Raw genomic sequence first — 72,089 nt, forward strand, 5'->3', positions numbered from 1 at the left:
GTTGTTGATAAGTTAAATCCTGTAGATGTTCCTAGGACTACTTGACAACGAAGAACCAACTAACGAATGTTTCTTGGTTGATTTAGGAATAAGGAAAGAATGGTTATCTTAACGTTTTCGACAACTGTAACTGATTTGCCATATTTTGGGTAAAACAAACTCTTACATCTATGATCAATTACGTTATTCAAGTTAGTTATTTTGTCGACTTAGAATTCTTTTATAATTGTTTTAGCTTTTAATTTACAACCAAGAGTTTGTTTAATATTATTTTGTTTAATATTATTCTACTCATTTTTTATTTTATATTTTGCATATTGGATTCTACAAAAAGCCCCTTTGTTTGCTTTTTACTCGTTGGTCAAGAAAGAAAATTGGTTTACAATTCCCTATGGTTTCGAGCCTTCTTACCACTACTACAATATTATTTTAGTGCTTAATTAGCAATTTATTTTTTAGTAGATTCAGCAATCATCCTTGTTGGAGAATTGAGATTAACTAATTGTTTTTCTTTTTTATGAGTAGGACCAATCGTGGAGAACCTCTTCTTTATGATTCAAAAATCTAGAAAACTACAAAAAGTTTAAGGAAACATACTCAACTAAAAAGAAGAATGTGTCAGCATGACACGATTTTTACAAACAGCAGTACATTCATCAAAACAAAAGTAGAAATAGAACAGATTGCTGAGGAATAAACTTTAAGGGAGCTGACAGCCCCGCCTACCAACCAGAGGCCCGTTTGCATCACTTGTCCAGCCTTAGAAGTTGTGTTTGAGCTAAAATCTAAATTGATTCATTTATTGCCAAAGTTACAAGGATTAAAAAATAAAGACCACACAAGGATCTCAAAGAATTCAATATTATGTGCTCAAGCATGAAACCGTAAGGAGTCTCTGAAGAACAAATATAATTGAGAGCACTCCCTTTTCTTTGAATGATGCAGCTAAAGATTGGTTGTTCTATTAAACTCTTGGGTCGATTACTACTTGGACTGATATAGTAAAAATTTTTCTACATAGATTTTTCCTACCTGTAGAGCTTCTGGAATAAGGAGAGAAATATGTGAAATCAAACAAAGAGATTCAAAGAGCCTCCATGATTATTAGTAAACATTCAAGCAGTTGTGTGCAAGTTGCCCACAACATGACATCTCATAACGATCTTTCATTCATTATCTTCATGTAGTACTGCTGCCATAAAAAGAAGAATGTTAGATGCAGCAAATGGTGGTGCCATAATGAATAAAACACCTCGAGAAGCTAGAGATTTTATAGCAATCATGGCTACCACCTCATAGCAATTTGGATCAGCATGAGACACCCCAATGAGGATGATTGTGTGATGTACTCCTTATCTTGAATCCCAATTTCTAAACTAACTAATTTGGTAAAAAATATGGCTACAGGTAATAACCCTCGGGCAAGGGTTTGTGGAATTTGTGCGCATCCTCAACATCCTAGAAAAGTGTGTCCTACACTTAAAGAGGATGTGACCAACACCAAGTTAATGCGATTGGAGGATTCTCCAGGTAGGTGAAACGAAGATATGACAAATTTTCCAACACTTATAACCGGGGATGGAGGGATCATTCTAACTTTTGCTATGGAACAGAGCAATAAGATTTCCAAGAATATCATCCAAGACCGCCTCCACAACAAGAATTAGTACCTCAAAAATAAGGTATGTCTCTTGAAAAAATTGTTAAATCAATTACTACTAACACCCAATAATTTCAACAGGAAACAAGAGCAAGCATTTGAAATTTGAAGACCCAAGTGAGCTAATTAACAGTATCTATGAGTAGGCTAGAATCCCAGGGCAAATTACTATCTCAAATCGAGGTCAATCTATATCCACAAGAGATTATGCTTGAATTTGAGGCACTTAAACCTCAATGGAGCAATGCAAGCCTGACACGACCTTGTGTCATTCCCCATATAAACCTTGCCCAAGGCTTATATCAGTTGGCAACATATTTGGTGGTTCTCAAAAAGTGATGTTTCCCAATGTATCCCACCTCCAAGTCAAGTAACTAGGGGAGTAAATCTGTCACTTCATTTTTATTTTTCATTATTTGCATCACAAGTTTAAGTGTGGGGAAGAGGCATTCTGCATTCTGCATTCTGTATCTTAAGTAGCTAATTTTTATTTTCAGCATCTAATTCTAGGTATTTAAACATTGCCTAATTTTTGCCACACCACACATACACCTCCAACAATTACTTTTGCTCCAATCGCTCCAATCTTCACAATATCTCCTTTATTTTTAAACAACTCTAATGGGAATTTTAAAAATTGATTTGCACTTATAACCATCTCCAAGGAACTGTAGATTATTTTTCATCTTTTCACACTATAAATGTTGTCTTATTACATATTGAACATGACTTGTTTAAGAGTTGTCTATTAAAAAAAATAATTAATTTTTTCTTATTTTTAGGTGAATATCAATACTTAAAAAGAACTCCTCTACAACTTGTCCAAAATTGTGTGCTTTAAATGAATAAATCAATTATCTATCATGTGATGAGTGAGATTAAGTTTAAAACACACTCACTTTCAAAAACAATTGAAATAAAAGTGTTAGATGGATCGTAAAATGCACTCACAATGTAAGGAAAAAAATAAAAGAGCACGAATAATAACCACTTGAGACACTAGTAACCACTTGAGACACAGGAGGTGCATTCTGCATTTTGCATGTCTTATACACCCTCTGCAAGTTTTGCGACTTGCCCTTTCTTAATCAGCATTATAGTTTATCTTTTAGAAACGCATATATACACATTACTCTGTATAACATGTAGTGGATTTGTACATAAATATGTACATATTAAATTAAAATAATGATAAAGATTTACCTCTCATAATGCCAATCGAGGCACCTCTACCTTTTATTAAGTAAAGCATCATGGTAGAGCCTGTAATCCCAAGTAGTTCAGAGGCAGAATCATTGGTCCTTTTTACACCTTGTGCAGGTAAAGAACTTGCCATGATGGAACTGCTACTTTCCACCAATGAGCCTTGATATGTTGTTTAGGTTTATAGAAAGCTTGTAGTATTTGATTTGTACTTCTATACAAATAGAAGATCTTGTAGGTATTCCTTATGCCCATAAAAGTCACGGGACCAATGAAAAATTAAGTGATTTTTTACTTATATACATATAGGAGATCTTGTACGTATTCCTTGTACCTATAAAGTCATGTAAAAAATGACAGATACTCAAACAAGTAAACTAAGTCACAAAGTTATAAAAGTAATCAGTATCTTAATAGTAGTTTATTTTGTCAAAGACTGAATGTTTTAGAATAATACACATTGAATTGATAATTGCAGCTCTATGCCACCAATTTCAGTTACTTAATATTAATTGATAATTTTATCTTTATATATATATATATTTATATGCATCCATTGATACATAATGTGAGGAAACTATTGAGGCTAAAATGTAGTTTTAAGTCTAAAAAGTGAGGTGAAATGAAGAGACGACAAAATGTGAGGAAAAAAATATTGATTGTGAACTGAGAGGAAGGGATAACAAATAAATATACTATATTAACTAATAAAAACAATGCAATCTATGAAAAAAAAAAGAGAATTTAGGGATGAAATAAAAAATTTAGCATGTTGATAAAGAATTAATACTTAATAAAGAAAAAATTAATGATCACATTTTTCAGGAAACAAAGAATTTTAAATATATGGAAAAATATCCAATTGTTTAATAAGCTATTGTTTCTCATAAAATAACAAATGCATTTGAAGGCAAAAACAAAATAAGTTACATATCACAAATTTCTACCAAATTAGAATTTTGATATCTTACAAGAATTTTGATTAAGTTCTCTTATATAATAGTATTATAACAAAATAAAAAACTTCAACTTTACAACACATTTTTTTATATACCCCATATGTGTACATAAAAAAATGAAACATCTATAGCTTTGAATTTAAAAAATTAGCTAATTTTTGTTATGTATTTTTTATTCTTAAATAACTAATTTGAAATAAAAAATTATTAAGTGATTGGGATCCTCTAAGTTTTGTTTCTATAATTTTTTAACAAACATTTATGGTGTTATACTTGTATGGTCAACAAATTTATTTATATTCTGAAGCACTCAACACTTAATTATCTAATTTTAATCAATTATCAAGGTAATAACTATACATACATATGTATGTACAGTATGGTAAAGAAATGTGAACGGGATAGACTTGGTTAACCGTTATCATTAAATTTGTCTTCTAATAACAAAAATTACAAAACAAAAAAATAATTAGTAGAAAATATTCAAAACTATTTCATCTATCTTATTTTTCTTCATTCACTTTTTATTTTGTGCTTCAATATTCCAATAACACTCACCATCTTCATCCAAAATTCCCAATTCTCATAAAACACATCTTCTAAAAATTGAAAAAAAATTGTAAAACTATATAAATTATTAGAGGATTCTTTAGATTAAAAAGACCAGAGGGTCAATTTTTGTTGCTTATAATATAAAAGTATATATTGTAGCGTCATAAAATTTTAGCATTATCTCAACAAAACTATTTCTTACTTTTCAAAGTAAATAGCTTATAAATTCATTTGCATAAAGATTAAATTTAAAAGTAAATTTTATTTGAAGTTACTAATTTTGTACTATAATGAAAATTATAAAACTAATAAAATCAATGTTCATAAGTATTTTATATAAATTAAGTAATATATTCAATAAGTATAATAAAATCATGTCCCAAATAGTTAATCTTTATTTAAGAAATCATATTTTAAATAGCCACAATTCTTTATTTACGTTAAAGAGTTTCTGATTCTTTATTTGAGTTCAAAGAGTTCATCATAATAGTATAAAATAAGACTTATATTTTTCACAGCTTGCATAAAATAATAAACTGTACACATTTATTCTCTTCCCACATTGTAATTGTTCTTAAATAATCAATTAGTTCTCTTGATTGATCAAAAGAATAAATATCATGGAAAGTTGGTTACCTTCTCTATGTTTTATATTATTATCATTATTGGCTTATATTTTTATATTACACTATACTTTGAGAAGGATGTTAAAGGGTATTTTAAAATTTTCATTAACAATAAGATTATGTTTCTACGGTTAGTTACTAACCAATCTTTATATATTGGTATATAAATACATGATTTAAAGAAGAGATATTACATTAAAATAACTAATTACATTATTGTAAAGTACAATTTACGTTTTTTGTAACGTGACTTTTTTACCTTATGCTTGGTTATAAACTTCTATAATTATCTCAATAGAATTGTCTTTTTTAACTTTTAAGAAATAAATGACGAATAAGTTCTCTAGTGCATGGATTAAAATTCAAAAGTTAATTTTAAAATAGTTGGTGACTATATAATTAATCAAATCAATATTTTTAATTATTTTATATATACTAAGTAATGTATCACATAAATATAATAAAATGCGTCTTAAATAGCAATGGATTCTTCATTTAAGTTCAAGATTTCAAAAAATGAAATCACTTTCTAAATAGCCATAGATTCATCCTTTAGTGATATTTAAGACTTTATATTCACTTCAATAGAACTTTGAGAAAATTTCTTCTGCTTGTTTTACCATTTATATAGTATACACTAATTTTTTAGACTGAGACGATCTTTGACAAAGCACAATTCTTTGGTGGTGGCTTACTACCAATCTATATAATAATTTTATATTTATCTTTAAATAAGAATTTAAGCATCTTATTTTTCTAGAACCCAAGAACTTTGAGCATTAGAAAAAGTATCCAATTCTTTAATAAACTATTATTTTTAATTAAATCATATCTATATATATTTAAAAGAAAGTCCATATCATATCACTAGTTTATACTAAATTAGATTCTTTGTTTCATTTAGAGATTTTAGAAAAAATTTCTTAAATAGTAGGATTATGATAACTCAAAAAATAAACTCAAGGATACCATCCCTTTCTTTTAAATATAGTTTATATGCACATATTTTAGAAATATAAATATGCTTACTTAAACAATATGTAGCATTATTGTTAGAGAATTTTTGAGATAGAAAAAGAATATACATATATATATATCCTTTACTATACTTTAATTCCAAAGAGTTTTCTTTCTCTTCTCCAAAACCTAAATTCCAAATACAAATTTTTAAATCTAATCATCACCCATCATACAGCAACAAGCACTTTTGATAAGAGTTTCCAATACATGCCCACAACGGAACTTGAACAAATGATGACTAGTTAGATAGCCTTGTCATCCACCCCCTCCACGCTCAGAGCCTTTGTAGGCTAAATGGTAGTTTGAATATAAATAAATTGGGTTAATTAATTGGATAACTAGAGGAATATTAAGTATTATATATACATATACATATATATATATATCAAGGTTAATATTCCTATGTGTACATGTATATGTCAAGTTAAACTATAGTATTAATCAAAGTTAAGATTCTATAATAATTACCATATATATTATATAATAAAGCAAACCTTGATATATATTTTTTACAATTATATAAAACAAAATACTTCTTTTCCTTTTGCTGCCCTAGCCTTAATGGTTGTAATGGTGAGAGAAAATGAGATAGTTTCCTCTAACTCAAACACAATTCAGACACAAGAACTTATTAAACATTTCCATGTTTGTATTTATACTAACTCCTTAAATTATCATATATATAGTAGATTAAAGCCTAAAATGAAAAGAAAAAACAATGTACATATAAATATATATGAGAAAGAATTGATTAGTAAACGAGCTTCATGAAAAATAAAAATAATAATAATTAATATGCATATGTAAGACATACGTACCTAGTACGTTTTCTATAGTGTTATCAGCCTCTTCTCCATAATCATTCATTGAATAATTCAGTCAAAACTATGTCTTTGTCGAAGTAGACAGAGATGTACGCACATGCCTACCCTCATTGGTTATTTCTCCAATGCACCTCTTTCAAGGTGTTGATGGTTTCGGTGTCTACTTGTTGGCTATTAACGGCCTGAACATGATCACCACTCTTAATTGGAATTTGGATACATGTGTTATCTTCGAATGCATGGTACATAAATCCTTGCAATGGTGGCAGTACAAGTGAAGCTTTACTGAGAAGAAATAAGTGCAACATGGTCTTGGGTCCTGTTAGATTTTCGTGATATCTCTTTATTGCACCAGTCAAGAAAAGTAATTTTAGTTGAAAAACAATTGAAATGTGATGGAGAATAAATGATATACAGCTGAGTATTTTATATAGGCCATAAAAATACATATTTTATTATACTATAATTATAAAATCTTTAAACTTAAATGAAGCATCTATGGCTATTTGGAAAGTGATTTTATTTTTTTAAATTTTTAATTTAAATGAAGAATCCATCACTATTTGAGACACGATTTTATCATATTTATGTGATATCTTAATATATATATATATAATAATTAAAAACATTGATTTGATTAATTTTATGGCCACCAACTGTATTAAAAATAACTTTTGAATTTTAATTCATGCACTAAAGAACTTATTCGTCATTATTTTTAAATTTAAAAAGACAATTTTATTGAGATAATGATAAAAGTTTATCATCACACATAAGGTAAAAAGTTACATTACAAAAAAATATCAACTATACTTTACAATAATGTGATTAGTTATTTTAATACAATATATCTACTTTAAATCATGTATTTATATATCAATATATAAAAATTGGTTAGTAATTAACCTTAAAAACATGATCTAATTGTTAATGAAAATTTTGAAATACACGTATAACATCCTACTCAAAGTATACTATAATATAAAAATATAAGTTAATAATGATAATAATATAAATTACATAGAGAAGATAACTACTTTTCATGATACTTCTTCTTCGCATCAATCAAGAGGACTAACTAATTATTGAAGAACAATTACAATGTGAGAATAGAATAAATGTGTAGGGTTGATTATTTTGTGCAAGCTGTGAAAAACATAAGTCTTATTTTATGTTACAACTTCTAAAATCTTTGAACTTAAATAAAGAATCATAAACTATTTAAATTAAATAAAGAATTATGGTTATTTAAAATATGATTTCTTAAATAAAGAATCTATAGCTATTTGAGTGTGATTTTATTACACTTATTGTATATTTTACTTAATTTACATAAAATACTTATGAGTATTGATTTTATTAGTTCAATGGCTTCCATTATAGTACAAAATGAGTCACTTTAAATAAAATTTACTTTTGAATTTAGTCTTTACATGGAAGAACTTAGTAATCTTCAAATATATGTAAATTTTTTAACAATATTTTTTTCTAATTTTTAGAACATGAGTTTTACAAGAATTTTGAATTGTTTACGAAGATGGTGAATGCTAATATTTATTTTGGACCAGTGAAGCTCAAAAGGGAAAATGAAGGAAGGAAAATGAGATAGATAGAAATAGCTTCGAATATTTTTTACTGACTTTGCAGCATTACTCTTCTCTAGTTTCATAATTTTTGTTAAAAAATTATAGAAATAAAGCTTAGAAGATCACCAACCCTTAATAATTTTTTATGTCAAATTAGTGATTTAAGAATAAAAGATACATAACAAAGATTAGCTAATTTTGTGTACTCAAAGGTACAGATGTTTCACTTTTATTAAATATATACAAATATAGTATATGTAAAAAAAGTGTGTGGTAAAGTTGAATTTATTCTTTGATTTTGTCATAATATTATTATATAAGAGAACTTCATCAAAATGTTTAGAAGATATCAAAATTCTGATTTAGTTGAAACTTGTGATATGCAATTGGATTTCTTTTTGTCTTCAAATGCATATGTTATTTATTGAATAGTCTATTAAACAATTGGATATTTTTTCTAATATTCAAAAATTTTGGGTTGAAGAAAAATGTGATCATTAATTCTTTTCTTTTGAAGTATGAATGTTCAATCAACACACTAAATTTTTTATTTCATCCCTTAACCCTCATTTTTTATTTATTTATTACGTGATTTTGGTTAATTAATGTGATACATTTGTTTGTTTTTTTTTGAAAGATTTAATATACTTTATAATAATGTAATTAATTATTTTACTACAATATCTTTAGTTGTAAATCACATATTTATATACCAATATATAAAAATAGATTAGTAATTAACTTCGAAAATATGATCTAGTTGTTAATGAAAATTTTGAAATACCATTTAACATTCTACTCAAAGTACAGTCTAATCTTTATGCGGAAGAACTTATTAGCCATTTACTTTGAAAAGTAAGAAACAGTTTTATTGAGATAATGTTAAAAGTTTATTACGCCAAAATATATTTTTTTGAATTATAAGCAACAAAAACTCAACCTTCTTGGCTTTTTTAATCTAAAAAATCCTCTAATAATTTATATAATTTTACAATGTTTTTCAATTTTTAGAAGATGAGTTTTATGGGAATTTAGAATTCTGAATGAAGATGGTGAGTGCTATTGGAACAATGAAGCTCAAAATGAAAAGTGAAGGAAGGAAAATGAGATGGATAGAAATAGCTTTGAATATTTTCACTTTACTATTTTTTAATTTCGTAATTTTTATCTTTAGAAGACTAATTTAATGATAACGATTAACCAAGTCTACCCTCTTCACATTTTTTTACTATACTGTACATACATATGTATGTAAAGCTATTACCTTGATAATAGATTAAAATTAGATAATCAAGTGTTAAGTGCTTTAGAATATAAATACATTTGTCGACCAGACAAATATGGCACTATAAATTTTTGTTAAAAAATTATAGAAACAAAACTTAGAGGATCACAATCATTTAATAATTTTTCACTTCAAATTAGTAATTTAAGAATAAAAAATATGTAACAAAAATAGCTAATTCTTTAAATTCAAAGCTATAGATGTTTCACATTTTTTATGTACACATAAAAAAGTGTGTGGAAAAGTTGAATTTATTTTTTTAATTTTGTCATAATACTATTATATAAGAGAACTTAATTAGAATCTTTACAAGATATCAAAATTCTGATTCGGTAGAAATTTGTGATATGCAACTAGATTTTTTATTTATTTTCAAATGCCTTTGTTATTTTCTAAGAAATAATAGTTTATTAAACAATTGGATATTTTTTCTAATATTCAAAAGTCTTGGCTTCATTAAAAATGTGATCATTAATTGTTTTTTTTTTTGTCAAGTATGAATGCTTGATCGACATGCTAAATTTTTTATTTCATCCCTAAATTCTCATTGTTTCTTTTCATTGATTGCGTGATTTTTATTGATTAATGTGATAAATTTGTTTGCTTCTTTTGAAAAATTTACTATATTTTACAATAATGTAATTAGTTATTTTAATGTAATATTTTAGTTTAAATCATATATTTATATACCAATATATAAAAATCAGTTAAAATTTAATATCGGAAACATGATCTAATTGCTAATAAAAATTCTAAAATACCTTTTAACAGCCTACATATTGTAATATAAAACATGTAAGTCGATAATGATAACATTTTAAACTCTAAACTAAAAGTTTATATGGTCACAACATTTAATACCTTGTGAGTCTTTTAAATGATTGTACAATTGTCCAAACATTACTTTATAATACTAACTTAACTTATTACTGATCTTATAAGTTTAATTAATGTGATATATTTGTAAGTTTTTTGAGTTAGCTTTAACTTATCACTGAACTCATACAAAATTTTAAAAAATAATTACATATAAAAAATTTATTCCACCACATGGTCTATTAGAGCTTAAAGATGAAAAGTTCTTCCTCCCTTGAAGCTTTTCTATTAAAGGAATCAATTTGTCCTCTCTTCCTCTTAGTTCACAATCAATTTTTTTTCCCCTCACATTATGTTGTCTCTTCATTTTCACCTCAATTTTTAGCAATATCTCTACTTTAAATCATGTATTTATAAACCAATACATAAAGATTGGTTAGTAATTTACCTTAGAAATATGATCTAATTGTTAATAAAAATTTTGAAATACCCTTTAATATCCTACACAAAGTATAGTGTAATATATAAACATAAGTCAATAACGATTACAATGTAAAATACATAAAGAAGGTAAGCAACTTTCCATGATACTTTTTCTTTGCATCAATCAAGAGGACTAACTACTTATTGAAGAACAAGTACAATGTGAGAAGAGAATAAATGTGTAGGGTTGATTATTTTGTGCAGGCTGTAAAAAATGTAAGTCTTATTTTATACTATAATTATGACATATTTGAACTCAAATAAAGAATCATAAACTATTTAAAATAAATAAAGAATTTGGGCTATTTAGAATGTTATTTCTTAAATAATGAATCTGTGGCTATTTGGGACTTCATTTTATTATAGTTATTAGATATTTTACTTAATTTATATAAAATTCTTATGAACATTGATTTTATTAGTTCTATGGCTGTCATTATAGTACAAAATGAGTCACTTTAAATAAAATTTACTTTTTAATTTAATCTTTGTGCGGAAAAACTTATTAGCCATTTACTTTGAAAACTAAAAAATAATTTTGTTGAGATAATGTTAAAAAATTTTATGAGTGCCAAATTCACAAAAATTAAATTCCTAATCAACCAATAAAATAATATTATAATAGTGGTAAGAATGGTCAAATCCCTAGGGAATTGGAAACTAATTTTTTTTCTTACCCAACGAGTAAAAAACAAACAAGGGGAGAGGGCTTTATGGAATCCAATACGCAAAATATAAAATAAATAATGAGCAGAATAATATTAAACAAACTCTTGAATGCAAATTAAAAACTAAAATAATTATAACAAGAATTCCTAGTTGACGAAATAGTTAGCTCTAGTAACATAATTGATCATAGATGCAAGGGCTTGTTTTACCCAAAATATTGTAAATCAGTTATAATTTTCGAAAACATTCCGACAACCAATCCTTCCTTATTCCTAAACCAACCAAGAAACTGTGACGCCCCTGCTCTCCACCAAAAGGATTACAGTAGTCAAACACTAAATATGCAAAGGAAATATTTATAATTAACAAAATATTTATAGATTTAAAATATCAATCATCTATCCCTTGACCACATTGTAACATTGTTTACAATACATGAGGTTCGTATGATAGAGTCAAAATAAATAGATACCCATTTGGTTACAAAAATATAATTTCTGTCACGGGTGCTCATAAAACTTCTTCTTGATCCAGTTCAGGGGTGAGATCCTCCTAATCCACAAATGAATCCTCTTGATTTTAAAAGATGATAATTTAATGGGGTGACAATTTCATCACACTCAGTAAGTATAAGAGATGGGCTGCACCCTAGGCATGTGACATATAGTCCAACAACCAGTCAAAGATGTAAAACTTTTCTTTCTCTTTTTATTAGAAAACTATGAAATGTAAAGGTATTCCATTTCCTATCTCATCTCTCATTGTTCCCTTCAACTTCCTTCTATCTCTCAAAACCCCCCCAAGTTTAAGTATTATCCCACCAAATTCTCTCAGACTCATTTTTCTTCAAAATTCCTCTAAATCCATTTCATTCCACTGTTTTTCCTCAAGTCATCTTTTATCCCTCAAAATCACTACTAGAATTTTTCACAAGTTTCCTGTTAAATTGAGACATCCATAACCCCTCAGCAGGTACCCCCGATTATCAATTTGCCCCAATAAAATTACCATATTGAAGTTATTAAAGTTTTTGAGTTTTATTTGATATTCTACGAATGTATCCGTTATCCAATTAGTACAATTATGGAATCAAGATTCCCACTATCATAAGGTGATGCACACACAAACAACACATACACATTAGTCACAACAATTCGTTGCCAGGTGACCTAGAACAGAACACACATCCCAACCACCTCTAAAAGGGTTTCCATCTACCCAAGGATAGGGCTCACCACATCGTTGAATTCGAGCCATATCAACCTTAAACAGGTTATCTCTAAATTTTCACTTCTTTCAATCTCTGTATTATTTTCTTTTCTTCATATTCTAGTTAAGATTGCTATTTTATTTTATTTTATTTTACTTCACATTTAAAGTTTCACTTATCACTCTTCCCTTCCCTTTCAACTGATTCCCTCTTAATTTTACTTTAGAAATTTTATTTAATTATTTGTGTTTATTTTTTTTATTTTAGATATATATATTTTTTTCAATTCTTATTATGTATAATTAGTATTTTTTATTTTTAAATCTTGTCCTTACTCTATTTTCGTTTATCTCTAACTTAATTACCTATTTTCCTATTTAGCAACTTAAATATAATTTTTCTCTATTTCTAATTTATTTTCCTCCCTATTTTCATATACTTAAAATTTCCTTCACATTTTATCTCACTTCCTTACATTCTCAAAATTTTCAACCTAAAATACATACTTAACATTATAATTTCATCATTCATACAAATGTACAAACAAAATCAAGCAAATGGAGTTAAAATCATTCAAGAAAAACTCAAACATAACCATTTGGAACCTTTCTCAGCAATTTGAACTTCTTAGAAAGGTTCTGAGACCCAGCTCACCAACCTGTCTTTGCAAGCTTATAAATTCATATTCAGTTAAACAAATTCAATAAAAACCGATGTTATGAAGGCTTTACGTTACCTATTAATTATACTTACAATTTTAAAATCACTATAAAATGATTTGAGCTCCAAAAATGTCCCCAAAGTTGAGAAAACAATGGTAGAAAAAAATTCCTTTTTGGATAAGTGATAAACCTACAACTTGCATGATATTTTTCATGCATGCATAGCTTGATTTTGGTTTAATTTGAACTTCAAACATGTTCTATTAGATGCAGGCTATCTTTAAAGCATTTTGTTCTATTAATGCTCACCAAAGTGTCAGTTTGATCATGCATTGGGATCGGGGGTCACCGAAAAACCCTATAGGTTTTTGCAATTTCTAGCATCGGTTGGCTACAAATGCTCTTCTCTTAGTGGTAGACCCTTCGCCAGTAATCTCTACCTCTCTTTCTCCCCTTTTCCTCTTTCCCTTAGCCAGGAATGGTGGACATTGGCCTCCCTTCTCTTCTTCTTTTTTTCTACTTTTTTTGTTATTATGTTCTTTTTTCTTCTTTTCAGATTGGGTTGGGTTGAGTGGCCTAGATGGGTTTTTAAACCCACCACTCAATGAAACTGTACCGCACAAACCTCGCACATGTGGTTCCATGTGGTCCATTGGATGGGCCTTCATTAATGGCAAAATTATAATTTTGCCATCCTATTCGCTCAACTGGTTGATTGCAATTCTCCTTTAGATCTAAACCATTCAATCGCTTAACCGTTGGATCGCCTCAAAATACATGCAGACCACCCGGTAGGTATCTCGCATGTGGGCCATTAAATCAAAATCATTTCCTCTGCATGTCTGCACATCATTGGATTCGATTACTGCGAACTCACCATTGGATTTGCCCAAAGCACCAGGACCATCCAATCTTCTTACCATGGGTGTCTGCATGGATGACCACATGTGTAGGTCAAATGCCAAGCGACTTTCTTTAATTGGGTGGCTGCCATGTCACCAACCCAGGTGGCTTATTTTTATAAAATTATAAAATGGCCCAGAATTTGAGTTTTCTTTATATTTTGGCACCTAAATCAATTTTTAAATTTACAAAGACCACTAAATAAATTTAATTTTTTTTTCACATGGTTTAATTTATATAGAAACTAATTAATTAAATTTAAATATGTAAATTAACACTTAAAATTTACATGAGGTGTTACAAATTCTCCCCCCCCCCAAATAATTTGGTCCCCTAAATTACATAATTTTAAATAAGTGATGGTACATTTCTCGTATAGAATCTTCATGCTCCAAAGTAGCTTCATTCTGGGAGTGGTGTTGCTAAAGTACTTTCACCATGGGAATGGTCCTGTTCCCAAGTAACTGGTCTTGCTTATCAAGAATGACCACTGATACCTGCTCAAAAGTTAGGTTCTCTTCAATTGGTAGTGCTTCATAGTGTAGTACATGAGATGGGTCAGGCAAGGTGATACTTGTGTAGTATAGATACATGGAATACATAATAGACCTTGGCTAGTTCTGGTGGAAGTGTTATCTAATACGCAGAAGTACCCATCTTGACTAAGATCTCAAATGGTCCAATAAAGTGCGCACTCAATTTTCCTTTCTTTCCAAATCTCATGATGCCTTTCAGTGGTGATATCCTCAGGAATACGTGATCACCAACCTCAAATTCTAGATCTCTTCTACAGTTATCTGTATAGCTCTTTTGTCAACTCTAAGCAGTCTAGAAATTTCTTTTAATTAAGGCAACCTTGGAATTTGTTTCTTCAACTATCTCTGGTCTATATAGTTTTTGATCTCCAATCTCTTCCCAACAAATTGGAGATCTATAGGGTCTGCTATAAAGAGCTTCACATAGAGCCACGCCAATACCAGACTGAAAGCTATTGTTGTAAGCAAACTCAATTAGTGGAATGTGACCATCCCAATTCCCTCACAAATAAAGAACACAAGCTCAAAGCAAATCCTCTAAAGTCTGGATGGTTCTTTTTTATTGTCCATCCATTTGAGGGTGAAAGGTTGTACTGAAGGATAGTGTAGTGCCAAGAGCCCTTGAAGACTTGTCCAACATTTAGAAGTAAATCCAGGATCTCTGTCAAAAATTATTTAAATAGGAATCCTATTGAGTCTGATTACCTCTTTAATATACAACTTGACAAGCTTCTCAAGTGAATATATAGTCTTCATAAGTAGAAAATGAGCTGCCTTGGTCAATCTGTCCACAATGACCCATATTACATCATGACTTGATCTAGTTCTAGGTAGCCCTGTTACAAAGTCTATAGTGATATGTTCCCATTTCCATTCTGGAATAGGGATAGGTTGGTTCTAGGTAGCTTTGTTATGAGGTCCATGGTGTTGTGACCCATAAGCGATGACCCTACCATGATGCATTAAAACACAACCAGAGCCTAATTGTGAAGCATTTATAAATACTGCATAACCTCCAAAACACTAGGTAGAGCTAGTATTGGAGCAGTAACAAGTTGGTTCTTAAGCTCTTGCAACCTATTTTCACAGTCGTCTATCCATTTAAATTTCACATCTTTTCTAGTAAGGTGAGTAAAGGGAGCTTTAATCTTGGAAAATCCCTTGACGAATCTACCGTAATAACTTGTCAATCCTAGAAAGCTTTAGATTTCTATAATAGTAGTAGGATGCTTCAAATTCATTATTGTATCAATCTTGGCAGAGTTCATTGTGATCCCATCTTTAGAACCCACATGAACAAAGAAGAAGATTCTATCGAGCTAGAACTACATTTTCTCAGTTTAGCATATAACCTTTATTCTCTAAGAGTCCCCAAAATACACCTCAGATGTTCAATATGTTAAACAACACTCTTGGCATAGATCAGGATATCATCAATGAACACAATAACAAACTTGTCCAGATAAGGTCAGAATACTCGATTCACTGATCTAAAAACACTGCAGGAGCATTTGTTAAGCCAAATGGTAAGATCCAAAATTCATAATGGCTATACCTTGTTTTGAAAGTAGTTTTGGGAATATCTTCTGCCTTGATCTTGATCTAATGATACTCGGACCTCAAACCAATCTTTAAGAATACTTTAGTACCCTGTAATTGATCAAAGAGGTCATCAATCCTTGGTATAGGATATCTGTTCTTAACTGTGACTTGGTTGAGTCAATACACAGTCATTAGGTCCCATCATTCTTCTTTACAAATAGGACTGGTGCACCCCATGTAGAAATGCTAGGGCAGATAAAACCTTTCTCTAAGAGTTCCAAAAGTTGTTTCTGTAACTCTGATAATTCTACTTTTCCCATTCTGTTAGTAATAGAAATGGGCTTAGTGTCAAGCAAAAGATCAATAAAGAACTCAATCTCTCAATCTAGTGGTAGCCTTGGTAACTCTTTAGGAAATACATTAAAAAATTCTTATACCACTAGTATTTCCTGTAGTGGAATTTCTTTTTGCTTTTCACCTATTAATTAGTTCCAATAGTTAGTTGATAATAATTAAATTTTCAATTTAATTTTTGGAAACTAATTACATTTTAGTTATGGAAGATAAGTTTAGGATGTACATGGCTTTTCATTAGGCAAATAGAATACAACCTTTTTGTTATAACAATCTAAAGTTGCATGGTAGGCTGCTAACCAATTCATTCCTAAAATTACATCAAAATTTTTCTCTAGAAGTATTAAGTCTACTACTAATTCCTTTTTGGCTATTTCAATTATACAAGACTTATACATAATATGGGAAAATAAAACATTATTTCCAGTAGTAGAAACCCTTAAAGTCTTGTCTAATTGAATAGGTGTAACAGCCAAACTTGGTGGAAAAGTAGGTGATACGAATGAGTGTATGGATCTTGGATCAATTAATACATGTGAAGGAGTTTTAGAGATGAGATATGTACCTTGGAGGAGCTCTGGATTTGCCTTAACATCTAGCATTATGAGAGCAAATGCTTTGCCCTAGGTGGTATGTGTAGGTTGCCTATAGTAGTATGGATAGTCACGAATCTTATGTTGAGTACTCCCATAACCATAGCATGCATTGTTGGCACGGTAGCAAGGCTGATCACCATGTTTCTTACCACAATTAGGACATTCTGTAGTAGGTCTAGGAGGAGTAATAGACCTGATGGGTTGAGCTGCAACAACTCTAAGTCTCTTCACTAGAGGGGCATTGGACGGACCTACCCTCTTCTGGGGAATAAGAAACTTGGAACTGGCAGTAGAGGGTGTACATCTCCTAATCTGCCCCTCAATCATAATTGCCTTCTCCATCACAACTTATAAATCATTAAGCTGAATGGAAACCACTTTATCAAAGATCTCTAGTCTCACACTATCCTTAAAGCGGCAGGCTTTCTTGCCCTCATCAGCCATAACATCTGGTGCATATCTACCAAGCTCCAGAAATTTCTCTATATACTCATCAATGGTCATGTTTCCTTAAGTCAAGTGGGAAAAATCACGTTCTTTTTAGTGCCTGACATGCTCAGGAAAATACCTGGAATTGAAGGCTTCCAAGAAATTCTCCCAAATAGCAGGACTAGGAAGGAATGTTTGCTTGAGTTCCCACCATCATTCAGTTTCACCATCTAACATGTACACTACTAGAATCACTTTCTACTCAGAAGTGACCCTAAGTACCCCGAATATTTTCTCAATAGATCTGATCCACTGTTTAGCTACAGTAGGATCACTACCTCCACTGAAGTTGGTTGGACCAAGTCTTTTGAACTTATCAATGTTGTTTGCACCAATCTCTAATGGCTCTAGAGCTGGTCAAGGAAGATCATGGGGAGGGGGTGGTGCATGGATAGGAGCAGGATTAGGTGCACTAAAAGGATTAGGAACGGGTGTTGGTACAGGGGCAGGAACATGAACAAGCACAGGTGCAGGAGCAAGTGCAGGTGTAGGAACAGGTGCAGGTGCAAGAGGTGGTGATGGTAATGCCCCTTTATACTAATATGCAATAATGGTTTCCATCATGTGAAGAAGTCAGTTGAACTTCTCCCAGTGGGACCATCTTGGGAAGGTTGTCCTGAAGGTCTCCCACGTCTCATACTGCTATCCTACAGCTAAAAAGCACAAGTTTAACATTTTAATTTTAGCTAAAGAAGTTATTCCTGAATATTTTTCAGATCAAGCTTATCTATATTTAGACTCTAGAACCTCATGTTCAAGGCATAATCTTAGGGTTATTTTGCCCTGATACCACCTATGACGCCCCTACTCTCCCTCAGAGGGATTATAGCCGTCAAACACTAAATATGTAATGGAAATACAATTAACAAAATATTTATAGATTCAAAATATCCATCATCTATCCCTTGACCACATTATAACATTGTTTACAATACGAGAGGTTTGTATGATAGAGTCAAAATAAAGTAGATACTCGTTCGGTTATAAAATATAATTTCCATCACAATTGCTCATACAACTTCTTCTTAATCTGGTTCAGGGGTAAGATCCTCATCATCCACAATTGGATCCTCTTGATCTGGAAAGATGCTAATTCAATGGGGTAAAAAATTTCAACGCGCTCAGTAAGTATAAGAAATTGGCTACACCCTAGACATACGACACATAGTCAAACATTCAATCAAAGATGAAAACTTTTCTTTCTGTTTTTATTAGAAAACTATGAAATGCAAAGGTATTGCATTTCTTATCTCATCTCTCACTATTCTCCCTAACTTCTTTCTATCTCTCATCTCTCATTATCTCTCCAACTTCTGTCAGACCCATTTTTCCTTAAAATTCCTCTAAATCCATTTTATCCCACCATTTTCCCTCTAGCCATCTTTTATCCCTCAAAATCACAACAACCATTTCTCACAAGTTTCCAGTCAAACTGAGACATCCGTAACCCCTTAGTGGGTATCCCTGATTCTCGATTTTCCCCAACACAATCACCATTGTGAAGTTATTAAAGTTTTAGAGTTTTATTGATATTGAACGGATGTATCTGTTATCCAATTGGTACTATTATGGGATCGAGATTCCCATTATCATAAGTAGATGCACATACAAACAACATACACACATTAGTCACAGCAGTCCGTTGTTAGGTGACCCAGAACAGAACACACAACCCAACTACCTTTATAAGGGTTTCCATCCACCCGAGGATAGGGTTCACCACACCACTGAATTTCAGTTATACCAATCTTAAATGGGTTATCTCTAAATTTTTGTTTCTTTCAATCTTCGTATTGTTTTCTTTTCTTCCTATTCTAGTTAAGATTAGTATTTTATTTCACATTTGAAATTTCACTTATCACTCTTCCCTTCCCTTTTCTAATTAATTCCCTCTTAATTTTACTTTAAAAATTTTATTTAATTATTCGTTTTTTGTTTTTGTTAATATTCGTTTATTTTATATAATTCTTTGCAATTTGTTAATATATTATATATCTATTTGCTAGTATTTATTATTATTATTGTAATTTTATTTTATTAGTGTTACTTATATTATTATTATTATTTAATTTATTATTTTTATTTAAGATATACATTTTTCAATTCTTATTATGTATAATTAGTATTTTTTATTTTTAAATCTTATCCTTACTCTAATTCCTTTTATCCTTAACTTAATTACCTATATTCCTATTTAGCAACTTAAATATAATTTTCCTCTATTTCTAATTTATTTTCCTCCCTTTTTTCATCTACTTAAATTTTCCTTCACATTTTACGAGACTTGTATTCTCAAAATTTTCAACCTAAAATACTTACTTAAAATTATAATTTCATAATTCGTACAAATGTACAGTGACATCCCAAATGCTAATTAAGACAAATGGGTGTTAGATACAGAAACAGAATAATAAGTGCATGATGAAATTTTATGCAACGGAACAAATTAATACAAATTCCTTACAAATATATATGAGTTCCAATTACATACATATAACTGAGGTCAGAAGTGACTACAAAATACAAGGTCAAAATACAAAAGAATGCCACTTATTTCACTATGTTATTGGACTCATAGAGTGCATGAACAATCATGCACTCAAGTTTTATGGATCCATGGGATCCTCATAGACTTTAATGGGTAGGTCAACTTGCGGTTCCTCATTTTTTTCCTCATCTAAGGGGGGCATAGAAAGAGGGAGTTCCATATATTCAGTAAAAAAAATTATATTTAAATAACATCGTAAGGTTTTAAAGGTGAATTATTCTAACATAAATACTTACTATTCGGCTACTTCACAGGCCTATAAAATAATTTATTTGTTAGGAAAACAGTACGTTAATATAATCAAAAAAACATACATCATGCAAGATAATAGAGAAAATAATATAAATCATGAAATGATCAGATTTTTGTATCATGCTTTGCAAAGTCGTTACGGCTTCCATCTCTTAAGGCAGATACAGATTTTCAACTACCCATGTGAAATGACCAAATCAGATACATAAAATGACAATTTGCTCAGGCACAATTTTGGCTGGCCAAGCCATGGTACGATCTAGGATCACAACCGTACCAACCATAGTGGTCCTATCAGATATCTACAGTCACAATAGTTCTTAACCAAAGGTGATCCTTAATAGATATTCGCATCACCATTCTCGTCAAAGGGTACGCCATCATCTACAGGGAGCAATCTTCTTATGTTCTTCCAGACTAGATGGGGTTAGGGGAACAAATAACCCTCAGAGATAAAAATCCTAACGAGACACTTGATGCATTATGCATGTCAATACAGATACATTCTTCAGACCATTCATGCTTTATTCCACTTTTCTCTTTTTTTTTTCTTCTTTTTGTTTCTTTTATTTTTCCAGGTAATAATATTGACTTCAGATTATTTTTATTACATGAAAATCATCAAGTGTTTATAAATCACATAGCATGCTTGAAAACAAGAAAAATTTAGCTTATTAGACATATAAACACAAATGTATGCAAAATAGAAAAAATCATAATTATCATGTTTAATAATATTTCTTTTATCTAAAAAAACTCCTTAAGACATCTACAAAAATGCTAAATTACTTACCGAAACCTTGATATTTTTTCCTTCACTGTTCTCCTTTTCTCTCTAGATCACTCTTTCTCTCTTTTTTTCTCACTAATTCTTGAAAATTGGAATAATGGAAGTGTGGAGAAGAATGGGAAGGGAAGACCTATTTATAGAAATTAGGAACCATCATATTCGCACCACAGTATGCGGTGCCTATCTGCGCGCGAGGTGACGCGCGTAGGGTATGATCCCACACTGTGCTCATGCGCGTGCACACAGTGCGCTGGCATCCCGCACAGGCAGTTCCCCTTCCCTGCGAGATGTTTTCAGGGGACTTTTCTTGTTTCACCATTTTTTTGAAATTTATTTTTTTGTACTAAACTAAAATAAATAAAATTAATGCAATTAAATTAGAATTAAATAGAAATAATTAAAATAAAATAAAATCAAAATAATTAAAAATCAACAAAATTCACGAATTACAATAAATAATATGTGGAGTAAATTAAATGAGTTCAATGCAGCCTAAAGGCCCGAATAAATAGTAGTTTTTCCAAATTAATGGAGCACAGCGATGGGCGGGATGTTACATCCTCCCTACCTTGGAAAACTTTAGTCCCCAAATTTGTCTCGAATAGGTCCGGATACTTTTTCCTCATCTCACTTTCTAAATCCCACATTGCTTCTTCTAGGGTATGATGCTGCCATCGCACCTTCACCATGGGAATCGTGTTGTTGTGCAAGACCTTGTCGATCCACCCAAGAATTTCCACAGAACCTCCTCATAAGTCATGTCAACTTGTATCAGCACCTCATCACGAGGAGTAATATGAGAAGGCTCAGGGTGGTACCTCTTTAGTATTGAGACGTGAAAGACGTCATGTAGACCAATAAACTCTCAGGATAGAGTGAGGTGATATGCCACGTGTCCAATGCGTTTGATGCTTTAAAAAGGTCCCACATAATGAGGGTTTAACTTCCGTCTTTTTCTGAACTATATCTTTCCCTTGTAGAGGGAAACCTTGAGGAAAACCTGGTCTCCCATGGGGAATTCCAAGGGTCACCTATGATTATCAGTGTAACTCTTTTGACGACTATGGGCAGTAGCCAAGTTCTTGCAGATAATTGCAACCTTTTCCATGGTCTTTTAAATGAATTCTTGTCCTAAATGGCGCTTGTTTCCAACTTCACTCTAATAAGTGGGAGAACGACAAGGCCTTCCATACAATGCTTCATACGGAGCCATGTTGATGTTGGAATGATAACTATTATTACCAACAAATTCACATAAGAAAAGATACTCATACCAGCTATCGCCAAACTCAAGGACATAAGAACACAACATATCTTTCAATGTCTAGATCGTATGTTCTTACTGACCATCTATTTGGGGATGATAAGCAGTGATGAAACATAATCCAGACCCTAGAGCTTCTTGGAAGTTGTCCCAGAAGTGGGAGGTAAATTGAGGATCGTGGTCAAGAACAATGGATGAGGGAACACCATGAAGTCAAACAATCTCATCAACATATAGGTATGCTAATTTATTGGTGGAGTCAGTGGTTCTGATGGGCAGAAAATAGGCAGTCTTGGTCAGTTTGTCCATGATGACCTAGATAACATTTTGACCAGAACAGGTCTTACGCAATGCTGTGACAAAACTCATAGTTACATGTTCCCATTTCTATTTAGGAATCGAAAGACTTTGTAACAAACCACCGGCTCTCTGATGTTCTGCCTTAATCCTCTAGTAAGTAAGTCATCAGAAGATGTAGTCGACTATATCCTTCTTCATTCTTGACCACTAGTGTTGACGCTTCAAGCCTCGGTACATCTTGGTACTCGTAGGATGGATGGATAGCTTAGAAGCATGGGCGCTCTTGAGAACATCCACCCTTACAACAATGAGGACCCTAAATTTTATTCTAAAATTTGAACAGTCCATTATCTGAAATCCTAAAATTAAGAGATTCATCATAAGTGAACTTATCTAGATTCTTAGTGAGTTTCGGATCAGTGGATTGAGCTTCCCAGATTTTCATGAAGAGATCTAGCAGGGCTCGAATCTGAGAAAGATAGGTACCTTTGCCGTAGTAGCTAAGGTAAAAAGATTGCATAGTATCCATCAATTTCTAACTAGAGGCCATGATTTCAGCCAACATTACAGACTCCTTTCAGCTTAGTGCATCGAAGACTATATTTCTTCTACTGGGGTGATAGATGAGATCTTATAATCATAGTCCTTTAAGAGATCCATCCAGCGTCTATGTCTCATATTTAACTTCTTATACGAGAAGATGTACTTTAAACTCTTGTGCTAAGTGTAAATCTCAAAAGTTTGACCAAACAGGTAATGATGCCATATTTTCAAGGCAAAGATAATGGCCGCCAACTCTAGGTCATAGGTAGGGTAGTTTCGCTCATGAGGTTTCAATTTTTGAGACCTATAAGTGACTACTCTACCATGCTAATCAAGAATTTCCAGTAGTAACTTATCAAACCAATTGAACTATGTACCTTGGCCACATTAGTGGCAGATTTTATTTGACAACTGTTTCAACCTTGGACGGATCCACGAAAACTCCTTCACTCAAAATTACATGATCGAGAAAGAAAACTAGATCTAAGCAAAAGGAGCATTTGCTAAGTTTAACATAAAGTTGGCTCTGATGAAGGGTCTCTAACATTTCAGTCAAGTGTAATGCATTTTCTCCCAGGCTCTTGGAGTACACTAGGATGCCATTACTAAAAATAGTGACCTACTGATCTAGTGCGTGTTGGAAAACTCTATTCATGATGTCCATGAAAGCTGCAGGGACATTGGTTAACTTGAACGACATTACCTTAAACTCGTATAAACTGTACCTGCATGAGAAAGAAGTCTTTGGAATATCTTCTTCTTTGACTCTCAGCTGGTGGTATCCGTCCTGAGATCAATCCTAGAGAAGACCTTGGCTCCTTGCAGTTTATCAAGGAGATCATTGATCTGAGGTAAGGGATACTTGTTTTTAACTGTCACTTGGTTAAATTCCCGGTAATCCACATAGAGTTTGAGAGAACCATCCTTCTTTTTTCACGAAAAATACAAGAGTGCCCCAAGGAGAATGGCTAGGGTGGATAAACTTCTGGGTAATAAGTTTAGAAAGCTGATACTTCTTCTTTGTATTAATCAAGGGGATTAACTAATTATTAAAGAACAATTACAATGTGAGAAAGAATAAATGTGTAGAGTTGATTATTTTCTTCAGGTTGTGAAAAACGTAAGTCTTATTTTATACTATAACTTATGAAATCTTTGAACTCAAATAAAGAATCATAAACTCTTTAACGTAAATAAACAATTGTGGCTATTTAAAATGTTATTTATTAAATAAAGAATATATAGCTATTTGGGACTTGATATTATTATACTTACTAGATATTTTACTTAATTTATATAAAATTCTTATGAACATAGATTTTATTAGTTTTATGACTACCATTATAGTACAAATGAGTCACTTCAAATAAAATTTACTCAATTTAATCTTTTTACGGACGAACTTATTAGCCTTTTTTTTTGAAAAGTAGGAAATAATTTTGTTGAGATAATGTTAAAATTTTGTATAGTTTTACAACATTTTTTTCTATTTTTAGAAGATTTATTTTATGGGAATTCAGAATTCTAGATGAAGATGGTGAGTGCTATTGGAATAATGAAGCTAAAAAGGAAAAGTGAAGGAAGGAAAATGAGATAAATGAAAATAGCTTTGAATATTTTCTGTTACTATTTTTTAATTCGTAATTTTTATCTTTATAAGACCAATTTAATGATAACGGTTAACCATGTCTACCTTCTTCATATTTCTTTACCATACTGTACATAAATATGTATGTATAGTTTTTACCTTATTAAAATTAGATAATTATATATTAAGTGCTTCAAAATATAAATAAATTTGTCAATCATAAATGTATGATACCATAAATATTTGTTAAAAAATTATAAAAACAAAACTTAGAGGATCACAATCACTTAATAATTTTTTATTACAAATCAGTGATTTAAAAATAAAAGTATGTAACAAAAATTAGCTAATTTTTTAAATTTAAAGGTACAAATGTTTCACATTTTTATGTACACATATGGTGTAAGAGAAGTGTGTGGTAAAGTTGAATTTTTGTCATAATACTATTATATAAGAAAACTTTATCAAAATCCTTACAAGATATCAAGATTCTAATTCGATAAAAATTTATCATATGCAACTGGATTTTTTTGTCTTCAAATACATTTGTTATTTTCTGAGAAACAATAGTTTATTAAACAATTGGATATTTTTCTTAATACTCAAAAGTCTTGGCTTCATGAAAAATATGATTAGTATTGCTAGAAGGCCCATAAATAGTTATTCGAGCTTGTTTTAATGCTCTTGAGGAATAGAAAAGATTGCAATTATAATATGCAACATTACAATAAGTTTTAAGAGCACTTTTCTTAGGAGTTACAAGAATCAAATTCCCAAGTTGATTGTTTTCCTCAGAAAAAACTTCACTAGCTCTATTTCATGTTAATCAAACTTTTACCATGATATCTTGTTAAACTTAATTTTGTCTTGATCAGGAACAAACATATCAAGTTCATTTTTTTAATGAATCTCCCAGTGAGATATGTGATGGAAATTGAAGCCATTCAGCTGCAGTGAAAATTTTAATTTTTTTTCCATATAGTTAGTTATTTATCATAAAGAAAACTATCCATGAAAAACACATCTACAATAAAATTAATGGATAAGGATTTTGTTATGAATGGCACAAGTGAAGCCTCACTAAGTGGGAATGAGTGCAACATGGTCTTGGGTCTTATAAGATTTTGCTAGTACAGATCTTCTCCAAAGCTTCGTCCGTTAAACCTTATGACCTGAGATTTAGACTATAGAAAATATTAACATCGAAGATCTAGATTTTATATTTTAATGCAATATCTCTACTTTAAATCATGTATTTATATACTAATATATAAAGATTAGTTAGTAATTAACCTAAGAAATATGATATAATTGTTAATGAAACTTTAACATCCTACTCAAAGTATAGTGTAATATACATATACAACCAAAATAATTATATAGATTTATCTCTCATAAGGCCAGTTGGGGCACCTGTACCTTTTATTAGCCAAAGGATCATGGTAGAGCTTGTAATCCCTAGTAGTGCAGTGGTAAAAATGTTGGTCCTTTACACCTTGTGCAGGTAATTAACTCACCCTGATGGAACTGCTACTTTCCACAAATGAGCATTGATTGTTGTTTAGGTTTACAGCAAGCTTGTAATATTTGATTTTGTACTTTTATAGAAATAGGAGATCTCGTTGGTATTCCTTACGCCCCATAAAGGTCATTAGACAAATGAAAAATTGAATAATTTTTTACTTCTATTCAATAGGAGATCTTGTACGTATTCCTCCTCCCTGTAAAAGTCATGGGACAAATGACAGATAGTCAAATAAGTAAACTAAGTTAAAAAGTTATCAAAGTAATTAGTATCTTAATAGTAGTTCATTTTATTGCAAGATTTAATGATTTAGAATAGTACACATTCAATTGCTAATTACATCTTTATGCCACCAATCCCACCTACTTAATATTAATTGATAATTCCCTCTTTTATATATTTATATATTTATAAACATCCATTTTACATAATGTGAGTAAAAATTTGAGATTAAAAATTAGTTTTAAGGTTTAAAATTGTGTTGAAAATTAATAGACAACATAATGTGAGAAAAAAAATGTTGACTGTGAGCAAAGAGGAAGAGAGAACAAATTAATTACTTGAATAGAAAACTTCCAACGAGGATGAATTTTTCATTTTTAAGCTCTAATAGACCATGTTGTGGAATAATTTTTTTATATATAATTATTTTTTAAAATTTTGTACAAGGTTACTAATAAGTTAAAGCTAACTTAAAAAACTTATAAATGTATCACATTAATTAAACTTACAAGATAAGTAATAAGTTAAGTTAATTTTGTACGAGTATATAATCATTTAAAAGGCTCACAAGGTATCAAATGTTGTGATAATATAAACCTTTAGTTTACAATTTAAAATGTTATCATTATCGACTTACATTTTTTATATTACACTATGTAGGATGTTAAAAGGTATTTTAGAATTTTCATTAACAATTAGATCATATTTTTGATATTAAATTTTAATCGATTTTTATATATTGGTATATAAATATATGATTTAAACTAAAATATTACATTACACTAACTAATTGCATTATTGTAAAGTATAGTAATTTTTTCAAAAGAAACAAACAAATGTATCACATTAATTAATAAAAACCACGCAATAAATAAAAAGAAACAAAGAGAATTTAGGGATGAACTAAAAAATTTATCATGTTGATCAAGAACTTTACTAAATCAGAATCTTGATATCTTGTACGGATTTTAATGAAGTTCTCTTATATAATGGTATTATGACAAAATCAAAAAAATAAATTCAACTTTACCACGCACTTTTTTTATATGCACCATATGTGTACATAAAAAATGTGAAACTTCTGGAGCTTTGAATTTAAAAAATTAGTTAATTTTTGTTACGTATTTTTTATTCTTAAATCACTATTTTAAAATAAAAAATTATTAAGTGATGGTGATCCTCTAAGTTTTGTTTCTATAATTTTTTAACAACAATTTATGGTATCATACTTGTATGGTCGACAAATTTATTTACATTACGAAGGACTTAACACTTAATTATCTAATTTTAATCAATTATCTAAAAGCCAAAAAGCTAGAAAGTTTCTAAAAGGCCTTTGTGCCAACATTTATGACTGAGTCATGATGCCGAGACCCAGCTCGTATGTGAAGGTGCTAGAACACGCCCAATTGGCCAAAAATGTCATCTCGGCCAAGTACCAACACATTGCCCGAGTCTGTACCTAACAATAACCCCAATAGCTTAGGAGGAGATTGCCTGATCCAGTAAGTAGCCACCCCAAGAAACGAACTAGAGTTGTTCATCCCCCTATCTTACCTCCACCTACAATTCAACTTGCCTGACCTAACAAACCCTGTCAACATTATGGTCGCTCGCATGGTGACCTGCCCTATCGGCGTATCAATCATGCCTGTTATTGGTGTGGAAGCACCCAACAGCTCATAAAAGACTGCCCCCAGTGATCAAAAGACATAGCCAGGTCTGTAGCTCAGGTTCACGTGTACCATATATATGAACCCGGTGCTCTCCACACTCATGTTCTTATCCAGGGTATACTTTCTATCTATGATACTTTTGTCAAGGCTTTGATCGATATAGGTGCTACTCACTTTTTTATTTCCTATGCATTTGCTTATAATATTGATTTTAGGCTAGAACCTTTAGATGAAACATTGACGGTAGAAACTCCCTCTAGGGGATTATTAGAAGCTCATTGTGTATAAAGATTATAAAATAAAAAGCTTCAGGAATAAAAGTATTTATGAATCTAATACTGTTAGATTTGTCAGGATTTGATGTGATATTAAGAATGGATTAGAAAAGTATATAGTAATAATTGATTGTGAAAGTAAAATTGTAACCTTAGGAATAAAATTATTGTTATTATGTCTCCTAACAATTGAATAAAGAGGAATACGGGTGCTAATCCTGCTGTGTATTCCATACCAATTATTTGTATCTTTTCAGATGTCTTTCCCATCGAACTTCCTGGTTTGCCTCCCTTATGAGAAGTGGAGTCCTAATTGAATTGGTGCTAAAAACCAAGCCAATCTCGAAGCCTGCCTATCACATGAGTCATGTTGAACTTATGGAGCTAGAAAATCAGCTTTCTGAACTTATTACCCAAAAGTTTATCCACCCTAGCCATTCTCCTTATGGCACTCCTATATTATTCGTGAAAAAAGACGGATGGTTCTCTCAGACTCTATGTGGATTACTGGGAACTCAACCAAGTGACAGTTAAAAGAAAATACCCCTTACCTTGGATCGATGGTCTCTTTGATCAACTGCAAGGAGCCAAGGTATTCTTTAGGATTGATCTTAGGATGGGATACCACCAGCTGAGAGTCAAAGAAGAAGATATTCCAAAGACTGCTTTCTGATGCAGGTACAATTTGTACGAATTCAAGGTAATGTCGTTCAGGTCAACCAATGCCCCTGCAGCCTTCATGGACCTCATGAACAGAACTTTTCAGCACGCACTAGATCAGTATGTCATTGTTTTTATTAATGACATCCTATTATACTCCAAGAGCCTGGGAGAACATGCATTACATGTAACGCCCAAATAATTTCAGCATTTTTGTTATTATTTTTATTAATTTGATTTATTTAGTTTAATTTATAATTAAAAAAAAAAAGCGCCATGTCAGCAGCCACGTCAGCGGCCCAGTCAGCAGCCCTTGCCAACCAGGACTTGCCGCGTGGCAAGACCACGTCGACCAGGGAACGAGCCACGTGGACGATCCGCGTGCGGGCGATCAGACGGCCTAGATGCAATCGCACGGATGGCCCAGATGCACGCGCACGGACGGCCCAGATTCTATCAAAAACGGACGGCCCAGATTTAATCAAAATAGATGGCTGTGATCAAAAGGCAAAAGGGTATAAATAGAACCCCCACACCTGACCACAAAAACCCTAGCCGCCTGCCCTCGCCGAAGAAGACGAACCAGACGCCGGAGGAGCCGGCCGCCGCCACCCGTCGCCGCACCGGGGAGTTTTTCGACCGCCAATCGAGGTAAATTTCATACCCCCAACTCGTTTTTCTATGCTGAGTTCCCCTGTGGCCAAATCGGAGCCAAAATCCCGACCAAACGGCTGGAAAACATGGCCAAAACCCAACGGCACTGCCGCACCCCTCCTCGATTTTTGCCTCCGATGAGGCCCTTCCCCGCCTCCGTTTGATGCAATTTTTATATCACTGTGATCACCATTCTTTTCTCTACAGGTTGATCAGAGCCGAATCACCAAAACACGAACCTCGCCGGAGAGCCGCCGCACCCGAGAGCACCGCCGCCGAAAAAGCTTCAGTTTTTTCGTAATTTTTTGGCCCCCTGAGGGCCATAGGGTTGTTTTATCATAGGGACCGATGCAAGTGTGGCCGGATTCGGCCGGAAACGGCTGAAAACGGCCAACCCAAGGTGAATCGCCGTCGATTGCGGCGGCGCCGTCGCTGGAGCACGGCGGAGCCGCCATGCCGGAATTGCGATATTGGCCGAAAGGGGCCCTGGGTCTAATTTGAGATTTTTTGGAACACGTGCAGGTACCAGTAGTGCGTTTTAGCTCCCCAAAAAAAATTCAAGAAAAATTAGGGACAGCCTGTAAGCGCACTATGGAGCCGTGTTCGAACCCCGAAACGAGTAAGGACCCCTCACCCTATTTCCTATCACGGTATTAAAGTTTAATAATGATAAAACGGTATATCTTGAATCAACGAATGTGTGAAATTGCTTAAGGTCGCTAATGGATCCCGAGTCTGGTGTGTTTATCGGTTAACTGTTATTTGGCCTATTTTACAGTTTTAAATGCAGTATGAGGTCTGATATTTTCATTTCATAGTTTCGTGTGCATATTTTACTGTTTTATTGATTATGGGTTGAATGACTGAGAAACCGATGCTGTATGTTGTCTTGTTTGGCATAAATTACTGGTTTGCTTGTTTGTGTGTAAAGTGATGATGCTGACTGAGGAAAAAGGGGAGTGAAAGGTTATGTAAATTGATAATTGTATAATGTGATCAGCCTAACTAGATATCCTGGGAGATGGTGGACAGACCGGGTCCGTAGGGAACCCTACCGGGATTGTGGTCTCTCATACCGGACGGGGTATGGGGACGGCTCGTTTCACCCTCATACTGGACGGGGTATTGAGGTTTATAGTTTTGGCGCCCATACCAGACGGGTTATGGGGACGGCCCTGGAATCTGATTACAAGTGTTAAGGGTTCACGGGTAGCGGGACCCCTATGGATCTCCATGGATACTAGTAGGCTGGTAAAAGAGGAAAAATATGTTGTGTAACGATTGAATTACAAAAGGCGTGATAAGTATTATGTTATACAGTTTATATGATTTCATGATGATGATAATATTATTGCTTTCGTATATTGTTTTATGAATTTCACCGAGGTAAGTGGATGGTAAAGGATTTTATTATTGATAAAAGGATTTGTCGTAAATTATGCTCCATTGGTCTTTTTGTGTTTTTTACCCACCTTTACCTCCGTGACGGTGAGATATTGTGATGTCTTTACTGGGCTAGTGTAGCTCATTCCTTATTTAATCATTTCAGATCAGGAAGACATTTTTCCCGAGCCCGTTCTGCAGGAAGACGACGAAGGGAACGCCTAAAGACTCCATAGTCATATTCATAGCTTTTACTTTCGAGTTTCTCTTTTAGTTAGTTTGATCTTTTATATTTTGAGCACGTTTTTGATTTTAGTGTAAGGGATGTTGATCGAAATTCTGACTTCGCTTCCGCATTTGACATTTTTAATACACATATTTCATTTTAAATTTCTGGGGTGTTAGATTACACTTAATTGAAATGTTAGAGATCCTTCATTGGAACCAACTGTATGTTAAACTTAGCAAATGCTCCTTCTGCTTAGATCAAGTTTCCTTGCTCGATCATGTAATTTCGAGTGAAGGAGTTTTTGTGGATCTGTCCAAGGTTGAAACAGTAGTTAACTAAAATCCACCTACTAATGTGGCCAAGGTGCATAGTTTCTTTGGTTTAACAGGTTACAACTGGCAATTCATCGACGAATTTGCTAATATTGTTGCTCTATTGACCTGGCTAACCTGAAAGAGCATACCATTTGTTTAAAACTACAAGTGTAATAAGAGCTTCATGGAATTAAAGTGTCGTCTTACCTTTGCTACTGTGTTGATCCTCCCTGACAATACGGAAAGATTCAGGTCAACTACGATGCATCCCATATTAGCTTGGGGTGTATCTTGATGCAGCATGGTAGAGTAGTCACTTATGGGTCTCAAAAATTGAAACATAATGAGTAAAACTACCCTACCTACGACCTAGAGTTGGCGGCCATTATCTTTGCCTTGAAAATTTGGCGTCATTACCTGTTTGGTCAAACTTTCAATATCTCATAAATCTGAAGCTTTCAGTTTCTTTAAAAAATATAAGAATTTAGTTGAGAATCAATTAGACAATAAAATAAAAGCTTTAAGAACTGATAGAGAATGAGAATATTTATCTAATAAATTCAGAGAATTTTGTGATGAAATGGGAATAGAACGTTAGTTAACTATTCCAGCAACACCACAATAGAATAGTATTATAGAAAGAAAAAATAGAACCTTGCTTCAAATGGTTAGATCTATGGTGACACAAGCTGATTGGCCAATTACTTTTTCGGGTGATGCATTATTATCTGCCACATATATCTTTAACTAAGTACTCTCAAAATCAGTTACCACCACACCATATGAGTTATGGACTAACAAAAAATCAAACCTAAGTTTTCTAAGACCTTGGGGTTGTCCCGCCTATGTTCATTAATCTTCCCACAAATATGGAAAATTAGGTCCAAGAGGGAAGAAAAGTATCTTTATAAGATATTCAGAACAATCAAAAGGATTTATGCTGATAGGCACACAAGAAAATGGTCATGTAATTAAATCTGAATCATGAGATGTCATATTCTTATAGAATGATTTTCCTAAAAAATGTGAGATAGGTCAAGACTTATCTCTATATGAAACTGAAGACCAAACTGTTTCCACCTTACAAGGATAAATGGGCCCACTATATTTGAGTGGGAGTGATACAAGATTCAATAAACCTGTTTCAATTGAAACCCAATCAAAACCAATGGTAGGCCTAAGTATGGAAGTTGGTCTCAGTGGGAGTAACATAAAAGAATCTCAAATACGTCGAACTAATAGGAAAAGTGTTCCTCATCACCATTTTGAGATTGAAGGGGGAATATTCTTAGTTACTCCAAAAGATGAAGAAGAGACAAGAAATATAAATCAGGCTCTTAAATGCCCTGCACAGGAAAAATGGATGAAAGCATAGAAAAGCTTACATTAATAATATGCAATGTTACGATAAATTTTAAGAGCATTTTTATTAAGAGTTACAAGAACCAAATTTCCAAATTGATTGTTTTTCTCAGAAAAAATATCACTAGCTCTATTTTATGCTCTTCAAACTTGTAACATGATATCTTATTAAACTTAATCTTGTATGGATAAGGAACAAACATATCAAGCTCATTCTTTTATTAAAGCTCCCAATGAGGTGTGTAAACGAAATTGAAGCCATTCAACTGCAATAATATTTTTATTTTATCCATATAGTTAGTTATTTATCGCAAGAAAATCATCCAAAAAAACACATCTACAATAAAATTAATGGAAAAGGATTTTAGTACGGATAACACAAGTGAAGCCTTACCGAGTAGGAACGAATACAACATGGTCTTGGGTCCCTTAAGGTTTTGCTGGTACAAATCTTCTCCAAAGCTTCCTCTTTCAAACCTTATGACATGAGATTTAGATTATAGAAAAAATAACATCAAATGTTTACATTTTAAATTTGTGCCTGAAGATTAAGAAAAATGGAAATTAACTTATTTTTTTCTTTCTTCAAATGAATAGAGGTTAAGTGCATACCCTTGAGTTTAATCTATAATAAATAACTTTAGAGGTTATGTAGGCTTTGGGAAACCAACTTTTCACTATACTTCTTTGTTACACCAGTCTAGAAGAGTAAATTTAATTGAAGAACAATTGAATTGTAATTGGAGAACACGACAATGATTGAGTATTTTATATAGGCCGAGGAAAATGTAGATTTATTATACTTAAACTTATAAAATCTTTGAACTTAAATAAAGAATCTATGACTATTTGAAAAGTGCTTTCATTTTTTTAAATCTTTAACTTAAATGAATAATCCATCACTATTTGAGATGTGATTTTATTATATTTATGTAATATCTAACTTAATATATATGAAATAATTAAAAACATTGATTTAATTAATTTTATGGTCGCCAACTGTATTAAAATTAACTTTTGAATTTTAATCCATGCGCTAAAGAACTTATTCTTCATTTATTTTTTTAGAAGTTAAAAAAAAGTAATTTTATTGAGATAATGATAGAAGTTTATCATCATGCATGTAAGGTAAAAAGTCACGTTACTCAAAAACGTCGACTGTACTTTACTATAATGTTATTAGTTGTTTTAATGCAATATCTTTACTTTAAATCATGTATTTATATACCAATATATAAAGATTGATTAGTAATTAAATTTAAAAACATGATCTAATTGTTAATGAAAATTTTAAAATACCCTTTAAGATCCTACTCAAAGTATATTGTAATATAAAATCATAAGTCCATAAAGATAACAATGTAAAATACATAGAGAAAGTAACCAACTTTTCATGATATTTCTTCTTTGCATCAATCAAGGAGATTAGCTAATTATTAAAGAACAATTACAATGTGATAAGAGAATAAATGTGTAGGATTGATTATTTTGTGCAAGCTGTGAAAAAAGTAAGTTTTATTTTATATTATAACTTATGAAATATTTGAACTCAAAAAGAATCATAAATTATTTCAAGTAAAAAAAGAATTGTGGCTATTTAAAATGTTATTTTTTAAATAAATAATCCATGCCTATTTGGGACTTGATATTATTATACTTATTAGATATTTCACTTAATTTATATAAAATTCTTATGAACATTGATTTTATTAGTTCTATGGCTGCCATTATACTACAAAATGAGTTACTTCAAATAAAATTTACTTTTAAATTTAATCTTTGTGCGAAAGAGCTTATTAGTCATTTACTTTGAAAAATAAGAAATAATTTTATTGAGATAATGTTAAAAATTTATATAGTTTTACAATATTTTTTTCAATTTTTAGAAGATAAGTTTTAAGAAAATTTAGAATTTTGGATGAAGATGGTGAGTGCTATTGGAACAATGAATCTCAAAAGAAAAAGTGAATGAAGGAAAATGAGATAGATGGAAATAGGTTTGAATATCTTCTACTAACTATTTTTTAATTTTGTAATTTTTATCTTTAGAAGACAAATTTAAAGATAACAGTTAACTAACTCTGCCATCTTCACATTTCTTTACTATACTGTACATAAATATGTATGTAAAGTTAAATTAGTGATTTAAGAATAAAAAATATGTTACAAAAATTAGCTAATTTTTTAAATTTAAAGGTATAAATGTTTCACATTTTTTTGTACACATATAGTATAAACAAGTGTGTGGTAAAGTTGAGTTTATTTTTTTGATTTTTTCATAATACTATTATACAAGAGCTCTTCATCAATATCCTTACAAGATATCAAGATTCTTATTTGGTAGAAATTTTTGATATGCAACTGGATTTTTGTTTTCTTTAAATGCGTTTGTTATTTTCTAAGAAACAATAGTTTATTAAAAAATTAGATATTTTTTCTTAATATTCTAAAGTCTTGGCTTCATGAAAAATGTGATCATTAATTCATTTTTTTGTTAAGTATGAGTGTGTGATTAACATGCTAAATTTTTTTATTTCATCCCTAAGTTCTCATTGTTTCTTTCATAGATTGTGTGGTTTTTATTAGTTAATGTGATACATTTATTTATTTTTTTTGAAAAATTTACTATACTTTACAATAATGTGATTAGTTATTTTAATGCAATATTTTAGTTTAAATCATATATTTATATACCAATATATAAAAATTTGTTAAAATATAATATTGAAAACGTGATCTAATTGCTAATGAAAATTGTAAAATATCTTTTAACATCCTACCTAGTGTAATATAAAAAATATAAGTCAATAATGATAACGTTTGTAAGTTTTCTGAGTTAACTTTAACTTATTACTGAACTTGTATTAAAATTTAAAAGATATTTATACATAAAAAAATTATTCCACTACATGGTCTTGGTACCTGTAATGTTTTGCTGGTACAGATTTTCTCCAAAGCTTTCTCCTTTAAACCTTATGACCTGAGATTTAGACTATAGAAAATATTAACATTGAACATCTAGATTTTATATTTTTCATGAAGATTAAGAAGAATGGAAAGAAACTTGATTTTTTTTCTTCATTTGAATGAATGGAGGTTAAGTTCATATCTTTGAGCTTAATTTATAATAAATAACTTGAGAGATTAAGTAGGCTTTGGAAAACCAACTTTTCACTATACTTCTTTATTCCATTAGTTAAGAAGACTGAGTTTAATTAAAGAAAAATTGAATTGTGATGGGAGATTAATGACATACGGTTAAATATTTTATATAGGCTGTGAAAAATGTAGATTTTATTATATTATAACTTATAAAATCTTTTAAATTAAATGAAGAATCTATGGATATTTGGAAAGTGGTTTCATTTTTTGAAATCTTGAACTTAAATTAATAATCTATCATTATTTGAGATGAGATTTTGTTATAGTTATGTGGTATCTTACTTAATAAATACAAAATACTTGAAAACATTGATTTGATTAATTTATGGCTGCCAACCATATTAAAATTAATGTTTGAATTTTAATCCATGCAATAAAGAACTTATTCGTCATTTATTTTTCTAAAAGTTAAAACAAGTAATTCTATTGAGATAATGATAGAAGTTTACAACCACATATAAGGTAAAAAGGCATGTTACACAAAAACGTCGCATGTACTTTACAATAATGTTATTAGTTATTTTAATATAATATCTTTATTTTAAATCATGTATTTATATATCAATATATAAAGATTGGTTAGTAATTAACCTTAGAGACATGATCTAATTTCTAATGAAAATTTTAAAATACCCTTTAACATCCTTCTCGAAGTATAGTGTAATATAAAAAGATATGTCGATAATAATAACAATATAAAATACATAGAGAAGGTAACCAACTTTTTACGATACTTCTTCTTTGCATCAATCAAGGAGATTAACTAATTATTAAAGAACAATTATAATATGAGAAGAGAATAAATGTATCAGGTTGATTATTTTATGTAGACTGTGAAAAACGTAAATCTTATTTTATACTATAATTATTAAATCTTTGAACTCAAATATAGAATTAGAAATTATTTATACTAAACAAAGAATTGTGGCTAACTAAAATGTAATTTCTTAAATAAAGATCCATAACTATTTGGGATGAAATTTTATTATACTTATTGGATATTTTACTAAATTCATATAAAATACTTATGAACATTAATTTTATTAGTTCTATGACTGCTATCATAGTACAAAAAGAGTCACTTAAATAAAATTTACTTTTGAATTTAATCTTTGTGTGGAAGAACTTATTAGCCATTTACTTTGAAAAGTAAGAAACAATTTTGTTGAGACATGTTAAAAGTTTATCAAGCAACAATATATTTTTTTTAATTATAAGCAACAAAAACTCGACCTTCTGGTCTTTTTAATCTAAAAAACATCTAATAATTTATATAATTTTACAACATTTTTTTAATTTTTAGAAGATGAGTTTTATGGAATTGGGAATTCTAGATGAAGATAGTGAATGCTATTGGAACAATAAAGCTCAAAAGAAAAAGTGAAGGAAGGAAAATGAGATAGATGGAATAACTTTGAATATTCTCTGTTAACTATTTTTTAATTTCATAATTTTTTTATTTAGAAGAACAATTTAATGATAAAAATTTACCAACTCTACCCTCTTCACATTTCTGTACCATACTGTACATACATATGTATGTAAAGTTATTACCTTGATAATTGATTAAAATTATATAATTTAGTGTTAAGTGCTTCAAAATATAAATAACTTTATCAACCGTACAAGTGTGACATCATAAATTTTTGTTAATAAATTATAGAAACAAAACTTAGAGGAAAAAATCATTTCAAATTAGTGATTTAAAAAGAAAAATATGTAACAAGAATTAGCTAATTTTTTAAATTCAAAGCTACAGATGTTTCACATTTTTTATGTACACATATGGTGTATGTAAAAAAGTGTGTCCTAAAGTTGAATTTATTTTTTTATTTTGTCATAATATTATTTACAAGAGAATCTCATCAAAACCTTACAAGATATCAAGATTCTAACTTAGTAGAAATTTTTTATATGCAACTGGATTTTTTTTTTATCTTCAAATGTATTTGTTATTTTTTTAAGAAAAATAATTTATTAAACAATTAGATATTTTCCTAATATTCAGAAGTCTTGGCTCCATGAAAAATTTCATCATTAATTCTTTCTTTTTGTTGAGTATGAATGCTTGATCAAGATGCTAAATTTTTTATTTCATCCCTAAAATCTCATTGTTTTATTTCATTGATTGCGTGATTTTTATTAATTAATATGATACATTTCTTTGTTTCTTTTGAAAAATTTACTATATTTTACAGTAATGTGATTACTTATTTTAATACAAGATTTTAGTTTAAATTATATATTCATATACCAATATATAAAAAATCGGTTAAAATTTAACATTGAAAATATGATCTAATCATTAATGAAAATTCTAAAATACCTTTTAACATTCTTCTTAGTGTAGTGAAAAAAAATATAAGTTGATAATGGTACCATTTTAAACTGTATACCAAAGGTTTATATGCTCACAACATTTAGCACCTTGTGAACCTTTTAAATGATTCTATACTCGTACAAACTTTACTTTGTAACATTAACTTAATTTATTACTGATCTTATAAGTTTAATTAATGTGATACATTTGTAAGTTTTTTGAGTTACCTTTAACTTATTACTGACCTTGTACAAAATTTGGAAAGGTAATTATACATAAAAAATTATTCCACCACATAGTCTATTAGAACTTAAAAATAAAAAATTCATCCTCCTTAGAAGTTTTTCTATTCAAGTAGTCAATTTGTTCTCTCTTTCTCTTAGCTTATAGTCAACTTTTGTTTTTCTCACATTATGTTGTCATTTCATTTTCACATCAAATTTTTCCTCACACTATATATAAATGGATACATATAAATATATATGTAGATTGACACACGACCATGCTGGGCAAGCACAGGACCATGTTTCCTTCACAGAAATGCTTTGGTGGTAACACACGATCATGTCATGTGGATAAGGCATGTCATATGGCTGTGTCTCTCAAGCACTCAGTCGTGTCTTATGGGCCTGACACAGGCCTTAGGCAAGGCTTGTTCAGATGTTCCAGAGTTTGTCTTTTTTTTTCAAGTCCAACACCTAAATTTCCCAGCCCTACATTCTAATCACAATAAATTCATGTTAACTTAGAAAAAATTGTTGTAAATAAATTGAAATCACTAATACAAATAATGAAAATTGAAAAAGAATGTAGAAAAATGGATGAGTTCACTCCCATCAAGTGCCTTTGTTTAATGTCCTAGGCTTGAGACTGTCAATTTTTGTGCACTCAAATCAGTTTGTCTTCATATAGCCTACTTAGCTCATTAAAACTTATCACCAGAAGGGTCCCCTATCCTACCAAGAACACATATTTCAAATGTTCAGGGGGCGGTTTAAGCTCTAGTTTTAGTGCCTACAAAATAGAAGGTAGATGTTCTGTGTTAGAAATAGGAAGGTCAACACACGATGCATTGCTCCTTTGAGGTTTAAATGCCTCTAATTCGACCATATCTTGTGAATTCTTCTCAGTAACAAGATCCTCTTCTAAAATTTTTAAGCTATCCACATCAAAATCATTAGGAAACATAATGTTCAGCTTATCATCATGGCTTGAATCAAAATATTTTTGACTCAGAGGATCCACATTATCAACACCATATGCACAAAGCACATCACTAGGATACTTCGTATCATCATAAAAATTAAATTTTACAATTTCTCCATCAATATCCATAATGAGTGTATCATCCTGCACATCTATCTTCATTTTAGCCATACTAAAGAAATGTCTTCCTAGCAAAATATCAGAGTGATTAGATAATTTATGATCTTCCATGTCTAACACATAAAAATTGGCAGGAAAAATGACACTATCAACTTTGACAAACACATCCTCTAGAACTCCTTCATGATAAACTACTAATATATTAGCTAGCTGAAGTATAACACTTGTTCCTTTTAATGGACTAGTATTTAACCTTGAATAAATAGACAAATGCATGACATTTATTGATGCTCCTAAATAACACATGGCTTTCTTTATTTCTAAAGTGTCTATCTTGCAAGAAATAGCAAACGTACCTTGGTTCTTGCATTTTGGGGGTAGTTTGCTATGAATTATAGCTGAAACGTATTCCCCCACATTTACCCTTTTGTTGCAGCTCAACTTTTTCTTGTTGGTGCACAACTCTTTTAAAAACTTGGTATATTGAGGTACTTGCTTAATTATATTGATTAAAGGAAGTTTTACCTTGACTTTGTGAAAAGTTTCTAGGATCTCCTTGTCTTTTCTTTCTTTCCTTAATTGTGCAAATATTTGTGAAAATGGTGGAGGGATTATGAACGATGCTAGTTATTTAGAGTCTGGCTTTGTTCCATATGTCTTACCATCAACTGCAGCTTCTGATTTTGTGTCTTTCCATAAGCCTTCCCAGGACCAGAATTTTCCAGCAATTCCTTACCACTTCTCAATGTGATAACACTTATATTTTGTCTTAGATTAACCTCATTTTGAGACGGTAATTTGCTTTGGGATTCCAGCCTACTCAAAGATGACATTAATTGGCTCACTTGGGTCTCCAAATTTTGAAAGCTTGCTCTTATTTCTTGTTGAAATTTTTGGGTGTTAATAGCAAGTGATTTAACAATTTCTTCAAGAGACATACCATGTTTTGGAGCTGCTTGTTATTGATGTGGAGGTGGTCTTGGTGGATATTATTGGAAATTTTGTTTGCCTTGCTCCATAGCCAAAGTTAGGATGATCCCTCCATCTGAGTCATAAGTGTTGGAAAATATGTCATATCTCCCTTGCAGCTTGCTGGAGAATCTTCTAATAGCATTAACTTGCTGTTGATCATCATCTTGAACTGTAGGCGACATGTCCGTAGGATGTCCAGGATGCGCACAAATTCCAAAAACCCTCACCGAATGTAATAACGTATGGCCATATTTTTCACCAAATGAATTAGTTCAGAAATTTAGGATTCAAGAGAATAAACACTTACCTCATTCACCCTCTTTGGGGTGTCTCGTGCTACTCTGAATTGCTGTGAGGTGGCAGCCATGATTGCTATCAAATCACTGATTTCTCGAGGTGCTTTGTCCACTATGACACCACCACTTGCTGTATCTAGCATTTTTCTTTATGTGGGCAGCAGTTCTTCATAAAGATAGTGAATGTAACACCCAACCTTTCCTTTTTTCTTTTTATTGTTTATTTTTATATGAATATAATAATTATTTTTGTAATTATAATTTGACTTATTTAATTTAAATTTAATTTAATGAAAATAATAATAATAAAAAGAGGTAAAAATTTGTTAGGGATTTAATTGAAAATAATTTTGGAAAAAAAGGGTGAAAATTTAGGTTCTGACTGTATTTTTGAAAGAAAAATCAGAAATCGGGGGTCAAAACATAATTTAAAAAAGTTATGCCACGTCGACTGCCCGGTCAACAGCCCCGACCAACCAGGACGGGCCAGGTGGCAGAGACGCTGACGCGGGAGGCCACGCGGGAGAGAGCCACGTGGGCGATCCGTGTGTGCGCGATCGAACAGCTGAGATCCGTTCCCGCGCGCACAGACGACACAGATCAAAAAGCACACGGACAGCCCAGATTGCATCGCGCACGGACGTCCCAGATTGAATTGCGCACGGACGGTCCAAATTGAATCGCGATGAACGGTTCAGATTCACTTCCTATTTAATCGTGATCGGACGGTCCAGATTAAAAGCGATGGATGACTCAGATCAAAAGCGGATGGGTATAAATAAATCCATATGCACCCAAACCCTAACCCTAGCCGCCAAAGCCCCTGGCCGGAGAAGATAGCCCAGCCGCCCGGGAGTCCACTACGTCACCTGTCGCCGTATCAGAGCAATTCATGGTCGTCAAACGAGGTAAAAATTCTACCCTTTGCTCAGAATTTGATTCTAAACCCACTTATGGTCAAATCAGAGAGAAAACACCGGTCAATTGGCCGAAAAATACTGCCGAAGCTCAGCGGCGCCGCTGCGGCGTGTTTCGATTTTCGTCTCTGATGAGGCCCTTCCCAATTCCCGTTCAATGTGATTTTTCCACCGTTGTGATCACCGTTTCCTGCTCTCAGGTTGACCGAAGCAAAACACCCAACCGCAACGTGAGCCGGAGGAGCTGCCGCACCGAAGAGCCCCACCGCCAGTGAGTTTTGGTTTTCTAATTTTTCTTGCCCACCGAGGGCCCTAAGTATGTTTTCTCACAGGAGTCGATGCAAGTTTGGCTGAATTCAATCGAAAACGGCCAAAAAATAGCCAACCTGAGGCGAATCATTGCCATGAGCGACGGCGCCGTCACTGGAGCACGGCGGAGCCGCCGTGCCGAAATTCTGAAATTGGCCGAGTAGACCCTGGGTCTGATTTTTGGGTTATTTGGGACATGTGTAGGTACCGTAAGCGTGTTTCAGTTCCCTAGGAAAAATTCAGGGACCACTCTAGGCGCAGTGACAATCTAGTTTTTGGCGTTGAATCAAGTAAGGACCCCTCACCCTATTCTCTGTCATAGGTGTGAAGTTTGAATAATAATAATACTATATTTTGAACAAATTAAATAGATATGCATAATTAATTATGATTGCTAATGGAGCCCAAACCGAACATTATTCTCTGTCGATTCCTTTTTGATTTATTTTACAGTTTAAATGCATTATGGTATCTGATCTATATATTCTATGGTTTTAAATGCATGTGTTACTGTCTTACTTGACCACTGTATGATTTTAGGAATTTAAGATATGATTGTATTACCGGGTGCATGTTTATTGTTTATGTTATTATGTTCAACTTGGTAACGGAGACTAAGGAAAAACAGATAAGGTGACAGCCTCACTAGATATCTTGGGAGATGGTGGACGGATCGGGTTCATAGGGAACCCTATCGTGAACGTCATCTCATACCAGACGGGGTATGGAGACTTGGTCATTTGGCACTCATACCGGACGGGGTATGGGAATGGCCCTGGAATTAAGACTGTTAAGAAGAAGGGTTCACGTGTAGCAGGGACACCCCTATGGATTCCCATGGATATTAGTGGGTTGGTGAAAACGAGAAATGGTGAAAATCAGTTTTTGTTAATGAATAAAGATTTATGATATGTTTTATGTTACTGATTATGCATGAAATTGTAATCTGTATGATGTTATTGTTTTTATAGGTTGTTTTCACAGGTTCTCCAAGGGTAAGAAGAAGGGTAAGTGGTTTTATTTTAAATGATTGTATTGGTTTAAAATTTGTGCTCCATTGGTTGTTTTTTGTTTTCTACCAACCTTCGCTTCTATGACGATGATATAGTGTGATGTCCTTACTGGGCTAGTGTAGCTCATTCCTTATTTAACCATTTCAGATCAGGAGGACCTGGTTCCCGAGCCCAATCCACAAGAATACGACAAGTAGATGCTAGATGCTTTATAGTTTCCTTCATTTTTCGTATTTCTTTTAGAGAACTTATTCCGTGAAATTTTTTAGTACTTTTAAGTTATTGTGTAAGGGATGTTAACCTTAATCTTTTATTTCACTTCCGCACTCAGATTATTATATGTATTTCCTTTTGAATTTCTGAGGCCGTTACAGTTGGTATCAGAGCTGCGTTCCTCGGACCCGTCCCTTACACAATAATACTTAAAGAAACACCAAACAATGAATTATCACTCAACTCTTCGTTGTGAAATGCAGGTATAAGGAGATGAGAAGAGGAAGACCCCCACTAAACCGGGTAGCCCGGGAGGGTTCGCTCAGGGAAGACGTGGACAGGATATTTGAGATGTTATAAAGAGTCATTGCGACCTAGCAAGGCCGAGAGGAGAGGAGAGAGCTACTTGACTCTCCCCCGCTGCACAGGTTGAGCCACCACTGCAGCGAGAGGATCCTGAGCCACCTCGGTACGACCCTGCTCCTCCACAGTACCACCCGGTGCCACCACCGTAGTATAATCTAGTGCCCCAGCCCCAGCACTGCCTTGCACCACCATAGTATAATCCAGTGCCCCCACTATATCAGCAAGTACCACCACAAGGCCCCCCAGTCTATCCTCAGCCTGGCCGAGTCCCTCTTTCGCGGGATGCAGCTCCTTCCATGATTGACCCAGGCTACATAGAGAGGTATAGGAGTCTAAACCCATCTACTTTTACAAGGGAATCCTCTTTTGAAGATGCCCAGTACTGGTTGGCAAAAACGGAGAAGGCCTTCAAGACCCTAGGTGTGACTCCCGAGCAGAGGGTCACCCTTGCTACCTACATGCTGGTGGGAGAAGCAGACCGCTGGCGGAAACTCAAGCAGACCACCCTTCCTATTCCAGTTACTTGGGAACAGTTCCTAGCAGCCTTCCATGCAGAGTATCTCTGAGAGCACATTCGACATCTGAAGGAGATGGAGTTTGTCCAGTTGGTCCAGGGGAATATGACGATGTCAGAATATGCTCGTAAGTTCCTAGAGTTGGGCCGATACTCCCCTAAGACGTTGATGGATGAGGGTAGGAAGGCTTGGAGGTTCCAATGGGGCCTCTGCTTAGAGATCAAGCAGCATTTATTTTTACAAGAGCTCAAGACTTACTCGGCCGTTTTGGCCAAGGCACAGTTAGTGGAGAGGAGCCTCCACACCCTTCCTCAGTCAGCAGGGAACCACAGACCCTCAGCTCCACCCCGCAGACCAGCACCTACTGCGCCTGTCCAACAGAACAAGAGGCCTAGACCGGTGATCCAGGCTCCCCCTCAGGCTCCAGTGGCAGGACGTGGAAAGATCTGTCAGCATTGCAGTAGGGATCACGGGGACAGACCATGCTACCGCCTCAACAACACCTGTCGCATATGTGGTAGTGCCAAACACTATGCGAGAGAGTGCTCAAGGAACCAAAATCAGAGAAGACCTCCTATCTAGGGTAGGGCTTACAACCTCACCTAGCAAGATGCCGAAGCTGACCCGGACATGGTACAGGGTATGTATACTATATGTAACCATCTTGCTCATGTTTTGATTGACACTGGTGCATCGCATTCATTTGTTTCACCTATTTTTGCATCCAATTTTAATGTATTACTTGATAAACTTGATTCAATGTTATTTGTGTCTACTGCTGGGAGTGTAACACTATTGGGAGAAGTTGTCTACAGGGCTTGTGCCGTGGAGATAGCAAATAGGAAACTGAGTGTAGACCTAATAGAATTAGACACGGGAGATTTTGATGTAATCTTAGGGATGAATTGGCTAGTGGCGTATCACGCTATCGTAGATTATTTTAGCAAGAAGATCGTATTTAATCCTCCTAATGAGGAGCCATTTACAAATTAATAAAATTATTTAATACTTATTCCTTGATGGCAAGTTTTCTTATTTGTCGAGTACCTTAACCTTGCTATTTTCTCTAACTAGGCAAACCCAAGAAAGAGAATTGTATTCAAGAGATTCCGATAGTCTGAGACTTTCTAGATGTGTTTTCAGATGAACTACCCGAACTGCTAGTGGATAGGGAAATTGAGTTCACCATAGATCTACAGCCATGCACCCAGCCTATCTCGGTTGTTCCTTACCACATAAGCCGTATTGAGATGGAGGAGCTGAAGAAACAGATCACTGAATTACAAGACAGTAGTTTTATCAGACATAGTGTGTCCCCTTGGGGTACCGGAGTCACTTTTGCCAGAAAGGGAGATGGAATGTTGAGACTATGTATTGATTACAGAGGGTTAAACAGGGTCACAATTAAGAACAAGTATCCCCTTCCCAAGATTGATGACCTCTTCGATCAGTTGCAGGGTGCACAGGTCTTCTTTAAAATAGACCTATGATTAGGTTACCATCAGGTGAAAATGAGGACAGAAGACATCCCCAAGATGGCTTTTCGAACCAGGTACGGACACTATGAATTCCTGGTCATGCCATTTGGGCTAACCAATGCCCCAGCCATCTTCATGGATCTGATGAACAAGGTCTTCAGACAATTTTTTAGATCAATTTGTTATCGTTTTCATCGATGACATCCTGGTCTATTCAAAAAGCATAGAGGAACATGCTCACCATTTAGCTCAAGTTTTGCAGGTTCTCAGAGAAAAGAAGCTATATGCAAAGTTGAGTAAGTGTGGTTTATGGCTTGAGCAGACCACCTTCCTGGGACACATTATATCAAAGGATGGAGTATCGGTGAATCCTGAAAAGGTTGAAGGGATGCTTGGCTGGGAGAAATTGACATCAGTTAAAGAAATCTGTAGCTTTCTGGGAATGGTGGGCTATTACCGCAGGTTTGTTGAAGGATTTTCTAGTCTGGCTGCTCCCCTAACCTGACTCACAAAGTAGAATGTCAAGTTTGAGTGGAATGAAAACTATGAAAGAAGTTTTTCAGAACTAAAGAAGCGGCTGACTACTGCACTTGTGCTGGCCTTACCGAGTGGATCGTGGGGATATACAGTTTATAGTGATGCCTCTTATCTAGGCCTGGGTTGTGTTCTAATGCAGCATGGGAAGGTCATAGCCTATGGGTCCAGACAGTTAAAGAGTCATGAGAAAAATTATCCCACCCTGACTTAGAGCTTGCCGCAATCATACACGCCTTGAAGACTTGGCGCCATTATTTATATGAAGAGACCTTTCAGATCTATACCGATCACAAGAGTTTGAAAAATATATTCACTCAAAAGGATCACAACATGAGTCAGAGAAGGTGGATAGAACTTCTTAAGGAGTATGATTGTGACATCTTGTACCATCCGGGTAAGGGCAACATGGTAGCTGATGCACTCAGCAAAAAAAGTACAAGTATCTTAGCCCACTAATGGTTTTAGAATACAGGAAAATTGGGGCCACACAACAGGTTCGACTTCAGGACTTGAGGAGAGCCACACGTTTGGGCCATGTGACCGTCCAGCCTGAGTTAATCCAGAGAATAAGGGAAACTCAGTTAGCTGATCCCATCCTAGTAGCCCTCAAAAACAATGCAGAACAGGGAGTTAGCTCAGAATTCTGAGTCTCCGCTGATGGGTTACTTCGATTCCAGGATAGGGTGTGTGTTCTAGGTGACAGTGAGTTAAGGAGAGACATCATGACAGATGCCCATAGCTCAAAGTTTGCCATGCATCCCAGAAGCACTAAAATGTACCAAAGCATGCGACCCTGATTTTGATGGAATGGGATGAAAAAGACATAGCTAACTTTGTGTCTAAATGCTTGGTATGTCAGTAGGTCAAGGCAGAGCATAAGCACTCAGGTGGGTTACTTCAGCCTTTACTGATCATAGAGTGGAAGTGGGAACATATCACCATGGACTTCGTGAGACGGTTACCTAAGGCACGCTCAGGACATGATGCCATCAGGGTAGTTGTTGACCGGCTTAACCAAGTCTTTCCACTTTTTAGCCATCAGGATGACTGATCCCTTTGATAAGTTGGCAAGAATATATATCCGAGAAATAGTCAAATTGCATGGAGTCCCAGTGACAGTGGTGTCCGACAGAGACCCCAGGTTCACTTTTCAGTTTTGGAGTAACTTTCAGAAAGCCATGGGAACGAAGCTGTTCCTCAGTACTGCCTTCCACCCTCAGACTGATGGACAGTCAGAAAGGACAATCCGTACACTTGAGGATATACTCCGAGCTTGTGTCCTTGACTTTGGGGGCCATTGGGACGATCATCTACCCTTGATAGAGTTCACCTACAACAACAGCTACCAAGCGAGCATTGGCATGGCTCCGTATGAGGCGTTATATGGGCGCCCATGCAGATTGCCAATTTGTTGGGAAGAAGTGGGCGATAGAAAATTGTTCGGCCCGGAGCTGGTAGAGGAGACTACATCCAAGATAGTTAAGATCAGGAAGAACATTCAGACGACTCAGAGTAGGTAGAAGAGTTATTCGGACACCCAAAGGAGAGATTTAGCATTTGAGAAAGGGGACCGGGTGTTTCTTAAGGTCACTCCTTTCAAGGGAATTAGTAGGTTCGACAAGAGGGAAAAACTAAACACCCAATTTATTGGACCATTTGAAGTCTTAGACAGGATTGGCACTGCCGCCTACAAAGTAGCACTGCCTCCAGAACTTTCCAAAGTCCACAATGTGTTTCATGTGTCCATGCTACGCAAGTACAACCCGGACCTCTCTCATGTCTTGGCCCACGAATCTCTCCCACTCTAGGAGGACTTATCATATGAGGAAGTACCAGTCAGCATTACGGATCGAAAGAGCAGATTACTCCGCAACCGAAAAATATCTTTTTGTAAAGGTCGTATGGCAGAACCACACACCAAGGGAGGCCACACGAGAGCTAGAATAAGACTTTAGAGCCCAGTACCCCCAGCTGTTCGATCAAGAGTAAGAGGCAAATTTGAGGGACCAAATTTCTTTTAAGAGGGGGAGAGTTGTAACACCCAACCTTTCCTTTTTTCTTTTTATTGATTATTATTATATGAATATAATTATTATTTATGTAATTTTAATTTGATTTATTTAATTTTAATTTAATTTAATGAAAATAATAATAATAAAAAGGGGTAAAAATTAGTTAAGGATTTTATTGAAAATAATTTTGGGAAAAAGGGGTGAACATTTGGGTTCTGGGGGTATTTTTGAAAGAAAAATTAGAAACCATGGTTCAAAATGCAATTTAGAAAAGTTGTGCCATGTCAGCTACCTGGTCAGTAGCCCCGACCAACTAGGATGTGCCAGGTGGCAGAGACGCTAACGCGGGAGGCCACGCAGGAGGGAGCCACGTGGGCGATCTTCATGCGCGTGATCGAATGACTGAGATCAGTTCCCGCGCGCACGGACGGTCAAGATTGAATCGCGATGAACGGTCTAGATTCATTCCCTATTTAATTGCGATTGGACGGTCCATATTAAAAGTGATGGATGGGTCAGATAAAAAATGGATGGGTATAAATAACCCCATCCGCACCCAAACCCTAACCCTAGCCGCCAGAGCCCCTCGCCGGAGAAGACAGCCCAGCCGCCGGGGAGCCGACCACCACCACCCACCGCCGTACCGGAGCAATATCTGGTTGCCAAATGAAGTAAAAATTCTACCATTTGCTCAGAATTTGATTATAAACCCACCTATGGCCAAATCGGAGTGAAAGCACTTGCCAATTGGCCAAAAAATGCCGCCGAAGCTTAATGGCGCCACCGCAGAGTATTTCCAGTTTCGCCTCCGATGAGGCCCTTCCCAATTCCCATTTGATGTGATTTTTTCACCGTTGTGATTACCGTTTCCTCCTCTACAGGTTGACCGGAGCAAAACACCCAACCGCAACTTGAGCCAGAGGAGTCACCAAACTAGAGAGCCCCACTACCGGTAGTTTCAGTTTTCTATGTTTTTTCAGCCCACCGACAGCCCTAAGTTTGTTTTCTCACAGGAACTGATGCAAGTTTAGCTAAATTCGGCCAAAAACGGTCAAAAATAGCCAACCCAAGGAGGATCGTGGCCGCTCCCAGCGGTGCCGATGCCGGAGCCTGAAATTCTAAAATTGGCCAAGTAGGCCCTGGGTCTGATTTCGAGTTATTTGGGACATGTGTAGGTACCGTAAGCGTGTTTCAGTTCCGAAAAAAAAAATTCAGGGAACCTAGGGACTACCCGTAGGCATAGTGACAATCTAGTTTTGGGCGTCGAATCAAGTAAGGACCCCTCACCCTATTCCCTATCATAGATGTGAAGTTTGAATAAATAATAATACTGTATTTTGTACAAATTAAATAGATATGCATAATTAATTATGATTGCTAATGGAGCTCGAACCGGACATTATTCTCTGTCGATTCCTATTTGATTTATTTTACAATTTAAATGCATTATGGTATCTGGTCTATCTATTCTATGTTTTCAAATGCATGTGTTACTGTCTCACTTGACCACTGTGTGATTTTAAGAATTTAAGATATGATTGTATTACCGGGTGCATGTTTATTATTTATGTGATTATGTTCAACTTGGTAACGGAGACTAAGAGAAAACAAATAAGGTGACGGCCTCACTAGATATCCTAGAAAATGGTGGACAGACCGGGTTCATAGAGAACCCTACCATGAATGTCGTCTCATACTAGACGGGGTATGGAGACTTGGTCATTTGGCGCTCATACCGGACGGGGTATGGGGACGGCTTGCTTGACCCTCATACCGAACGAGGTATTGAGGTCTTGGTGCTCATACCGGACGGGGTATGGGGACGGCCTAGGAATTAAGACTATTAAGAAGAAGGGTTCACGTGTAGCGGGACACTCCTACTGATCCCCATGGATATTAGTGGGCTGGTGAAAACGAGAAATGGTGAAAATCAGTTATTGTTAATGAATACAGATTTATGATATGTTTTATGTTACTGATTATGCATGAAATTGTGATCTGTATGATGTTATTATTTTTATAGGTTGTTTTCACAGGTTCTCCAAGGGTAAGAAAAAGGGTAAGTTGTTTTATTTTAAATGATTGTATTGGTTTAAAATTTGTGCTCCATTGGTTGTTTTGAGTTTTCTACCAACCTTTACTTCTGTGATGGTGATATAATGTGATGTCCTTACTGGGCTAGTATAGCTCATTCCTTATTTAACCATTTCAGATGAGGAGGACCTTCCACAAGAAGACGGCGAGTAGATGCTAGATGCTTTATAGTTTCCTTTATTTTTCTCATTTTTCGTATTTCTTTTAGAGAACTTTTTCTGTGATATTGTTTAGTACTTTTAAGTTATTGTGTAAGAGATGTTAACCTTAATCTTTTATTTCGTTTCCGCACTCAAATTATTATATATATTTTCTTTTGAATTTTCGGGGCCGTTACAGTGAATGAGAGATTGTTCTGAGATGTTATGTAGTGGGCAACTCGCACATAACAGCTTGAATCTTTCCCAATAATCATGGAGGCTCTCCGACTCTTTTTGTTTTATTCTAGATATTCCATTAGCTTTGGAGGGGAAAAAATCTGTCTAAAATTTTTTTGACCGTATCAGTCCAAATAGTAATCAAACCACTAGTTAAATAAAACAACTAATATTTAGTTGCATCATCCAAAGGAAATGGGAATGCTCTTAATGTTATTCAAAAGTCTTGCCTTCATGAAAAATGTGATCATTAATCCTTTTTTTGTTAAGTATGAATACTTGATCAACATGCTAAATTTTTATTTCATCCCAAAATTCTCTTTGTTTCTTTCAAAGATTGTGTGGTCTTTATTAATTAATGTGATATATTGTTTTATTTCTTTCAAAAAATTTATTATACTTTACAATAATATGATTAATTATTTTAATGCAATATTTTAGTTTAAATCATATATTTATATAGCAATATATAAAAATCAGTTAAAATTTAATATCAGAGACATGATCTTACTCTTAATGAAAATTCTAAAATACCTTTTAACATCCTACATAGTGTAATATGAAACATATAAGTCGATAATGATAACAGTTTAAACTGTAAACTAAAGGTTTATATGGTCACAATATTTAGCACCTTGTGAGCCTTTTAATTGATTGTATACTTGTACAAATTTTACTTTGTAATATTAACTTAACTTATTACTGATCTTGTAAGTTTAATTAATGTGATACATTTGTAAGTTTTTTGAGTTAGCTTTAAATTATTACTTATCTCATATAAAATAAAATTTTAAAAGATATTTATACGTAAAAAAATTATTACGTCATATGGTCTACTAGAGCTAAAAAATGAAAACTTCATCCTCCTTAGAAGCTTTTCCATTCAAGTAATCAATTTTTTTTCTCTTCCTCTTAGCTCACAGTCAACATTTTTTTCCTTCACATTATGTTGTCTCTTTATTTTCACCTCAATTTTTACTCTTAAAACTAATTTTTACCCTAAATTTTTTTACTTATGTTATGTATAAATTGATGAATATATATATATAAAAGTTGGAATTATCAATTAATATTAAGTGGGATTGGTGACATAAAGATGCAATTATCAATTCAATGTGTACTATTCCAAAATGTTAAGTCTTTTGATAAAATAAACAACTATTAAGATACTTATTACTTTTATAACATTGTGACTTAGTATGCTTTTCTGAGTATCTGTCATTTGTCTAACAACTTTTACTGGTACAAAGAATGCATATAAGATCTCTTATTTGTATAGAAGTAAAAAATCATTCAATTTTTCATTTATCCCATGACTTTTATGGGCATAAAGAATACCTATAAGATCTTCTATTTGTATAGAAGTACAAAATCAAATACTACAAACTTGCTGTAAATCTAAACAATAGATTAAGGCTCATAGGTGGAAAGTAGCAATTCCATCGAGGTGAGGTCATTACCTATACAAGGTTAAAAAAGGAATGATGATTCTGCCTTCGCACTACTAAGGATTATAGACTCTACCATGATGCTTTGGCTAATAAAAAGTCAAGGTGCCCCAACTAACATTATGAGAGGTAAATCTTTATCATTATTTTTGTTGTATATACATATATTCATGTGCAAATCCACTACATGTTATGCTGAGTAATGTGTATATATATGTTTTAAAAGATAAACTGTGATGCTGATGAAGAAAGGACAAGCTGCAAAATTTGCAGAGGGTGTACAAGAGATCCAAAATGCAGAATGCACCTATTGTGTGCTTTGGTTATGTAAAGTGTCACTTTAGGGACTGTTAATGCCGCACCTACAATTGTTATATGCAGAATGCATAACTCTAATCTCCTCTAATCATCACTCTTGCTTAATTATTATGCAGATTGAAAGCTTCATCTTTCAAACTTTATGTCAACTATACATGAAATTCAGACTATATGATCATTTGTTTTGTTAACAGCTCGAGTTTGATCACCTCTTTTGATTGGAATCTGGATGCATGTGCCATCTTCCACTGCATAGTACGTAAATCCCTACAGTGATGGCGGCAGTATCTACAACAGCTTTGGGCATCGAGGTGGTGGATGACAAGGCTCTTTAACTAGTCATTGCTTATTCAGGTTCTGTGGTGGCCATGCATTGGATGCTATTATCAAAAATGTTTGTTGTTGTATGATAGGTGATGATTAGACTAGAAAATATGTGTTTGGAACTTATGTTTTAGAGAAAAAAAAATTTTTTTGGAATAAATGAGAAAAGAACTAAAGAACAAAAGAGGATATACATATACGTATATTTGTATATTCTTTTTCTCTCTTAAAATTTTTTTAACAATAATGCTACATATTATTTAAGAAAGCATATTTATATTTGTAATATATGTGCATATAAAGCATATTCAAAAGAAGTGTGAGGTATCCTTTAATTTGTTTTTTAATTTATCATAATCCTATTATTTAAGAGAATTTTACTAAAATCCTTAAATAAAATAAAGAATTTGATTTAGTAGAAACTAATGATATGCTATTGGCTTTCTTTTAAATATATGAAAATATTATTTTCTAAAAAATAATAATTTATTAAAGAATTTGATGTTTTTCCTAATACTAAAAATTCTTAATTTCTAGAAAAATAAGATCAATAATTTTTTTTGAGAGATAAAAGATAAAACTATTAAATAGATTGGTAGTAAGCAACCATAAAAAAATGGTACATTGTCAAATAGCATTTTAGCCTAAAAAATTAGTATTTCTCATACAAATGGTAAAATAAACTGAAGAAATTTTTTCAAAGTTCTATCGAAGTGAATATAAAGTCTTAACTATTACTAAAAACCATCTTTGTTATATAATATCCTATCACTCTTTAAAAGAATCTTTCTTTTATCGAAACGACTGATATTGAAGTAATATATCTCATTAGTAATTCAATCTAATATGCTTAAATCAAGAATATTGGATTCATTTATCATAGTTCACTAAAAAAATAGTAAATGGACAATTATATGTCAAATTTAAATCAAGATATGAACAGTATTGTTGGAAGGCTCATAAATAGATATTCGAGCTCATCCCAATGCTCTCGAGGAATAGAAAACTTGCAATAGTAATATGCAACATTACGATAAATTTTAAGAGAATTTTTCTTAGAAGTTATAAGAACCAAATTTCCAAGGTAATTGTTTTCCTCATATAAAACTTCACCAACTCTATTTCATGCTCATCAAACTTGTAACTTGAGATCTTGGTAAACCGAATCTTGTATAGATCAGGAACAAACATATCAAGTACGTTCTTTTAGTGAAGTTCCTAGTGAGATGTGTGAAGGAAATTGAAGCCATTCGGCTGCAGTAATAATTTTAATTTTATCCATATAGTTAGTAATTTATCATAAAAAAAAAACATCAAAGAAAAACACTTCTATAATGGAAAAGGATGTTGGTATGGATGGCACAAGGAGGCCTTACTGAGTGGAAACGAGTGCAACATGGTCTTAGAACCCGTAAGATTTTACTGGTACAGATCTTCTCTAAAGCTTCCTCTTTTAAACCTTATGATCCGAGCTTTAGACTACAAAAAATATTAACAAATATTATCTAGATTTTATATTTATGCCTGAAGATTAAGAAGAATAGAAAAAAATTTGTTTTTTTTTCTTTCTTTAAATGCATGGAGGTTAAGTACATATCTTTGAGCTTAATCTATAATAAATAACTTGAGAGGTTATGTAGACTTTTGAAAACCAACTTTTCACTATATCTCTTTGTTTCATCAGTCAAGAAGACCGAGTTTAATTAAAGAACAATTGAATTGTGATGGGAGGATAAATGACATACAATTGAGTCTTTTATATAGACCGTGAAAAATGTAGATTTTATTATACTATAACTTTAAAAATCTTTGAACTTAAGTAAAGAATCTATGGCTATTTGGAAAGTGACTTCATTTTTTAAAATTACCTAATTAAAATTAGATAATTAAGTGTTAAGTGCTTAAAAATATAAATAAATTTGTCGATCATACAAGTATAACACCATAACTTTTTATGAAAAAATTATAGAAATAAAACTTAGAGGATCAAATTCACTTAATAATTTTTTATTTCAAACTAATGATTTAAGAATAAAAAATACGTAACAATTATAAAACTATAAAATTATGCAATTAGTAATTCAATGTGTACTATTCCAAAACATTAAGTCTTATGATAAAATAAACTGCTATTAAGATACTGATTACTTATATAACATTGTGACGTAGTTTACTTGTTTGATTATCTATAATTTGTCACATAACTTTTATAGGCAGAAGGAATACGTATAAGATCTACTATTTGTATAGAAGTTAAAACTATTCAATTTTTCATTTGTCCCATGACTTTTATGGGTAGAAAGAATACCTATAATATCTTCTATTTATGTAGAATTAAAAAATCAAATACTATAAGCCTGCTGTAAACCTAAACAACATAATAAGGCTCATTAGTGGAAAGTAGCAGTTCCATCAAGGAGAGTTCATTACTTGCACAAGGTATAAAAAGGACTGACTCTTCTCCCTCCAAACTATTAGAGATTATAGACTCTACCATGATGCTTTGGCTAATGAAAGTTATAGGTGCCCTGATTGGCCTTATGAGAGGTAAATCTTTATCATTATTTTGTTTGTATATGTATATATTCATGTGCAAATCCACTATGTGTTACACAGAGTAATGTGTATATATGTGTTTTTAAAACATAAACTGTGATTCTAACAAAGAAAAGAGAAGTCACAAAATTTGCAAAGTGTGTACAAGAGATCCAAAATGGAGAATGCACCTCTCGTGTCTGCTTTGGTTGCAAAAAGTGCCGCTTTAAGGACTGTTAGTCTTGCACCTGCATTAATTATGTCCAGAATGCACAGCCCTAATCTCCCTAATCATCACTCTTTCTTAATGACTATGCAGATTTGAAGTTTCATCTTTTAGACTTTATGTCAACTATACGTAAAATCCAGGTTACATGATCATGTTTTTGATTAATAGCCTGAGCTTGATCACTACTTTCAATTGGAATCTAGATGCACGTGCCATCTTCCACCACATAGTACACAAATTCCTATAGCGCTGTGGCAACATCTACAGATGCTCTAGGCAAGAAGATCTTTGGTGGTCATGCGTTGGATACTATTATTAAAATTGGTTGTTGTTGTAAGATGGGTAATGATTAGACTTGAAAATTTGTGCTTCGAATTTGGGTTTTGGAGAAGAGAAAGAAAACTCTTTGGAATTAATGAGAGAATAAGAAAACTCTTTGGAATTAATGAGAGAATAACTAAAGGACAATAGATGATATATATATATATATATGTATATAGATATATGTGTGTATATATGTATATTGTTTTTCTATCTCAAAAATTCTTTGACAATAATGTTATATATTATTTAAGTAGGCATATTTATATATGCAAAGTATATACATATGAAGTATATTTAAAAGAAGTATGAGGTATCCTTAAATTTATTTTTTGATTTATAATAATTCTATTATTTAAGAGAATTTTACTAAAATCTCTAAATATAATCAACAATATGATTTACTATAAACTAGCGATATGTTATTGGCTTTCTTTTAAATATATGTAGATCTTATTTCCTGAAAAAAAAGTAGTTTATTAAATAATTGAATATTTTTTCTAATACTCAAAATAATTGGTTTCTAAAAAAATGAGATTATTAATTTTTTTTTATAGATAAAAGATAAAATTATTAATTAGATCGGTAGTAAGCCACCAGCAAAATATGACACATGGTTAAGAACGTCTCATCCTAAAAAATTAGTATATCCTATATAAATGGTAAAACAAGCAGAATAAATTTTCTCAACTTTTATTGAAGTGACTATAAAGTCTTAACTATCACTAAAAACTATCTCTGTTATATCTCATGTTATCACTCTTTAAAAAAAAAATCTTTCTTGTGATGGAACGAATAGTATTAAAGTAAGATATCTCATTAGTAATTCAATCTAATACATTAAAAAAATGTTAAACGGACAATTATATATAAAATGTAAATCAACATATGATCAATATTGTTGGAAAGCTACAAAAGAAATATTCGAGCTTGTTTTCATGCTCCCGAGGAATAAAAAAGCTTGCAATAATAATATGCAACATTACAATAAATTTTAAGAGCACTTTTCTTAGGAGTTACAAGAACCAAACTCCTAAGTTGATTGTTTTCCTCATAAAAAATTTCACTACCCAATTTAATGCTCATCAAACTTGTACCCTGATATCTTGTTAAACTTAATCTTGTATGGAGAAGGAACAAACATATCACATTTGTTCTTCTAGTGTACCTCTCAGTGATATGTGTGAAGGAAATTAAAGTCATTCAGCTTCAGTAATAATTTTAAGTTTAACCATATAGTTATATATTTATCATAAAGAAAACCATCTAAGAAAAACACATCTACAATAAAATGAATGGAAAAAGATTTTAGTATGGATAGCACAATTGAAGCCTTATCAAGTGGGAATGAGTGCAATATGGTCTTGGGTCCCGTAAGATTTTCCTGATACAAATCGTTTCCAAAGCTTCCTCCTTTAAATCTTATGATATGAGATTTAGACTGTAGAAAATATTAACATAGAACATCTAAATTTTATATTTGTACCTGAAGATTAAGAAAAATGGAAAAAAAAAAATTTTGTTTTTCTTTCTTCGAATGAGTGGAGATTAAGTGCATACCCTTGAATTTAATCTATAATAAATAACTTGAGAGGTTATGTAGGTTTTGAAAAACTAACTTTTCACTGTACGTCTTTATTGCACTAGTCAAGAAGACTAAGTTTAATTAAAAAAGAATTGAATTGTGATGGAAGGATAAATGAGATACGGTTATGTATTTTATATAGGTCGTGAAAAATATAGATTTTATAATACTATAACTTCTAAAATCTTTGAACTTAAATGAAGAATCTATGGCTATTTGGAAAGTAGTTTCATTTTTTGAAATCTTTAACTTAATTGAAGAATCCACTCTCTATTTGAGACGCAATTTTATTATATTTATGTGATATCTAACTAAACATATATAAAATAATTAAAAACATTGATTTAATTAATTCTATGGTCGCCAACTATATTAAAATTAACTTTTAAATTTTAATCCATGTGCTAAAGAACTTATTCTTCATTTATTTTTTTAAAAGTCAAAAAAGCCAATTTTATTGATATAATTTATAACCACAAAAAAGATAAAAAGTCACATTACAAAACAAAGTCGATTGTACTTTACAATAATGTAATTAGTTATTTTAATACAATATCTCTACTTCAAATCATGTATTTATATACCATTATATAAAGACTGGTTAGTAATTAACCTTAAAACATGATTTAATCGTAAATGAAAATTTTGAGATATCCTTTAACATCCTATTCAAAGTATAGTGTAATATAAAATCATAAGTCGATAACGATAATAATGTAAAATACATAGAGAAGGTAACTAACTTTTCATGATACTTCTTCTTTGCTTCAATCAAGAGGACTAATTAATTATGGAAGAACAATTACAATGTGAGAAGAGAATAAATGTGCAGGCTATAAAAAATGTAATTTTTATTTTATACTAAAACTTACGAAATCTTTGAACTCAAATAAAGAATCATAAACTATTTAAAGTAAATAAAGAATTGATGTTATTTAAAATGTGATTTCTTAAATAATGAATGCATGGCTATTTGGGACTTGATTTTATTATACTTATTAGATATTTTACTTAATTTATATAAAATGCTGGTGACATTGATTTTATTAGTTCTATGGCAACCATTATAGTACAAAATGAGTAATTTCAAATAAAATTTACTTTTGAATTTAATTTTGTGTAGAAGAACTTATTAGCCATTTTTTTTAAAAGTATGAAATAATTTTGTTGAAATTATGTTAAAAGTTTATCACACTGTAATATATATTTTTGAATTATAAGCAAAAAAAACCTCAACCTTTTTGTCTTTTTAATTTAAAAAATCCTCTAACAATTTATACAGTTTTACAATATTTTTTTTCAATTTTTAAAAGATGAGTTTTATGGGAATTCAAAATTCTGGATGAAGATGGTGAGTCCTATTAGAATATGAAGCTCCAAAGAAAAAGTGAATGAATGAAATTGAGATAGATGGAAATAGTTTTGAATATTTTCTATTGATATTTTTTAATTTTGTAATTTTTATATTTAGAAGACCAATTTTTTGATAACTCTTAACCAAGTCTACCCTCTTCACATTTGTTTACCACACTTTATATACGTATGTATGTAAAATTATTACTTCAAACCTAGACAGTTGGACAAAACAGGCTGCATATTGGGTAGCTGTCAGATTTCCTTGGCAAAGGTCCTGAAATTCCTCCTCCTTTTCTGAGACATAGGCTGGAAAAAAATTATCAAAGAATGCATCCATGAAAACTTCCCAAGTAGTAGGGGTAGAATAGGATTTTTTTTTTTTTTGAGTTGCTACCAGTGTTCGACTTCACCATTGAGCATAAAAGCCGCTAAGGGAACTTTTTATTCCACAGTCAAGTTTAGGACAAAGAAAAGCTTCTCTATCTATAGGATCCAGACTTCGGTTACTAAGGGGTCAAGGCCACTTTCAAAAATGGCGTATTAAGCTTTCTAAACTTTGCTATGTTGTGAGAAATGGACCTCTCGGCTATTCGGTATTCAGAGGCAGGAGGTGGACAAGGGTTGGCTTGATTTTGTCCTATGGCTGTAGTCAATCCTTGGATGGCTTAGAAGAGTTCGGCAAATTCAGCCTTGGTCGGGTGATCTGGGACTTCATGTCGCTTAGTATGCTCTACGAATGGTCTTCCTTGCATCATTCCTACAAAAGAAATGAAGACACAAATTAGTGGTATAATTTTTTGATAAGATGACTTATTCTTCTTAGGTACTTCTAAGGGTCTTTCTACCTACACCTTAGTGTAAGGGATTTGATCTGTGTAATTCTACTCTAATACAATCTATAACATCCCAAGCTAATTGAGACAAATGGGTGTCAGATACAGAAACAGAATAACGAGTGTATGATGGAATTTTATGCAGTGTAACAAATTAATATAAATTTCTTACAAATATATATGAATTCCAATTATATACATATAACTAAGGCCAGAAATGGCTACAAAATGCAAGGTCCAAATACAGAATAAGGCCACTTCTTTCACTATGCTTTTAGACTCATCAGAGTGTGGGAAAAATCATGCACTCAGGTTTTGTGGATCCACGAGATCCTCATAGACTTCAATGGCTAGGTTAGCTTGCGGTTCCTCATTTTATTCCCCATCTGGGAGGGCATGGAAAGAGTGAGTTCTATATGCTCAGTAAGAAAAATAATATTTAAATAACATCATAAGGTTTTAAAGGTGAATTATTCTAATATAAGTACTTACCATTTAGCTATCTTACATTTGAAAACAATTTATTTATTAGGAAAACAATATGTTAATATAATCAAATAAACATACATCATGCAAGATAATATAAAAAGTCAAATAAATCATGAAATGTCTAGATTTTCATGTCATGCTTCGTGAAGTCGATACAACTTCCATCTCTGAAGGCATATACAGATTTTTAACTACCCATGTGCAATGACCAGATTAAATATAGATAATAATAATTTACTCAATCACAATTCCGGCTGGCTAAACCATAGTATGATCTACGACTATGGTCGTACCAACCATAATGGTCCTCTCAGATCTACAGTCACAATAGTACTTAGCCAAAGGTGACTCTTAATAAATATTCGCGTCACCACTCTCGTCAGAGGATACGTCGTCATCTACAGAGAACGATCCTATTACATCTTTCTAGACCATATGGGGAAAGGGAAAATAGATACCCGAGATGGGGTTAGGGGAACAGATACCCCAGATAGGGTTATGGGAATAGATACCCCTCAGATATAAATAGCCTAACGTAACACTTGATGCATTATTCATGTTAATACAGATACATACTTTGAACCATTCATACTTCATTCCATTTTTCTCTTTTTTTTCCTTTTTCTTGTTTCTTTTATTTTTTCAAGCAATAATACTAACTTTATGTTATTTTTATTACATCCAATTTCATCAAGTGTCTATAAATCACATAACATGCTTGAAATAAAAACAATTCAACTTTTTAGACCTACAAACACAAAAGCATGCAAAATAGGCAAAATCACAATTATCATATTTAATAATTTTTTTTATCTAAAAATACTCAAGACATCTAAAGAAATACTAAATTCCTTACCGAAACCTTGATATTTTCTCTTTCATCATTCTCCTTTTCTTTCTCTCCTTCTCTCTCTAGATCACTCTCTTACTCCTTTCTCTCTAATTCTTGAAAAATAGAAGAATGGAAGTGTGGGAAGGGGAGACCTATTTAAAAAAATTAAGAATCATCGGATTCGCACCAAGTGGCACAATCTGATGAAGAGAGAGAAGAAAAAGATATTCAGCATGAAAAATGAGGGAGAAAAGTCTCCTCCTCTTGCGGTGGCCGCGCGACACCCAAGGTAATGGTAGTGTAATGCTCGAGGCGGCAGTGGCCCACCCAGTGCGCTGTAGGCTAGCCTGCAGGTGCATAGGCCTCCAACTGTGCGCGCAAAGGCCCAAGCACGTTGGGCACAGCACCCGCAAGCCTACTGCACGCAGGCACCAGGTGCATAGGGGCCTATTCGCGCAGGCTTGCTGCATGGACTGCGCACGAATAGTGTGCGGCACCTGTCATCGTGTGAGGTGACGTGCAAATGACCCGCCTTCTAATGACAGGACATGCGTAGCGTCTGACCTCATTGCTGCGTGCGCAGAAGGGACGTGCATATTGTCCGTACGTCCCGTGCCAACTGTGCGCGCGCACTGTGGGTAGGTATCCTTCGCGAGTAGCTTTTCTTCCGTGCAGGATTGTTTCGCAGGATTTTTCTCGTTTAGTCATTTTTTTTTTAAATTTCATTTTTTGTTTGTACTGAAATAAAATAAATAAAATTAATGCAATTAAATTAGAATAAAATAAAATTAAATAAAATTAAATAAAATCAAAATAATTAAAAATCAATAAAATTTATGAATTACAATAAATAGTATGCAAAGTAAATTAAAGGAGTTCAATGCGGCCTAAATGCCCGAATAAATAAGGTTTTGCAAATTAATTAAGCACAACAATGGACAGACTCTTACATGTACAAATAAAATCAAGCAAATGGAGTTAAAATCATTCAAGAAAAACTCAAACAGAACCATTTATAATCTTTCCTAGCAGTTTGGACTTCCTGGATAGGTTCTTACATGGGTTTTAAACCCTACTCACCAACCCCTCTTTACAAACTTGTAAATTCCTATCCGGTTAACATAATTCGATAAAACTAATGCTATGAAGGCTTCGTGTTATCAATTAATTATACTTACAATTTGGAAGTCCCTATGAAATGATTTGGGCTCCAAAAATGTTGCCAAAGTTGAGAAAAAAACTACAGAGAAAAATTCCTTCTCATGTCAGTGATAAATGCAGAACTTTCATGTGATTTTTCATGCATGCATGCATGGCTTGATTTTGGTTTAGTTTGAACTTAAAACATGTTCTATTACTGTAGGCTATCTTTAGAGCATTTTATTTAATTAAAATGATAAATGGAGCTATAGAAAAATGCTCACCAAAGTGCCTATAACACCCTAAAAACTTTCGCCCTTAATTTGTAATGTGAACCCTTATTTATTCAAACTCTAAGAATTTTTAAAACTCCTTAATTGTAATTTTAATTTTTCAAGATGAATATTTTATTTTTTATTTTAATTTCGTATTTATTTAGTTAAATAATTCTTGAAATTAATTATTTTATTTTATCATAGGAAAATTTCATTTTATTTATTATTTAAAAAGATGTCAGAGAAAAAAAGGAGAAAAAGGCAGAAAATCCTGCAGGAAAGATCCAGCCCGCGCGAGCTTCGCATGCCACATAACCAGCGCAAGACATGCACACTTTGCGCATGTCCCATCAATGCAGGGTGCGAGCCGCAATGTGCATGCACTTCCCACGTGCACAGATGGGCACAGCTCCGTGGACCCTACGCGGGAATCATCGGCACAATAGGCCTGCGCGGTAGGCCTGCCTGCTTAGGTCGACGCGCATAGCTGACTGGGGTAGTATGCGCTACCTTGGGTAGTGTGTGCCACCCCTTTGGACACTGCGCACTTCCTTCAGGCAGTGCACAACCGTCACTTGTGGGTGTGCCTCTAGTTTTCGTGCTGTGGTCACACCGCATCGTTCATTTGTCAATCACATTCATCAGTTGTCACATCACACTTTTCCCATCGACTTTCTCTCTTCTCACCAGATTTTTCCACTTGACTCAAATCCAACAGTCCCTATTTTTTTATAAATAGGGACCTTCCCTTCACCATTTCCTCATCACTTCCATTTCTATTTTTTCATCTTCCAAGAGCTTTAGAGAGAGAGGGAGTGATCTAGAGAGCGAGAGGAGGAGGAGAATAAGAAAAGGCATAGGGAAAATATTGAGGTTTTGGTAAGGAATTTAGTATTTACTTCTAACATCCTAAGGAGTATTTCTAGACAAAATTAACAAGGTTAAACTAAATATTTGCATGATTATTTTATATGCTTGAGTGAAATAATTTACGTTGTAAATTACATCTTTTATGAACATATATGAATTGATTATTTTGGCATGCGACATTTAAATGATTAAAAGTTTAGGTAAATATTGATATATAATGCAATTGATGGTGGAAAAATAATTAAACATGAGATGATGTATAGACATAAGAAATATGTAATGGCAATGTCATGCATAATTCATAAAATATTTCGTTGTGCTTTTTATCTCTGAGGGATTTTCTTTTTCCCCCCATCTGGTATGAAGAAAAACATGAGAGGACCATTCTCTGTTGATGACAGCATACCCTCTAACGAGAGTCGTGATGCGATATGATTATAAGGATCACCTTTGGCAAAATATAGCCATGGTCATAGTTAACATGTAGGATCACTGTGGTTGGCACAACCGTGGTCATAAATTGTGTCATGGTTTGGCAAGCTGTTAATGTACTGTTGTTTTGGCAAGCTACAAATTGCTATTGTAAATGACATGAATTGGTCATTCCACATGGGTAGTCAAAAATCCGTATTACTCTCAGTAGATGGAAGTCAGAATGACTTCGCGCGAAGAATAAAATGAAAGACAATGCATATCATGATTTTTTTGATTTTCTCTATTTTCAACATGATTAATTTGATATTTTTTTAATAAATAAATTATTTTCATAATTAATTAAGAACCCTGACATGACTCTTGATGGTAAGTAATGATGGTACTTTTAATTACTTTTAAAATATTATAATGTTATTTAAATATTATTTTACTTACTGAGTATCACTCATTTCTATGCCCCCTCCAGATGAGGAAGATAGTGAGGAACCAATCACTGACTTACCCCTTGAAGTATCTAAGGATCCATAAACTTTATGAGTGCATGACTTGTCCCGCACTCTGATGAATCCATTTACATAATGATAGAAGTAGGCCTTTTTTGTATTTTGTTATTTTGTAGTTTGTTGCCACTTTTGGCCTCAGATATATATATATGTAATTGGATACTCATATATTTTATAAAGGATTTGTGATTTTTTGTTCCGCTACATATATCTATTTATTATGCACTCGTAATCTGTTTCTGTATTTGCCACCCTTATGCCTTAATTAGCATTTGTGATGTCATAATACCAGTTTGATCATGCATTGGGATCGCGGGTAGCAAAATAACTCAATGGGTTTTCATGATTTTCGATTGATTGGCCACGAAATGCCCTTCCCTTGGTGGTAGGCCCTTCGCCGACAATCTCTGCCTCTCTTTCTCCCGTTTTCCTCTTCCCCTCTAGTGGAAATGGCAGACATTGGACTCCCTTCTCTTTTTTTTCCTCTCTTCTTCTTATGTTCTTATGTTTTTCTTTTTCCTTTCAGATTAGGCTAGGTTGAGTAGCCTAGATGGGTTTTTAAACACACTACTCAACAAATCTGAACTGTACAAGCCTCACACATGTGGTCCATTGGATGGGCCTTCATGAATGACAAAATTATAATTTTTCCATTCTATTCCCTCACCCGTTAGATCGCGATTCTCCTTTATATCTGAACCGTTCAATCGCATGACCATTGGATCACTTCTCTTTTTTTTCCTCTATTCTTCTTATGTTCTTATGTTTTTCTTTTTCCTTTCAGATTAGGCTAGGTTGAGTAGCCTAGATGGGTTTTTAAACACACTACTCAACAAATCTGAACTGTACAAGCCTCACACATGTGGTCCATTGGATGGGCCTTCATGAATGACAAAATTATAATTTTTCCATTCTATTCCCTCACCCGTTAGATCGCGATTCTCCTTTATATCTGAACCGTTCAATCGCATGACCATTGGATCACTTCAAAATGCATGCAGACTGCCCAATCGGCATCTCGCACGTTGATTATTAGATTGAAATCATTTCATATGTATGTCTGCACACTGTTGGATTTGATTACCACCGATCTCACAGTTGGATTTACCCAAAACATGCAGGACTGTTCGATCTGCTTACCATAACATAATTGTCAGAGAATTTTTGAGATAGAAAAAGAACATATATACACACACACATACATATATATATCATCTATTTTCCTTTAGTTATTCTCTCATTAATTCCAAAGATTTTTCTTTCTCTTCTCCAAAACCCAAATTCGAAGAACAAATTTTCAAGTCTAATCATTATCCATCTTACAGCAACGACCAATTTTGATAATAGCATCCAATGTATGGCCACCATAAATCTTATTGCCTAAAGCCTCTGTAGATGCTGCCGCCAGCACTGTAGGAAATTGTGTACTCTGCGGTGGAAGATGGCACGTGCATCCAGATTCGAACTGAAAGTCATGATCAAGCTCAGGTCGTTAATCAAAAACATGATCATGCAGCCTAGATTTTACGTATAGTCGACATAAAGTCTAAAAGATGAAGCTTCAAATCTGCATAATCATTAAGCAAGAGTGATGATTAGGAGAGATTAGGGTTGTGCATTCTGGATATAATTAATGTAGCTATAGAACTAACAGTCCCTGAAGTGGCACTTTTTACAACCAAAGCAGACACGAGAGGTACATTCTCCATTTTGGATCTCTTGTAGACCCTTTGTAAATTTTGTGACTTGCCCTTTCTTCGTTAGCATCACAGTTTATCTTGCAGAAACACATATATACACATTACTCAGCGTAACATGCAGTGGACTTACACATGAATATATACATAGACAACCAAAATAATGATAAAGATTCCCCTCTCATAAGGCCAATCAAGGCACCTCCAACTTTTATTAACCGAAGTATCATGGTAGAGTTTGTAATCCCTAGTAGTGCAGAGGAGGAAGAGTCAGTCTTTTTTATACATTATGCAAGTAATGAACTCGCCCCGATGGAACTGTTGCTTTCCACCAATGAGCCTTATTATATTTTTTAGGTTTACAAAAAGCTTATAGTATTTGATTTTTTACTTCTATATAAATAGGAGATCTTATAAGTATTGCTTCAACCCATAAAAGTCATGGGACAAATGAAAAATTGAATATTTTTGACTTCTATATAAATAGGAGATCCTGTACGTATTCCTTCTACCTATAAAAGTCATGTGATAAATGATAGATACTCAAACAAGTAAACTATGTCACAAAGTTATATAAGTAATCAGTATCTTAATAGCAGTTTATTTTATCACCAAACTTAATGTTTTGGAATAGTACACATTGAATTACTAATTGCATAATTTATATAGTTTTATAATTGTTACGTATTTTTTTATTCTAAAATCACTAATTTGAAATAAAAATTATTAAGTGAATGTGATCCTCTAAGTTCTATTTTTATAATTTTTTAACAAAAGTTTATGGTGTTATACTTGTATGATCGACAAATTTATTTATATTTTTAAGCACTTAACACTTAATTAACTAATTTTAATATGGTAATTTCAAAAAATAAAATCACTTTCCAAATAGTCATAGATTCTTAATTTAAGTTCAAAGATTTTTAAAGTTATAGTATAATAAAATCTACATTTTCCACGGCCTATATAAAATACTCAACTGTATGTCATTTATCCTCCCATCACAATTCAATTGTTCTTTAATTAAACTTAGTCTTCTTGACTAATGAAACAAAGAGGTAAAATGAAAAGTTGATTTTCCAAAGCCTACATAACCTCTCAAGTTATTTATTATAAATTAAGCTTAAAGGTATGTACTTAACCTCCATTCATTTGAAGAAAGAAAGAAAAACAAGTTTTTTTCTATTCTTCTTGATCTTCAGACATAAGTATAAAATCTAGATAATATTTGTTAATGTTTTCTATAGTCTCAAGCTTAGGTCATAAGGTTTAAAGGAGGAAGCTTTGGGGAAGATCTATACCAGCAAAATCTTACAGGTCCTACGACCATGTTGCACTCATTTCCACTCAGTAAAGCTTCCTTGTGCCATCATACCCACATCTTTTTCCATTGTAGAAGTGTTTTTCTTTAATGGTTTTCTTTATGATAAATTACTAACTATATGGATAATATTAAAATTATTACTGCAGCTGAATGGCTTCAATTTCCTTCACACATCTAACTGGGAGCTTTACTAGAAGAATGAACTTGACATGTTTGTTCCTAATCCATACAAGATTTAGTTTAACAAGATATAAGGTTACAAGTTTGATGAGCATGAAATAGAGTTAGTGAAGTTTTATCTGAGGAAAACAATCAACTTTGAATTTTGGTTCTTATAACTCCTAAGAAAAATGCTCTTAAAATTTATCATAATGTTGCATATTATTATTGCAAGGTTTTCTATTCCTCGAAAGCACTGGGATGAGCTCGAATATCTATTTTTGAGCCTTCCAACAATACTGATCATCTCTTGATTTAAATTTGACATATAATTGTCCATTTACTATTTTTTTAGTGAACTATGATAAATGAATCCAATATGCTTTGTTTAAGCATATTAGATTGAATTACTAATGAGATATATTACTTCAATATCAGTTATCCCTTTAAAAGAAAGATTTTTTTAGAGAGTGATAAGATATTTTATAACAGAGATAATTTTTAGTGATAGTTAAGACTTTACAATCACTTCAATAGAACTTTGAGAAACTTTCTTCAGCTTGTTTAACCATTTGTATAGGATATATTAATTTCTTAGGCTAAAATGATATTTGACAATGTACCATTCTTTGGTGGTTGCTTGCTATCAATTTATTTAATAATTTTATCTTTTATCTCTCAAAAAAATTTATTGATCTCATTTTTCTAGAAACTAAGAATTTTTAGTATTAGGAAAAACATCAAATTCTTTAATAAACCATTATTTTTTAGAAAATAATATTTGCATATATTTAAAAGAAAGCCAATAGTATATCACTAGTTTCTACTAAATCAAATTCTTTATTTCATTTAAGGATTATAATAAAATTCTCTTAAATTATAGGATTATGATAAATCAAAAAATAAATTCAAGAATACCTCACACTTCTTTTAAATATACTTTATATGCACATATTTTACAAATATAATTATGCATAGTTAAACAATATGTAGCATTATTGTTAAAGAATTTTTTAGAGAGAAAAAGAATATACAAATATACATATATATATCCTCTTTTGTTCTTTAGTTCTTCTCTCATTAATTCCAAAGAGTTTCTTTCTCTTCTCCAAAACATAAGTTCCAAATACAAATTTGCTAGTCTAATCATCACCCATCATACAACAACAAACACTTTTGATAAAAGCATCCAATGCATGGTCACCACAGAACATGAATAAACAACGACTAGTTAAAGAGCCTTGTCATCCACCACCTCAATGCCCAGAGCCGTTATAGATGCTACCGCCATCACTGTAGGGATTTACGCGCTATGCGGTGGAAGATGGCTTGTGCATCCAAATTCCAATCAAAAGAGGTGATCAAGCTCAGGCTGTTAACCATAAAACATGATCATGCAGCCTTGATTTCATTCATAGTTGACATAAAGTTTGAAAGATGAAGCTTTTAATCTACATAATCATTAAGCAAAAGTGATGATTAGGGGAGATTGGAGCTGTGCATTCTGCATATAATAAATGCAGGTGTGGCATTAACAGTCCCAAAGCGACACTTTATGTAACCAAAGCAAACACAAAAGGTGCATTCTGCATTTTGGATCTCTTTACACCCTCTATAAATTTCGCAGCTTATCGTTTCTTCATCAGAATCATAGTTTATCTTTTAAAACATATATATACATATTACTCAGCACAACATGTAGTGGATTTGCACATGAATATATACATATACAACCAAAATAATGATAAAGATTTACCTCTCATAATGCTAGTTGGGGCACCTTGACCTTTTATTAGCCAAAGCATCATGGTAGAGCCTGTAATCCTTAGTAGTGTGAAGGTAGAATCATCGTTCCTTTGTTCACCTTGTACAGGTCCCCAATGGAACTACTGCTTTCTACCAATGAGCCTTGATCTATTGTTTAGGTTTACAGCAAGTTTGTAGTATTTGATTTTGTAATTCTATACAAATAGGAGATCTTGTAGGTATTCCTTCTACCCATAAAAGTCATGGAATAAATGAAAATTTTAATTATTTTTTACTTCTATACAAATAGGAGATCTTATACATATTCTTTGTACCTGTAAAAGTTTTTAGACAAATGACAGATACTCAGACAAGCATACTAAGTCATAATGTTATAAAAGTAATAAGTATCTTAATAGCAGTTTATTTTATCAAAAGACTTAACATTTTGAAATAGTACACATTGAATTGATAATTGCAGCTTTATGTCATAAATCTCACTTACTTAATATTAATTGATAATTCTAAATTATATATATTTATGTTGTCATCAATTTATACATAACATGAGTAAAAAGTTGAGGCTAAAAATTAGTTTTAAGGGTAAAAATTGAGGTGAAAATAAAGAGACAACATAATGTTAGGGCAAAAAAAATTGATTGTGAGCTAAGAGAAAGAGAAAACAAATTGATTACTTGAATATAAAAGATTCCATGGAGGATGAAGTTTTCAATTTTTAGCTCTAATAGACCATATGGTGGAATAATTTTTTTTTTCGTCTTTTAAAATTTGTGTAAGGTCAGTAATAATTTAGAGCTAACTCAAAAAACTTACAAATGTATCACATTAATTAAACTTACAAGATCAGTAATAAGTTAAGTTTATATTAAAAAGTAAAGTTTGTACGAGCATACAATCATTTAAAAGGCTCAAAAAGTGCTAAATGTTGTGACCATATAAACCTTTAGTTTACAGTTTAAAATGTTATCATTATCAACTTATATGTTTTATATTACACTATGTAGGATGTTAAAAGGTATTTTAGAACTTTCATTAAAAATTAGATTATGTCTCTTATATTAAATTTTAACTAATTTTTATTTATTGCTATATAAATATATGATTTAAAATAAAATATTGCATTAAAATAATTAATTGTAAACTATAGTAAATTTTTCAAAAGAAACAAACAAATATATCACATTAATTAATAAAAACCACGCAATCAATGAACGAAACAAAGAGAATTTTGTGATGAAATAAAAAATTTATCATGTTGATCAAGCATTCATACTTAAGAAAAAAAGGATTAATGATCACATTTTTTATGAAGGCAAGTCTTTTGAATAAAATTGAGAGCATTCCCATTTTTTTTGGATGATGCTGTAAAGATTAGTTGTTTTATTTAACTCCTGGTTGATATGATAAAAATATTTTTAAACATATTTTTTCCAGCCTCCAAAGCTGTTGGAATAAGGACATAGATATACAGAATAAAACAAAGAGAATAGGAGAGCCTCCATGATCATTACGAAAGATTCAAGCTGTTGTGTGTGAGTTGACCACAATATAACATCTCAGAACAATCTCTCATTCACTATCTTTATGAAGGACTGCTGCCCACAGAAAGAAAAATGTTAGATGCAGTAAGTGGTGGTGTCATGCTGAATAAAACACCTCAAGAAACCAGAGATTTGATAGCGGTCATGGCTGCCAGCTCACATCAATTCAGAGTAGCACTAGACACCCCAAAGAGGGTGAATGAGGTAAGTATTTCTTCTCTTAAATCCCAAATTTCTGAACCAACTCATTTGGTGAAAAATATGGCCAACTCATTTGTGTGCATCCTAGACATCCTATGGACATGTCTCCTACACTTCAAGATGATGATCAACAACAAGTTAACACGATTAGAAGATTCTCCAGCTAGCCACAAGGGAGATATGACCAATTTTTCAACACTTATGACCTCAGATGGAGGGATCATCCTAACTTTTGCTATGGAGCAAGGCAATAAAATTTCCAACAATATCAACCAAGATCGCTTCTAAAACAATAACCAACACCTCCAAAACAAGGTATGTCTTTTGAAGAAATTGTTAAATCACTTGCTATTAACACCAAAAAATTTCAACAAGAAACAAGAGCAAGCTTTCAAAATTTAGAGACCCAAGTGAGCCAATTAACATCATCTATGAGTAGG

The sequence above is a fragment of the Carica papaya genome, chromosome 9 (genome assembly GCF_054855325.1).
Source record: "Carica papaya isolate Zhongbai chromosome 9, ASM5485532v1, whole genome shotgun sequence".
NCBI classification, from domain to species: Eukaryota; Viridiplantae; Streptophyta; class Magnoliopsida; order Brassicales; family Caricaceae; genus Carica; species Carica papaya.